This window comes from Wolffia australiana, chromosome 1 (assembly GCF_029677425.1).
Source record: "Wolffia australiana isolate 7733 chromosome 1, ASM2967742v1".
In the NCBI taxonomy this organism is placed as follows: domain Eukaryota; kingdom Viridiplantae; phylum Streptophyta; class Magnoliopsida; order Alismatales; family Araceae; genus Wolffia; species Wolffia australiana.
Window position 1 is genome coordinate 21,573,670 of NC_135835.1, and position 72,089 is coordinate 21,645,758.

General features: G+C 42.0%; 2 protein-coding genes and 1 long non-coding RNA gene across 3 annotated transcripts; 2 read left to right on the forward strand and 1 right to left on the reverse strand.

Annotated features, from left to right (window-relative positions):
* The first annotated feature begins 26,522 nt into the window (after nucleotides 1–26,522).
* LOC144716719 (nuclear transcription factor Y subunit B-4-like) lies at nucleotides 26,523–28,797 on the forward strand. Its single transcript, XM_078591940.1, has 2 exons — nucleotides 26,523–27,371; nucleotides 28,486–28,797. Exons 1-2 carry the CDS (start codon nucleotides 26,928–26,930, stop codon nucleotides 28,507–28,509), a joined length of 468 nt encoding a protein of 155 aa, XP_078448066.1. The 5' UTR covers nucleotides 26,523–26,927; the 3' UTR covers nucleotides 28,510–28,797.
* A 12,466-nt stretch (nucleotides 28,798–41,263) lies between these two features.
* LOC144716721 (uncharacterized) lies at nucleotides 41,264–43,592 on the reverse strand. The gene is made up of 3 exons (XR_013584979.1): nucleotides 42,466–43,592; nucleotides 42,162–42,386; nucleotides 41,264–41,547 (listed from the first exon to the last, which is right to left on the reverse strand). It is a non-coding gene; the product is annotated as an uncharacterized LOC144716721 (long non-coding RNA).
* Nucleotides 43,593–50,738: 7,146 nt separating this feature from the next.
* On the forward strand, nucleotides 50,739–52,424 carry LOC144707943 (uncharacterized). The gene is made up of 2 exons (XM_078581260.1): nucleotides 50,739–51,660; nucleotides 52,351–52,424. Exons 1-2 carry the CDS (start codon nucleotides 50,739–50,741, stop codon nucleotides 52,422–52,424), a joined length of 996 nt encoding a protein of 331 aa, XP_078437386.1.
* The last annotated feature ends 19,665 nt before the right edge of the window (nucleotides 52,425–72,089 follow it).

The following is a 72,089-nucleotide window of genomic DNA, read 5'->3' on the forward strand; positions in this document are numbered from 1 at the left end:
ACATTGAAGAGTTTTTCTATTCTCACTATGGTACCCATAGGTAAGGAGGAGAGTGATGTCAACATGACTACCGACCACTATGACATTGAATCAAAGGGGGAAGAGAACAGCTCATTACAGCGGCACTCGGTTTGCTTAGTGCCAATGTCACTAAAGTGAGAACAGTAGTTTAAGGTTTTCATTAAACAACAAAATTACACATATATTATGTTGATCTCTATAGGACACATAATTGAAGCCAAGGTTTCCCTCACTTGATTGCTCAACATGGTGGAGTAGCACACACAATATTCTATGAGAAGCTATGGTGCAGATAAATGTGACTAATGAAGGGGTCTATTCTTCATGTAAAGGGGGTTCCAGACGAAGATCTCGCATGAAGAATGGGAGCCGCCAGAGGAGGTTGCCTTCCTGTTGGGACATTTTGGGTACACGACAGATCATGTCAGCCGATCAAAGGTGTGTGCTACTAGAGATGTCTTCCTGACGTAGGACGACTATGGGATGGACGATTTAGGGCGGATGACGAGGCTATGGGTAGGAATGGGTAAGGGATAAAACAATCCACAGAAATCACGGTCGATTCTCGGACTTAAAACCGATGAAATCTGGTGGTGCAGCTCCGACCCTTATCGAGGGCGGGAGTACTGTCTTCCCCCACCGCGACGATGCCTAAGCACCGAAATCAATACCTCGAATTCACGTCGCGAAGAAACACTCAAGAAAAGGAGAGAAGAAGAGGAAATCCAAGTCTAATTCTGACGGCGGTGGAAACTTCCCGAGAAAATACTGAGCGGAGAACACGTCGACACCACAGGGTTCAGGTATACCTCAGCACCGTAGTGCGTGTAGAGGCTGCAGGTAATTCTGCTCGTGCGACGGCGCGGCGTGATACTGAACGGCGCCCGGGCGTTGTCCGCCCTGGTTGACGTTGTGAAGCGGGACGCCGGTCGGGCGCGACGAACTCCCCGCGCTGGCGCGCGCGAGCGCACGGAGCAGCACGGAGCAGCGCGCGCGCGGCGCGCTTCCACACTCGGCGCTGCGCGCCTCCGCGCTCCGCGCTGCGCGCTCGCTCGCGCGCCACACCGGGCGCTGCGCGCTGCGCCACGCCACGCGCGCGGAGTGCGCGAGTGCGCGGAGCCCACCCGCGCGCGAGCGCCATGCTTGAGGCGCCGCGACGGCGCGCAACGCCGCGATCAGCGGCTGCGAGTGCGGCGTGGCGGCGCGCGCGGGCGCTGCGCGGCCGCGCAAGCGGCGCGGCGGCAGCGCAGCGGCGCGCGCGCGCGGCGGTGATGACGGTGACGCAGGCGATGGCGGCGACGGAAGGTTAGGGCAAGATGAGGGTAGGACAATCCTCCAAGAAGAGTTAGAAAGAAAACTCAATTCTTGAATTATGATTGCCTAATGAGTTCTTGAAACAAATGACCTTATATAGGCCTTGGAGGAAAGAGAAAATAACTAGAAAATAAGACACGCAAGGGAAAACGTGCATCACGTCACGCTAAAGGGCAGTTGTGGATCTGCCTTTGGCGTCGTGTCATGACGCGCGTGGAGACGTGCGCGAGTGGTGACGTGGCGGACGACGGTTGTGGCGTGTTGACTTCTTCGTTGACTCCTGTTGACCGAGGTGGGTTGACTTCTGTTGACTTCATCTTTGGATCCGTAACGTCTGTGTTGACCCCGACTGCGGTGGCGTGTCCCGGCTGATGCATTGGCGTCCTCGCCATCAATTCCCCCGGGGTGCGAAGAACTCGACTCTGTCGAGTAAGCAGCTGAGAGCTCTAGGGGCCTGACCAAGTCTGGGCGCAGGCGAGCCAAGTCGTCCGCCGTGATCCACGTGTCCTCCATCGACGCTTTGCCCTGCCAACGAACAAGAAACTTCCGCACCATTCCACCTTTGGTGACGGTGATTACTTCGTCCAGTATTTCCTCGATGATTTTATGCCAGTCAGAAGGTAGAGACGGGGGAGTGGACAAGTCAAACTCGCTCACCAGAAAGTCCGCGGGTAGAACATGGCTATCAGACGAAGGAGGTGGGGCTTTAAAGGCAACTAAATCTGAGATATTGAAAGTAGTGCTTATTCCCCACGAAGAGGGTATGTCAACGGCATAGGCATTTTCCCCAACTCGTTTGAGGATCGGAAACGGCCCGGCACTACAAGCATGAAGCTTAGTAGCCCGCTTGGAAGAAAATCTCTCCGGCCTAATCCGCACCATCACCATATCACCTTCTTTAAATTCACGAAAACGACGATGCAAATCTGCGGATTGTTTATATGAGGCATTACTATGGGTGATGCGTGTACGGATTTCCTCATGCAGACTTCTAATATGATGAGCAAATTCATGACCGTCATCTGAGACTCTAGCATGCGGTAACATTGGTATGAGGTCGGTAGGGGTACGTGGAAGGTGACCATGCACTATTTCAAATGGACTCATACCGGTAGTACGGTTGACTGATGCGTTATAAGCAAATTCGGCACGCGGAATGACAGAATCCCAAGACTTGAGGTTGTCTCCTACCAATGATCGTAATAGGTTGCCGAGGCTCCTATTAACGACCTCGGTCTGTCCATCAGTTTGGGGGTGGAAAGCTGTAGAGAATTTAAGCTTTGTTCCCAAAAGATGCCAAAGAGTCTTCCAAAAGTAGCTAGTGAATCGGACATCTCTGTCTGACACTATGCTCTTTGGAAGTCCATGGAGACGAACTACTTCATTGAAAAACAATTGAGCAACATGAGAAGCATCAGACGTTTTAAGACAAGGAATAAAATGAGCCATTTTTGAGAAACGATCCACAACCACCATGATGGAATCATGGCGCTTGTTCGTCCTTGGAAGCCCTAGCACAAAGTCGATGCTCACATCCTCCCACGGTTTTTGAGGAACTGGTAATGGAGTGTAGAGCCCAGTATTCTGCTTGACCTGTTTGGCGAGAGCACACACACGACATCGGGACACTATATTAGCTACGCCTCGCTTAAGGGAGGGCCAGTAGAATCGATGCTCAACCATTGCGATGGTTTTGTCTCTCCCAAAATGACCACTAAGGCCTCCAGCATGTGTTTCCCATACGAGAAAGTCCCTAAGAGATGAGCGTGGGATGCAAAGGCGTCGATCATAAAATAAGAATCCGTTTTCTAAGAGATAGTCTTGGTTAGCAGAATTCGGGTTCTTGCCTAAAGTCAGCAAAATGGGAGCAAAATCAGGGCAATCAGGGTACAGGTCCTTCATGTGATCAAATCCAATAACCTCAACCTTCATAACATTCAGCAAATGGACCCTTCGACTCAAAGCATCCGCGACTCGGTTCTCTACACCCCTCTTGTGTTTGAGGACAAAGGTATATGATTGAATAAACTCAACCCATTTAATGTGCCGTGAATTTAACTTCTGCTGGGAATGGAGATACTTAAGGGCTTCGTGATCAGAGTAGAGGACAAATTCTTTGGAGAGTAGGTAATGACGCCAATGACGTAAAGATTGGACGATCGCATAAAATTCTTTGTCATAGGTAGAATATTTGAGCTTAGCATCATTTAACTTTTCACTAAAGAAGGCGATGGGATGATTCTCCTGACTCAGGACCCCACCAATTCCTAATCCCGATGCATCACAAGCAACCTCAAATACTTTATCAAAATCAGGTAGTCGAAGAATTGGGGCTTGAGTCATTCTACGTTTGATCTCCTCAAAGGATCTTTGAGCTTCTATAGCCCATTCAAAATGAGTTCCTTAAGACATGCAGTCAGGGGTGCCATGATGGTGCTAAAGTTGGATATGAAGCGACGATAGAACGTTGCTAGACCATGAAAACTACGAACATCATGCACACTTCTAGGTGTTGGCCACTGGGTGATGGCATCAATTTTGGCCGGATCGACGGATACACCTTGACCAGAGAGGATGAAACCTAAGAAAGAAACATGACTAACAAGGAAAGAACATTTTTTTGGGTGAGCGTACAACTGCTTGGTTTTAAGACTTCACAAACTAAACGAATGTGTTGGAGATTATCTGGTGTGGATCTGCTATAGATAAGGATATCATCAAAATAAACAACCACAAAATTTCCTATGAACGGTCTGAGTATGTGGTTCATCAATCGCTGAAAAGTGCTAGGTGCATTGGACAACCCAAAGGGCATAACCTTCCACTCATAAAGTCCATCTTTGATCTTAAAGGCTGTTTTCCATTCGTCTCCCGGTCGGATACGAACTTGGTGATAACCGCTCTTAAGATCAATTTTGAGAAAACTGTCGAACCTGCCATCATATCAAACATATCGTCGATGCGAGGAATGGGAAATCTATACTTGACAGTAATCTTGTTGATGGCTCTACTATCGATGCACATGCGCCAACTCCGCCCTTTTGGGAGCTAGTAGTGCTGGGACGGCACAAGGACTGAGGCTCTCTTGAATGAATCCCTTGTCCAAGAGGTCTTGGACTTGACGTTGGAGTTCCTTGTACTGCGTGGGATCCATACGGTAGTGGGGAAGGTTGGGTAACGATGACCCCGGAACAAAGTCAATAGCGTGCTGAATATCGCGCATTGGAGGTAAGTCATTGGGTAAATCATTGGGAAAACACTAGCGAACTCCTCAAGAAGCTGAGAGACCTCATGGGGTGGAGTAGAGGAGTCCTCGGAGGAGTGATCAGGAATCATGGCTAAACACATAGTCATTTCACTATCAAGCTCTTTTTGAAATTGGGATCCACTAATAACACACAAGCCTATGGAAGTAGATTTCGAGACGGCCCTTTGCGGGTTATGAGTGTAGGGATGCCATGTGATTTTCTTGGCCTGATGGATGAAAGAACAAGTATTACTCCGACCATAGAGGTGTACATCGTTATCATACAGCCAAGGGCGGCCGAGGATAATGCTGCCCACCTTCATGGGTAGAACATCGCATAAAATCTCATCTTCATAGGATTGGACCTTCAAGGGAGACGGCATTGGTTTTTCACAGGGATAGAGGTAGCATCAATCCACGAAACAAAGTAGGGGTGAGGGTGATCAATCAACAGTAGTCCCAAACGCGAAGTCATAACGTCGGAGACGACGTTAATACAGCTACCACTATCTACAATCGTCTTACACATCTTATCACCAATTTTGAAATACGTGTAAAATATGGACGTCCTCAATGCAGGGTTGTCAGTAGTAGGTTGAGTAAGATTGCAACGGACAATTCCTCTAACTGATGTAGATGGGTCATGACGAGGAAGAGATGGGGGGCAATCTGTGATGCCAATAAAGCTCACTAATCCATCATCAAGCACAAAATCATCAACAACATGGCTCTCTACTCTATATTCCTCTTCCTCTAGGGATGGCTCATCTAAGGTAGGCTCGCTTTCGAAGGGTTCCTGTCCAATGTGCAAGGCTCGAGAGGGGCATTGGGAAGCTCTATGACCTCGACCTTGGCATTTAAAACAAGTCAAGCCAGAAGGACCGAGTTGTGAAGAGTTGGATTGAGGAGGGCCCTGCGGTGGACTCGAGGGACGGTGAGCTACGAGTTGTCGGGTAGGAAATGATTGAGTCGGAGCAGCGGACGGTGTTCGGATGGAGTGCGGGTAGGGGTAGGAGCCCGGGAGCTGGAAGTGGCGGAGCTGAGAGAGGTGATAGTGGTGGTGCTGGAAGAGCTAAGGGAGGTTGACGCTGGATTGCACGGTTGGCATAAGGAGTAGATAAAGGGGCCGATCGGTGAGAGCAGGCGATGATACACAGGAGAGTGATGTAAGTTCTGACACAGCTCTAGGTCTTCTACGATCTGGTAGGCCTGCTCTAACGTGGCTTTACGGACTAGAAGTTCCGTCTCAAGGTGCACGGGTTGAGACCTGTCCAAAGCGAGAAATAACAACGCTGGGTTCTCCTCAACACGACACCTCATGTAAAACTCCTCAAATTGGGTGATGTACTCGGAGACCGGACGTCTACCCTGTTGTAGTTTATGCCACTGGTCTAAGAGGTTGTCTAAGTAAGCTAGTGGTACATATTTTTCTCTGAGTTTGTCCTTCATTTGAGGCCAAGTATCGATGGGCGGCTCACGGCGGTTATAAATCGAAAATTCAAGGTTTTCCCAAAAGATTTTGGCTTGTCCTCCTAATCTCATCTCGGCGTACTGGACTTTCTGCCACTCTAACATATTGTACCACTTGAAATAGCTATTCAATTTTGACTCCCAATCGAGATAGTCTTTAGGGTCTCTAGATCCCTCGTAGTATGGGACATCGACTTTGACGCTACGTTGAATCTGCTGCCAGTGGTTGTCGTGATCCGCACGACGGTGATCGCGAGGAGGAACCACCACTTCGGGTGGAAAAGGATCGTTCTTGTCCGGACGACTCCCGTTCCACCCGCGATGTCTATCATCAGGCGGATAAGGATCATTCCGAGGGGGATGATTCCTATCTCGCTCTGGGATCCTCTCCTCCGGTGGATGGTAATCGTCTCGTAGTGGACGATTTCCATCGTGCACCGGGGCTCTTTCCAAGGGAGGGTAGGGATCGTTCCGCAAAGGATGATTCTTATCCTGGCTTGGGGTCCTAGGCTCCGGTGGATAGTAATCGTCGCGACGATTCCTATCACGAACTGGAGTACGGGTATCCGGAGGAATCATATTGTCATGTTCGAGACGGTTCTGGTTTCGACTTCCGGTTCTATCATCGGGACGTATAGGATCATCAACGTAACGATGATTCCTATCACGATCTCGAGCTGTAGGATCAGGTGGGTAGTGGTTCTCACGATCACGGCGAAAATGATCCGGGCCTCTATTTTCGAGTTGTTGAGTTCGGTCGCTCACCGCGTCGATCGAACTACTTAGACGGTTGTCCATGTTGGTCATTCGTGTATTCATATCACGAAAACCATCATGGAAAGCGTCTAGTATACGATCAACGTCCAGGCGAGAAGAGGACGGTGGAGTGGGTGACGCCAACTCATGGATAGGGGCTGACACCTCACGACCGTCTTGGGGTTGGTCTGTCATCGGAGCGGGAACTCGTTTGCCTGAACGCAAATGCATGCAAGGGGACTGACAAATGATGAATGAAGACGTCTACGATGGCGGAAATGGCTGGGCGACAGGTTAGGCTCTGATACCAATTTGACGTAGGACGACTATGGGATGGACGATTTAGGGCGGATGACGAGGCTATGGGTAGGAATGGGTAAGGGATAAAACAATCCACAGAAATCACGGTCGATTCTCGGACTTAAAACCGATGAAATCTGGTGGTGCAGCTCCGACCCTTATCGAGGGCGGGAGTACTGTCTTCCCCCACCGCGACGATGCCTAAGCACCGAAATCAATACCTCGAATTCACGTCGCGAAGAAACACTCGAGAAAAGGAGAGAAGAAGAGGAAATCCAAGTCTAATTCTGACGGCGGTGGAAACTCCCGAGAAAATACTGAGCGGAGAACACGTCGACACCACAGATTCAGGTATACCTCAGCACCGTAGTGCGTATAGAGGCTGCAGGTAATTCTGCTCGTGGCGACGGCGCGGCGTGATATCGAACGCGCCGGGCGTTGTCCGGCCCTGGTTGACGTTATGAAGCGGGGACGCCGGGTCGGGCGCGACGAACTCCCGCGCGCGCGAAGCGCGCGAAGGGTGCGCGGAGCGCACGGAGCAGCACGGAGCAGCGCCGCGGCTTGAGGCGCCGCGCGACGCGCAGCGCCGCGCGATGCCGCGCGCGCGCGCGGAGGCGCACGCGGCGACGGCACGCGGGGATGGCACGCGTGGCGCGGCGTCGCGGCGTGTGACGCGCAGCTGCGCGGTGATGACGACGGCGGCAGCGGCGGTGGCGGCGGCGATGACGGCGACGGCGCATTTACGGGAAGGTTAGGGCAAGATGAGGGGTAGGGCAATCCTCCAAGAAGAGTTAGAAAGAAAACTCAATTCTTGAATTATGATTGCCTAATGAGTTCTTGAAACAAATGACCTTATATAGGCCTTGGAGGAAAGAGAAAATAACTAGAAAATAAGACACGCAAGGGAAAATGTGCATCACGTCACGCTAAAGGGCAGTTGTGGATCTGCCTTTGGCGTCGTGTCATGACGCGCGTGGAGACGTGCGCGGGTGGTGACGTGGCGGACGACGGTTGTGGCGTGTTGACTTCTTCGTTGACTCCTGTTGACCGAGGTGGGTTGACTTCTGTTGACTTCATCTTTGGATCCGTAACGTCTGTGTTGACCCCGACTGCCTGCGGTGACGTGTCCCGGGCTGATGCATTGGCGTCCTCGCCATCACTTCCTCTTGGTGCGGGCATTATCACGACACATAGAGGGCATCAAGAAGTGAGTTACTGAGATCATATTCTTCATTGGCGAGAGACTACCGCATGATGAAGGAGCATCATTAATGGCATTATGCATTTGCATGTAGACAAAATTGTCTGACTACACAAAGTTGATGCATAACACTGATGTCATCCTCGCTGATGCGCTACTTGATCCATTTCAGAAGGGGTCAATGTTTGATGATGCATCCTATTTGTTGTCTCCTATGTTCAAGGAAATCTCCTTACAACACCAGTAGTTTTATACGACTAATGCAACACAACTATGGCCTGTCAACAACAACCATCAAAGGCTTAGTTAGGATGTATCTCGACGGTGATATCGACGTTAAACTAGACACATCAGGTATGATTCAAATTTATCTTAACTTATGTTAAGCATATGGACTGTAAAGTTGATGCACAAAAACGTGTGTGATGTCATCCAGAGGGTACCGAGACAATGCTCAGATACCAGTTTGAGACCAGACCTCATCTTGTCGGGTATTGAGATGATGCTGAAATACTGGGGTGATAGCGGATGGTGTCGAAGATGTCATTTGTCAGGCATGGATTGATAGAGATGCGACAACGTGATGCGGAGACTCCTAGGCAGATGTACATGCAGGCCTTAACTCGTGGGATTCGCCAGGCTCTGAGTTCCGCGGCAGGAGATCGATGACGCTGACCTCCTAACCCTCGTCGGAGTACCAACGATGTCTATAGCGTCGAAAGAACTGTCTCTTGGTGCTCTCATGTAACGGACGGGCTCGGCCAATACATAAGGAAAATGATCGGTAGGTTCTCTCGTGTGCATTTATCCTTTCACCTATTCTAACATGGGCTTGGTGGAGTGCAGTCGAAAGATATAGAACAAAACATAATTTAACTAGCAAGCGAGGGGAGTGAGGTACCTCTGTGGTGTCGTTGTCCCACAGTCATGGTACTTGTCGATGCAAGGAACAGGTGGGTCGGCGGCGGTGGAGATGTGCCAGATACGAGCACGGCATCATTGTTGGCAGAATTGACGCAGCTCAGGAGTTGTGACGCTAAGGAGAGAATGCGAAGTAAGGAGTGAGGGCTCGCGACTCATCACTACGGGCAGTGGCGCGAGAGCAGGCCGAGCAACGCATCTCGGCATCGTGCGCAGCATGCAAGTGACTCAACGCAGTGGTGGCAAGTGGCCGCAACGGCGGGGTTAGTGGTCGGTAGTGGGGGCGGCAGCGGCAATCACGCCGTCTGTGAATGGTGGTGGCAGTGTGATGTAATACGATCGGCCGGGATCGATCGGCCCATATTTCGCCACAAGAATTCGATGAATAATTTCGTGAATGATATGAATATATGACGATGAAGAAAACGTCGAATGAGCAAGACTCGATCGTTTACAAGCAGGGAAGAAGACCTCGCATATCAAGGGGAAGATATTGACCCTAGATCAAACTCCCAATGACCCTCTTGACTGACTAGACGACTACGAGGTAAGGGGCGTGTGACGGCCCTAAGATGTTTGGCGTTCAAATCAACGAATATCCTTTCAAAGACAAAAATAAGATCCTATCTCTCGACGAATGTGGCTAACCTTATCCGTAGATTATATTGAAAGAGGGCAGAGGACGAGATAGGGGAAGACGACACTGAAGGCGGTAATAATACTGGGAATGACAGAGGGGAGACGAGAGGGTACCTTGTATGTCGATAGTCCACGGCGTGGGAATTGGTGTCTCGACGTAGTCAAAGGCGATGGGAAATTCCGCGTGTGTGAGGCACAACAAGGGCGGAGGATGGGGTTCTTGGCTTGTAATCACCCCAAGAATGCCTCTGGATGGTGGCTCATGTCGATTCTTGAATTTCTTGCGCAGTAGTTGATCAAGAACGCCAAGAAGGTGACGATTTCTTGAAGCCTTGATCGTTCTTGAGCGGTAGTAGATGAAGAATGCCAAGAAGGTGGTGGTTTCTTGAAACCTTGGGGTTCTTGAGCGGTAGTTGATCAAGAATGCCAAGAGGGTCGCGGTTTCTTGAAATCTTGGTGGTTCTTGGTGGATGGCGATGGCGGCGGCGGACGATGGCGGCGGCGGGGACGATAGCCTCCAAGAAGAGGGTTCTTGAAAACAACCACCCAAGAAGTCTGCGATAGAGGGGCGTTTCTTGATCTTCTTGGATGGATCTGGGAGGAGGTCGATGGTGGCGGCAGACGACGGCGGCGGCGGGGATGATAACCTCCAAGAAGAGGTTTCTTGGACGTTTATTGGGGACTAACAACCCAAGATTCCCAAGGAGAGGGCGTTCTTGGAGGAGGTTGGTGAAATCTTGGGGAGGAACAATGGCGACGCGTACCCGGAGTGATCTCGACGGTGACGGTTGATGATGCTTCTCCCTTGGTGACGCTTTCTTGAACCCTTGAGACCCTTCGGAGTGATCTCGACGGAGGGTTTCTTGGCTTCAAGAAGGGAGGAATTCTTGAATCTTTGAGCTTCTTCGGAGTGATCTCGACGAAGACGTTGAACGCGTTCCCACGGAGTGGTCTCGACGTGGGGGACGCGGGCTCTACTCCACGGAGTGGTCTCGACGTGGGGGGAAATAGCCAATTCCCTCTACTCTACTCACTACGATAGGTGGAGACAAGAGTTGTAAAAATTCTTTCAACAAATGACTCAAATGTTCATTGGGCATGCTATCCCCTTATATAATGAGGATAGGTGCCAAGTGAACGTGGGGTGAGGACGAACCGTCGCGAGACGTGGTTCGGTCTCTCCTTACAATTTGAAAATAAAACTGAAATTTCAAAAGTAAAAGATAAAAGGCGAGGCCCAACATTGGCCCAGTCCATGAAATCCAAAGACACAAGCAAAACATAAACAAACACAAGGGAAGATAGAGATGCTTACGCGGGGTACTTGAACCCCAAGTGGCGAGCGTCGACGCGAGCTGCTCGGCGTGGCTGATGTCGTCCCATCGTGCCATCTCCAGGATGGTCCTCCATCACAGTGGTGTATAGCGACAGCGGAGGCGAATGACAACATCGCCGGCGGCGGCGGTGGTAGCAGCAGGTGACGACGCGGGCGATGGCAGCGGCGGGCGGTGGTAGTGGCAGGCGGCAGCAATAGGGGGTTGTGGTGACTGGCAACGGCGGCGGGCGATTTCATCGTTAGTGACAGCGGCGGTGGTAGCGGCAAGCAGCATCGTGCAACAACGTCGGCAGTGACAGCATCGTGCAACAACGTCGGCAGTGACAGCATCGGGCGTCAGCAGCAACAGCAAGCGGTGACAACACCAGCATTGGGGGCAACAAGCAATGATGGCGGTAGTGTCGCCAGCAACAGTGGCGGCGATGAGCGACGACAGCGGCAGTGTTGGCGTCGGCGGTCATGGTGGCAGCAACGGCGGTTGCGGCAGCGACGGTGGCGACGCCAATAGTTTTGGCAAACACCCTTCTCTCTACCTTCTCCTCTCTTCCTCTTCTCCCTCCTCTCTTCTTTTTTTCTTCGCGATCGGGATTCTTTCCAAAAATTCAACTTGTCTTGAATTTTAGGGTACCCATCCATCCCTTATATAGGGATGGTAATGGGCCCATTAAAAAGGTCAAACACTAGGAGCCCATAAACGTGGAGGCCCCCTTAAAACCCAAAGGTTCTAATAGGGTCGTGCAAGTGGATATGGCCCGAAACTTACAAGTGATGGAGTGCATTTGCCTTCCTCTTGGTGCGCCGATCTGGCGGAGCTCAAACCGGCAACTGTCACTAGCGACGGCATGGGCTTTCGTGTCGTCCTTGATGGAGTGGGATCTTCTGCAGCATCAATCATCTTGGGGTTGGAAGAGCTCGACTCGAATGAGTGTGGGCCGTAGGCACTAGCGGTTGATGGAGATTCGGCTATCACCGTCATAGGTCATCATTTGGCTTGCATGTAGAACTTGCACATGTGAGTTCCTATCTGTGCACCAAGACTTTTTGTGAGGCTTTGTCCCCTAGATGGTTAACTATCTGTTGTATTATACTTTTGACTGACTCATGCTATTCAAGCAATAGTACCGGGGGGTGGTTGCGGAAGACTCCTTCACAGTGAGTTAGTCTAGAAAGGCGGGTCAGCAGGGAAAAAGGGATCTCGGTATGGAACCAGGTCTGCCACATTACATGTGGAGCTAATCCCCCACAAGGGATGGATGGTGATGACATAGGCGGCATCGCCCACTCATTGGAGGAGTGAGGACAGGCCAGCGCTACAAACATGTAGCTTTGTTGGCCGGTCTGATTCTGACCACCATATGGTGTCCCACATCAAACACTCAAAACCGGCGATGCGAGTCAGCAGCCTGCTTCTACAATGCAATGAGACTCGCGGTCCTAGATGGAAGATGTTGATGCAAAGGTAAAACATGCAGGGCGAATGCAAAACGATGATGTTCTACGAGTACTAGTGCAGTGGGTCGACGAGGAACATGGCCGAAGGTGATCTTCGTAGGACTCAACCCAGCGGGGCGACTCACCGAGAGTTCAGCACACACTTGGCGTAGGGAGTATGACGATGGTACTCAACCATTGTCTAGGGAATGGCACGGTGATCGCAACATAGGCGCGTTGTAACATCTCTTTCTAGGGCAAAGAGTGTAGGGGTTGCCTCGGGACTCCAATTCTCTTGGGTGAATCTTGGCAGGACGACACGCCCTTGCTTTAGGCAGGCTATGCAGGCCATTCAGTGAGTGGCGCGGTCGGCCAAGTGTTGTGGGATGTCATCACTATCATGTCCAAGCTCTCGGGGAAGCACAGGATGACAGACGACCATTATACCGCCCAATCTGGTCGGGGCACTCTTCGTTGCCACTTTCATGGTGTAAGGGTGCCACATAACCCATCATCCTTGGTGCATGAATGAACATGTGTAATGGTAACGTCGTGGTCATATAACCACGGATGTCCCAAGATGATGCTTCATACCTTCACATGAAGGACATCATAGAAATCCCGAAAGAATTTTGTATTTTTTCGATGCCGAGATGATGCTCGGATACCGGTTTGATGCCGGACCTGGTCCGGCCTGGTATCGAGGTGATACTCGAATACCGGGGTGATAGTGGATGTTGTCAGAGATGTCTTCCATCAGGTGTGGATCTACGTAGATGCGACTACGTGATGCAAAGACTCCTAGGCAGATGTATGTGCAGGCCCTAACTCATGGGGTTTGCCAATCTCTAGGCTCTGGGGCGGTAGACCAAAGACGATGACCTCTTGACCCTTGTTGGAGAGACGGTGTCTATGGTGCCGAACAAACTGATTCGATTGGTGCTCTCACATAACGGACGGGCTCGGCCCGTACCTAAGAAAAATGCACGGTAAGTTCTCTCACATCCATTTATCCTCACAGCAATTGTAATGTGGGCGCGGTGGAGTGTAAGTGAAAGATATGCAACAAAAGATAATTTAACTAGCGAGCGAGGGGAGTGAGGTACCTCTGTGGAGTCGTCATCCCGAAGCCATGGTACTTGTCGATGTAGGAACTGGTGGGGGGCAGTCGGTGGAGCTGTGCAAGATACCGGCATGGCATCACTTGGCTGGCAGCGTTGACGCAGTTCAGGAGTCGTGATGCTAAGAAGAGAAGGCGAGGCAAGGAGAGAGGACTCACAACTCGGCACGACTGATAGTGGCGTGGGAGCAAGCAGAGCATGGCGGCTCAACATGGCGTGCAGCACGTAGACGACTCAATGCAGCAGCAGGGAGTGGCCAAAGTGGTGTTGCCACCAGTGTCGGGCAGTGGTGGTGAACCCGGGCAGTGATGAGAAATGCCGGTAATGAGCGGCATTGGCGGCGGCAGGGACGCTAGTGAGTGGTGGGCGACGGTGCCTACGAGTGGCATCGGGAGCGGCGATAGCAGGGGGAGGCAGGCGAGTGGTAGTGGCGGTAGTGGGTGGCAGCGGGCGGCGGCGACAAGCAATGGTGGCGGGTGTTAGTGACGATGAGCGGTAGTGGCGACGGTGGCAAGCGACGATGTTGGTGGTGGCGTGGCCGTAGCAGCCAACGGCAGTGACTGCGTTGGGCATGGGCAACATAGGCAAGCTGATGGCGCGACGCAGCCCGAGAGCCCAGGATCGTCTTCGGAGATGCAACCTCATCACCGACATCACCGCCAAATGCGTCCAAACCGCACGGCAAGCTAATGCGACGACTCGCACGCCCATTTCAAGTATCTCGGATAATGGGCCCTTTATCTTTTCCTTTGATGCAGGACAACTAGGGGAGATGGGAATGACGATGACGGGTGGAGGGTATTGACAGGTTTAGATGGATGGATAAAACAGACCACAGAAATCCACGCGATCGAATTCGGAATTTTAACCAAAGTCACTTTCCCAAAAAATCCCCTTATAACTTGAAGTATACTAGCCAACATGAGTTAATCTTATGTGTGACACTATAGGGCCATGTATTATTTTAATTGTTCACTTCAATTGGACAATATAACATATTGACTAACCATGTTAATTGACATCATTAATTAATGATCTATTTAACCCAAATGATAAGTTAAATTTTGAGTTTTTAAGGTACCAAGCGATAATCCCAAATAACATTTATATTTTTATACTACTTCAATTAATTTTACAGGTGTATTATCAGTGAAATTATCATAAATTTGTATTAAAAAGGCTTAAAATGAGTTTGTTTCCGAAATATATTCATATTTTTCAGTATTATATGAAATTTTAACTTAATGCTTTGCCTCAAATTTCATAAATAAAATATCTTTATAAGTCGTATACAACATTTTTTAATTTTTATTTAATTTATCCAAGGGCCTCTAATATTTTATTAATAAAATTCTGATTTTTGGGGATTTGGTTGTGTTTTTATGTACCTCTGTGGCCTTACATACACAATCAAATAAATGTATACGTTAGAAAATACAGTTTTAAATCTATTGAAATATATGTAATGCGATTTTCACTTTTCAAAATCTTGCTTAAATTTCATGCAACCCTGGTAATCCCACTCAGATCAAAGGAGACATAAATTAGATAACTTAGATTGCTCTAACATTAAGCAAAGATATAAAGTGATCTAGGAGTTTTAGGTTGGCCATTTGATGGTGCTTTCAAATCCTATGTCTATCCATCATCTTTGGTCAGTAAATAAAGTCTTCCATCATTGTCAAGAAAGTTCCCTTGGATTTTGTTCCTAATTACGATTAATAGAGTAATTTGGTCATTCAAAATGTTCTTTGAATTGGTTCTTGCATTCCAAGAGTGAAGGATTGAATATGTGACATTATGATAATGACTTATGAAGATAAACTATTACTCGTTTCTTTGGGCATTTGATAAAAAGACTGGTATGATCTTTTGATTTTTTTACTTCTATCTTCATCCTTTATTCCAACGTTATCGTCACCAATAGGCTTGATTCCACTGCCATTGATGCCACCTCCAACTCTACCACTTGTCAGCATGTATATCCCTCCATCTCTGTCATCATCAGCGATGATGAAATTGTAATCACTTGGCCCACTATGCCTCTCATCAGTGCGTGTCCATCAACATATATGTCATAATAGGCAGGAGTATTTCTTTCATCCTTTATACTCCACTTGCAGCCACTGTCGTACCCATAGTCATGTGGGAATTTTACCTAAAATAATTGGTATAAGCAATTATAAATTTCCATGACATTTCCTTGAAATAGTTCATAAAATTTAATTGAATAAACTTAACCGGGAAAACTATTATCTAAATATTTAGGATTACATATTGCATAAACCAAAATGACTTAAACGATTTGAGTAACCCTGATTTTTGGTTCATCACCATGCTACATAAGATACATAATAATAATTAAACTCTCATGCCAACTTTCTTTATTTGTTATTGAATGTGTATAACCATTTTCTGATGCAGGACTCCTGAATGGATTTGGATATTGTGAGCCATCAAACCATAATATGTCATTTAGTTAATACTAATTTGTAATGAAGATCATTAGAAAACAGCTTCTCGAGTATGCTCACTATCTTGGCAAGGCGTTTAATGCATCCTTTTTCCCTCGTCTGTCTTGTCTTGTAGTAAGAGCATACCATTTCTTATTCGCCAATCACTTTTGTGTACTTTTTTCTATATCCCAGCCAGGACATGTTTGGATCTGCATGATTAGACATTAAAATGTTTTTCAGTCAAAACATAGCCATCTGTGCACAATACTCTCCTTGGTGTATGAGGGCAACAAATCAAAACATTCATCAAACTAATAGATCTTTAGGCTTAATAAAATTCAGCAATTCATACAGATAAATTTGATAAATGCCTTCTCTAAAGAGCACCCAAAACCTGTCCAGATTATCTCCAAACCAATGGCCGCAATATTAGCTTTACTTTTTTTTCGAGTAGGATCAGAGAGTACTAAGTTCTCTAAAAAGTCGATGTGCCTCTCAAGTATCCATCAAAATTTTGTTGGACCTTCCAATGAGAAAAATAGAGAACAGCCATCTTTTTTTTTGCTCTTAAGGGAAAGGTGAAAAGAGAGTGATGATGTAATAGTACAATAGTATGTTATATTTTTAACAGAAAGTATAGATCATCCAAAAACACTGTTCCAAGGGCAAAGACTGTGTTAGTGCGAGAGCGAGAGTGGCAAAGAGAGAAAGCGATAGAGAGAGAGAGGGAGAGAGAGAGAGAGAGAGAGAGATAGGGAGAGGGGGAGGGAGATGGAGAGGGAAAGGGAGAGGGAAAGAGGCAGGTAGCTGGGGAGGAGAGAGAAGGGAGAGAGGCCAATAGCAGGGGGGGGAGAGAATGAGATAGGGATAGGGGATAGATGGGGGTGGGGGAGAGGGAGATAGGGACAGGGGAGAGAGAAAGAGAGAGAGAGGGAGGAAGAGAGAGATAGAGATAAGAATTGGGGGGGGGAGAGAGAGAGAGAGATGGCCATAGGAACAGGGGGAGAAAGCGATAGGGGAAGAGGAGGAGAGAGAGAGAGAGAGGGGGGGAGAGAGATAGATAAAGAAAGAGAGAGAGAGATAGATAGATAGATAGATAGATAGATAGAGAGAGAAGGGGGAGAAAAGTTCATATCTTAACGGATGGAAATTGATAGACCAAACTGATGTAAATACATCATTTTGAACACCAAAAATGAGAAGGCAAAATATCGCCAGTTTCCATGAACTCCTAAAGAAAACCCTAAAAAGGCCTCTACGAGCACCCAAAAATCTGTTGAAAGAAATCCGCTTTTTTGACCAACCATCAGAAGTTCTCCGATGGAGTAAAAATACTCATTTGTTAGAGCCAGGGTGCGAACCAAGCCCTAAGAAAGGAAAGTATATCATAGGGAAGGTCGTGCGGTCCGGTCTGATTTTTTCAGCTGGTGTGCAATTTTTTTGATCGCACAAAAGCGCAGACCGATGTGTGGTCCAATTTTGTGCGACAAAATCAGACCGAACATCACACAAAATCAGACAATTGAACATAAAGGGACTACGCAGATTTCTATTTACAGATATGCCCCTCTGTTTCTCTTCCCCTCCATATTTCCCTAAGTAAAACCATAGGGAAACCAAAATGGTTAAATATGTATTTAGATATTTCATTTAAATTCATATTTTCTTCGAATAAATTCTAGAAAAATCAAAAAGATTCAGCAATTTATCATCACATTATTTAAAAATAGTTTTTGTTTTTGAAACTTCCATTTGATTAATAAAGAGTTATTCCAACCATTAATAAATTTTATAAAAAACATAAACGAACATAAAGTTGTATTGAAATATGAATTTACTTGGAATGATGATTAACATGTAACTAAAATCCATAAAACGGTTAAAAATGATCTGGCTGCTTAAATTAAGCATTGAATTTAGGGAGTCATCAGCTTTACACTCACTCAATTTATACGACCCTTCAAATAATGATTTCGAGATTAAATTGCTCACTAGTCAATTGGATCCTAAAGTAGATAATAATTATAATGATTGTAATTCTTAGTCCATTATGTTAATATTTTAATTTTATCTCAAAGTAGAAAACAATTGTCGTCCTTGTAAATATAAGAAATTTAGTTACTAGGTGTAAAGTGGGCTTATTACTAGGAAAAGGTATATGATTTCGAGATTACGTTGCTATTATGAGGAAAAATAATGCTTGTAAATCTTAAGGCATTATGTTAAAAATTATGAATTATTTATGAAAATGAAGTCAAAATGCCACTGCACATCACCAAAAAGTGTATAACACATTGTTTCAATATATCATCATGCTAATCAACCTTTGGATCCTCCTCGCTATCTTCGTCATCTCCGTTGCTACTATCATTGACATCCTCCTCCGCTCGCCACCAACACTTCAGTATCATGAGTAGCTCGATGCTTTTCGTTGTCAGCATTGTTCGCTTGTAGTTGATAACGGCACGACTAGCGGAGAAAAATCTTTCTGAGGGCGCACTTGTTGCTCGGACTGATAAGAACTCCTTCGTAGTTACCACTAAACCGGGATACAAGTGCTCACCTATGACCTTCCACTAGTGTAACGGTTCTGTCCCCTTGATAGGAGGTGATGTAATGTAGGCATCTAGCTTGTGCAGTGTATCAGAAGCTGTGGTGTGATCATTATCATGCAGCAACTCATCAAGTGCTTCGCTGAAAAAAGCGGTCGTTGTTCAAGCGGGACGAAAACACGTAGAGGGAGCTCAATCAGTCATAGTTTGATCATTTCTGACATCAGGTGTAGCTAATAAATTCCTTACATAACTGATGACTTCATCTCGGTAGTCATGGTCGATTAACAATCCCTTCATGGTTGGATCAATGAGCGCAGCAACGGTGAAAGCCCGATTACGACTGAGGATGGTTGAATATTTTTCAGCTTGGTATTCATTGCTTGACAAGCATTGTACATGGAAATATGTTGCCATGATGATATAAGGGTATTCACTTGAAATAAGGTTGATTCTAAGATTCCTCTCATGACACTATCAAGATGTTTTGTCATCACTTTAAGGATGACAATTGCTTCATTTGCAGTTGGTGACTTGGATTGACAAGCAACGGGTGTGGCCTTCACAAGGGACTGCAATATCCTTTTAAACTTTTTGATCATCTACCACTCTTCGTCAACCAGCAAAGGTTTTTTCAAGACATTTACTGCCATTACATCAAGAATATCCCTCTTTTTGACGCTTGCGACAAGCATCTCATACGTTGAATTACACCTTGTAGTGCAGCCTAAGGGGATCTTCTTATGGTTCGATAATCCAAACTGCTTGCATAGTGATACATAGCGCTCGGGGCATTGTGTTGACCAACGTTTTGCACTCACAATTTCCCTTAATCGGAGAACTACGTCACCTAGAGTAGATGAACCGAAGTCATGATTGACTTCATCACTGCCATTGGCGCCGAGAATATAACTATCATCCAGAATAAATTGCTCTGATGGTACCTCTGTAACCTGTAGAGAGCTGAGCCTGGCTTGGACTACAAGGTTGATTACATGTGCCACACATAATACATGCCTACTTGTAGTTAAATGATGGGTTGCTTGCTTCGATTCATCTTCTAAAATAGCCATCATCTTCTGGTTATTTGATGCATTGCCTATGAGCGAGAGGGTGTAATTGAGAGAAAGAGAGTGAGAGAGATGTTGGGGTTCCAGAGGCATTGGTCTAGATGAACAAATGGAAAATGATACACAGCGGAAGACCTGAACGAATCGAACAGCATCATTGAAACCATAAAAATGAAGTACCTTTCCATAGTGATTTCTTTGATCTCGGAGTGAGACGAGTCCAGCTGCTCACATGTGCAGCCTCTAGAGATATCCACGTGACCCTCGGCATGTCGAATCTCCTTCTCCTTGATGACCCTGTTCTACCTCCACCGTTGTCGTTACGCCGTTTTGATAGCATCGTGCATGGAGAGGGGGTGTGGGGAGAGTGGAGAAGAAGGGGAAGGCCCCCTGAACAATCTGGCATGGGTGAGTTTCTTTTAGGGCCTTCCCCTATTTGTACTAAGTGGGTATGTTTCATAAAACCCCCAAAACTTGAGTATATCTTCCAACGTCCAAAAAACCATTTGCATGTGACCCTTGATGGCGCACGCTATCAGAGATCGTCGACAACGTCGTCCGTGCCGCCTGACACCGTCGTCAAAGATCGGGAGAAATTGCTCAAATTATTGCATTTTATTTTCTTCGTTCTTTCTCGTGTTTTGTGTTTTCCTCATCTCATCTTTACGCCACAGTTGCGATGCATTCCGCACGTCCCTCGTCGTTGTCACGGGGAGGGGTCCTTAGCCATTTTGGGTCCCCTCCCTTTTGCCCTTCTTTCCTTGTTTTCTCTTCTTTTTATGTCTTAATTTCCCTTTCCATGTGTTATGGGCCCCATTATATATAGGCCCCCCCTAATGGACCTCTTTTTCCTGTTGACCCACTTAAGGGGGGCCCATTGACCTCCTCCCCCCCCCCCTTTAAAAGGGAAGAGGGGGGCGCCCTAATCCCTCATACCAGGAAGAACAAAGTAGAAGCATCATTTGTTATTTTTTTTGGTCTTCCTTCCTCATTCAAGAGAAGAACACAAAGGAAGGAAGAGGAGGTCGACGAAGTGGAAGAGAAGAAGAAAAGAAAGAGAAGACAGGGGAGGTGAGAAGGCAACGAAGGGGCAGGTCATCTCCTCCCTGACTTGTGCATGCCTTCACCCCTCCCACGAATCCACTCACCTCTAGTGACGCCCGTCCCATCACAGGAATCGTGTTGCCGCTGTCCACGAATTTCTGCCACGGACATATTCCGCGATCGATTTCTTGGCGGGATCGTCAACGAATACAGAGTGGAACTCAGCAATCATGGTGAATTTGGGCTAGGAGCATAATTTGGGACCTCCCCCATTTTGGGGGTTGATTCCTATCATCATTAGGCTCTTGGCTAGCCAAATTTTGGGGTGGTCGATTCTTGACGCGAAATTCGACGGCTGCGGCTGCCAATCCCATCTGATTCACTCCCCTATGGCTATACCAGGGGGAAATTGCATTGTCCGTTGGATTAACCAAAACTGCCAACTGGATCGCTCCCTTCCAAAAGGATTCACGGTGGTTGACCAGAATGGGAATCAATCACAGGGGGACCAAGACGTGGGATTCCCACTGCTTGATTCATTAATCAGAGCGGGAATTATCCTAGATCGGGTAAGCGACGACGGACGACTCCAACCAAGGCCATCCCCTACCTACGTAGTTCCTATCCAGACACTGCCCCAAGCTTGTCTATGTGAGGTCCATACTCCACGAAGACCGAGCGCTCGGCAAGATCAGGCCTGTGGCCCTCCTCCGTCCTTTAATTATAGCTCTGGCATTATCCTCTGCTCATCAAGCTTCCATGTTGATAATCTCAATTTTAGGGTTAAAATTTGTCGTTGGTGATTGAGATTATTCAATAAAATATATTTAACCGTACTTAAAAATACTTAGTTAGTGATGAGTACGGATCGTCTCCACAGGGAACGATGATTAAGGAATTACTTTTTTATACTAGTGATGATGGACGAGAGGATCAACGAAAGCAAGATTTGAGGATGTGAGCTAGTGATATCGATAAAAGATACGTAATTATAAGCTAATTTCACTTAAAGAAAAGAGTAAGTGATTGTGATGGATATGATGATGAACGACGGTATGAACGAGGATAGTGGTTCGATATGGAGTGGTACGATGGCAAGGATGGAGAGATGAGAGAATGGGGACATAAGTAAGTGAAGTGATAATGAAACGTTGATGAAAACCTATAACTATTATAACCATGATGTTGGGAGAGAAACAACGTAAGGCGAAGACACTTACCTTAGATCCTTATGTTGCACCAGGATCACAATGATGTTGCGAGTGCCGGTAAGCTCCCCCTCTTCTCTTTTGTCTCTTCCCACACACCCAAGACACCAAGATCACTCTTGATGGATCTCAAAACTCACTCTCTTTCAATCAGCCTACAAAAGTAGGAAGCAAGTTCAATATGATTTTTACAATGATCCAGGCCTCTATTTATAGATGAGAGGGTATGGATAGAAAGAGGAGGGGAAGATCAAAAGTTATGGCTGTTGGAAGTTAAGAAGTCAAAGCACTTGGTGTTCTGTGGCTTTTCATATTCCGTGGCTTTTTGTATTCTGTGGCTTTTCGTATTCCATGGCTTTTTGTATTCCGTGGCTTTTCACATTCCATGGCTTTTTGTATTCCGTGGCTTTTCGCATTCCGTGGATTTTCGTATTCCATGGCTTTTCGCATTCCATGCCACATGTACATGACAAAAAGATAAAAAACAAAGAAAAAAATATCTTTCTCGATGCTGACGTGGCGGCGCATCCGCACGCCACGTCACACTATGCCATAAAAAAACCAAAATACTTAAAATTTCATATTAAATCACATAAAAGCCCAAAAAATATGTATAAATATATATTTTGAATCAGAAAAATCATATCTTTCCAAATTTAATATCCAAAAATTCCAGAAAATCATATTCTTTCTCAAAAAATTATATTATTTTAGAATATACTATTAGAAAAATCCTAAAAATATAGAAAATTCAGAAATTTGTTCTAAAAATAGATTTAATCATTTTAAGCTTGATAACATGCAAATATGAGTAATTTAATGCATAAAGACGCATAAATATAATAATATAAGGCACTAAAAATGCATGTTATCACATGTGCTCTCCGACATCTGTCCTCTCCACCTGCTCCAAATCGCGGCTGACATCAATGAAACTCTGCATCGCGAGCCACACTAATGAGGTACGGCGTCCTCTCGTGCCGCTCATTTATTTACCTTCTGCAGTATATTTGTGTCTCGACTCCACCGCACTCAGGCTAGGTAGGTGAGAGAAGCAAATTGAGAGAAAACTACGACATTTTTTAGCATCTTATTGGTACGCAAGAGTACGTCCATTACGTGCAAGCCCAACAGACAGAGTTCGTTCGGCCGTAGACCTCCTCGTCGCTCCAACGAGGTTCAAGAGATCGTTGTCAGCTTCACCCAGCGACCCTGGTCCAAGCTTGGAGCTCGGTGCCTCCCTCGAGTCAGAGCTTGCACGTACGACACGTAGGGCACTCATTTTGCGCATCGTAATTACATCGACCCGTTAGGATTTTTCGTCGGACGACGACACCATCGACGTTCGATACCATCATCTCTTATCGGCATTGAGCCGTCATACTCGATGCTGACTAAACAACGTCTACGACAACATCCGACATCAACCCTCTAGGCCCATGTATCAATCTAGTTAACAACTCCAACAGTCCAATAACCTTTAATGTCCTTCCAAATTAATTAACTATATCATCATATAGATTAATTAATGTCGGATCAATTTAACACAATCAATAGGTCGAATCTCCAATAGGTGGGGCGCCAAGCTACACCTCATGGCTTAGAAGATACAAAGGAGTGTGTATCGACTCACTCATGGAACCTATTCATCATCGGTTACCGTGTATGTATAATCCCTCATCCACTTGATGCTCCTTGAATGACTTAGGGTATGGTCAATTGTCAAATCCTAATCGGTCATCCAAGTTAGTACTAATGCATTCAAAAATCATTGGAGAATTCTTCTCTGATATTTCACTGCGTTGGCCAAGGACTTCGTTGCTCATCTTCCTTGAGCTGTCACCTCTTATACAGAGGGTGGACGATCCCATCTTTACCACTCAATTGTCTTTGTGACCTTCTAGATGTACCCGAACTAAGACCATTTTGAATCCCATGATTAGAGACTTGTTGGCCATAGCCAAAGTACAACTTTTTGTCCACAAAACGTCTTTGGTGTCTCAGGTCTAAGGACCACTTACACAACCGTGACGTGAATCAACCTGATTGACGGTTAGGTATAATACCATTAGGGATTTGTACGGATCAATGTAATAAACACTTTCCACTAAATAGTGCCCACTATCTATCCTTAATGTCTCCACACTAATGGCTATGGGAACAACCATAGTCATCAGATGAGTGAGGCTAGATAGCGCTATTCTATTTGGATACTTTGATGTCCTTCTTATGTATCCTTTGAATAGGAATGTTTAGAACATATGCTTAAAGACTAATGATCACCGTCATATGAGCTCATAATAATTCATTAAGTCTGTTAATGTATTCATGGATTTCATTATAAGCATCACACGCGCACTATAATGAATATGTTCTATAAATGAACATTGAACGTGATGTGGAACGTGTGATTTGCTTGCTGGCCACATATTTTTCCATCAAGAGAGTAATGTGTAATGAGAGAAACATATTGAGAGAGAGGGTTTAATTGAGAGAAACAGCGTAAGAGAGAATAGGGAGTAATTGAGAGAGAGGGTGTAATTGTGAGAAACAGAGTGAGAGATAGAAGATGTAATTGAGAAAAAACACAATAAGAGAGAATAGGGTGTAATGGAGAGAACCAGATTGAGAGAGGGGGTGGTGTAGTTGAGAAAAACAGAGTAAGAAAGAATATGGTGTAAGTGAGAGAACCAGATTGAGAGAGAGACAGTAACTGTGAGAAACAGATTGAGAGAGAATACAAAGTAATTGAGAGAAAGAGATTGAGAGAGAGGGCGTAATTATGTGAAACATAATGAGACAGAGGGGGGTGTAATTAAGAAAAACAGAGTAAGAGAGAATAGGTTGTAATTGAGAGAACCAGATTGAGAGAGGGGGGGTGTAATTGAGAAAAACAGAGTAAGAGAGAATAGGGTATAATTGAGAGAACCAGATTGAGAGGGAGGCTGAAACTAAGAGAAACAGATTGAGAGAGAGTACGGAGTAATTGAGAGAAAGAGATAGAGAGAGGGTGTAATTGTGAGAAATAGAGTGAGAGAGAGGGTGGTGCAATTGAGAAAAATAGAGTAAGAGAGAATAGGGTGTAATTGACAGAACCAGATTGAGAGAGACGCTGTAATTGAGGGAAACAGATTGAGAGAGAATACAGAGTAATTGAGAGGAAGAGATTGAGAGAGAGGATTTAATTGTGAGAAACAGAGTGATAGACAGGGGGGTGTACTTGAGAAATACAGAGTAATAGAGAATAGGGTGTAATTGAGAGAACCAGATTGAGAGAGAACACATAGTAATTGAGAGAAAGGGATTGAAAGAGAGGGTGTAATTGAGAGAAACAGAGTGAGAGAGAGAAGGTGTAATTGAGAGAAACAGAGTAACAGAGAATATGGTGTAATTGAGAGAAATAGTGTAAGAGAGAATATGGTGTAATTGAGAGAAATAGAGTAAGAGAGAACATGGTGTAATTGAGAGAAACAGAGTAAGAGAGAGCAGGGTGTAATTGAGAGAACCAGATTGAGAGAGAATACATAGTAATTGAGAGAAAGAGATTGAGAGAGCGGGTGTAATTGATAGAAACAGAGTGAGAGAGAGGGTGTAATTGAGAGAAACAGAGTAACAGAGAATATGGTGTAATTGAGAGAAATAGTGTAAGAGAGAATATGGTGTAATTGAGAGAAATAGTGTAAGAGAGAATATGGTGTAATTGAGAGAAACAGAATGAGAGAGAGGGTGTAATTGGGAGAAACAGAGTAAGAGAGAATAGGGAGTAATTGAGAGAAAGAGACATTTATAAGATTTCTGAAGAGTATCCCTATCTCCGAATTTTAAAGTGCAGATTAAGTGTGAAAACACATTTCACATTGCTCAACTGAATTAGAGGTGTAATGAAAGAAGAGAAAAAAATTTCTCAAAACAAATGCATTGCTGAATATTTTACGAAACAAAAGTCACAGAAAAACTGGAAAGTGCATCAATAAGAGAATGAAGGGAACCCCAACATGCATATCATCACGTTTCAAAACCTAATGAAAGGCCAAAAAATGTTACAAGAAATGGATTTTTCGAAATTCAATAGGATTCTACAGTAGCTGAGGAAGTCAAGATCTGTAGACCTTTATATATTGAATCTTTGTAAAACATCTTACATTTCATCAGATTTTTTAATACAAAGAGTTAACTATCCCAGATCCCTAACGAAAGCTTACAATCCATCTTCACTAAAACCAAACGTAGTGAAATGCTTTGACATTTCCACATACATTATTCTGACAACATTGCCCATTTTTGTAGCAACTGTGTTTTTTTACAAAAATTTACCATCGGAACTTTTATTTTGCAGGGGAGAAAACAAAAATTTTCAAAAATTTCAATGGAACGAACAAAATTCAAGAACAAACGACCTGGTGAGCAAATTAACAAAATTCAAGAATATATGCGTCGACGCCGACCTGTTCAACCCGACTTTCGCCCGACTGCCAGAGTGCCGACCGCCGCCGCAGCATGCAGACCCTTAATCTCTTGTTCAAAACCTTATAAAAAAAAACCAAAACTGCACAATTGCACCGGTCAGGGCCTTGGCCGATGTGCGGTGCGATTTAATATAACACTGTCCCATGTGCCGTCCGAAAATTCGAACCGGACCACACATCAGCCTAAAATCGCACCGGTCGCACCGAAGGACCATCCCCAGTATATCATTCCCACTACCTCTTTCCTCTCTGCCAATAATTGAGAATATTCTTTAGAACAAATTTCTATTTTCTAACCAATCGTGAGAAGTTATTAGATACGGCACAGGTAAAAGATATCATCCCCTCTCATCTTCCCTTTCCTGGCCCAAGAGATGATAGGCTTCACCGAAGGGAACGCAAACGAAAGTGGCGATTCCTCTGGTTTGACGGGGAGCTTCGAGAGCAACGAGGATAACAGAGAGGAGGCCGAGCTGCAGCTACCCATTACAGACGTGGTTCGTATTATGGAGAAAATCTTGCCGTGTAACGCCAGGTTATCGCAGGAAGCGAGGCAGACCGTGCAAGAATCCGCCACCGAGTTCATCAGCTTCGTGACCAGCGAGGCCGCAGACAAGTGCCAGAAAGATAACCGGGAGACGATCAACGGCGATGATGTTTACTGGGCTCTAGAGAATCTTGGGCTAAGTAACTACGCCGTGGCTGTCAGGAGGTATCTTCAGAAGTATAGAGACGACGAGCTTGAGAGATCAGCCAACTCCCAGGGCTGTCCTACTGACGAAGAGTACCTAACGCTTCCCCTATTTGAAGAAAACAAGGTCAGAAAGAAGGAAAAATCCTGTCCATTCCCTCTTTAATTGTTTGTGGCTTCTAGCCGGATGATACTTCATTCGTACATCAGCATTCACGTCTTGCGGGCGATCATACGTTATTCTAAACGAAATATGACCCGTTTTAGAGAAACGAGGATGTTAAAAACGTAAAAAACATCTATATTGCTGTGGTCGATGTGTTGATTATCCCCATTAACAATATGAATATCTCTTCCTTTATTTTTTTCTTGTGCGAATTGGAGACACCCATCTTGCTTCGGTGATTTGCATCCTGTAGGGAAGGTTGCATCATTTCAGGGTACACATCTAACTTCTCTGTCCTTTTCCACTTTGCCTACATATTTGATGCGTATCTTTCAATAATCGTTTTTCCGTGGGTTCACGATTTCCTTACTTTTGATTCATTGGAATTCCTACAATGAAGAGTTTTTTTTGTTGAAGAAGTCATTTTTAAGGTACATGAACAATTCGTCGTGCTCTGCGGATGATAACTAGCCTGCAGGGTTAACCATAAGCATTAAGATTCTCAGTGTGATAACGTCTGTTAAAAGAAAAACATTGAAACTATAAATTGTTGTCATCGATTGAAGGCTCTAATTGAAAGCTCCATCTAAAATCTAAACATCCTCGAGAGCGTTGAATCTTATTTGTTTTTACTACTTTTGAAGATGACATTGTGTTGTACCGTTTACACTTTGGACCACCTTGGCTATAAGAGAGTGTTTTTTTTCAAGAAAAAAAGAAATCGTGATATAACGACGTTTCGAACTACAAACTTCAAGTAGATCTGGAAGTCCCTATTGAAACTTTTTTTGGTTGTAACTAACTAATGGTATTTGATAACCATCCCTATTGATAACTCACCTATCTTTTTATTTAGTCGCCCCACATGAAATTTGAGTGCCTCGATACCCTTTTCCCGTATAAGAGATATTAGTTCCGTTAAGCAAAGCACAAAATTTTGAACTAAAATAGGTTTTTCTCTAAGCATAAAAAACCCTAAAAATATCATGAGCAGCTTAACCGCCTTTCGGCTTTATTTGAAGTCCAAGATCCCTTTTTATCCGAGAGATATGTTCTCTCATGATTACTGCAACAGGAAACCTCAAGGGATAGACGATGAAGAGAGACGATTTGCGGTGATGCTGGTGCAAGACGCCAAACTGAAGGTAAGACAGATTCCAAAATATTTTGAATATGAGTCGCCCATGGGATTGTATCCTCGTATCATATTCTTCTAAAATCTTAAATTTCTTGCTTTCTATCTGGTTGATGCACTTTTTCATTACTAAATGGTAAAATTATGACCGATTAAAATGCAACATAAACTTTTAAAATCATCGCTTTAATGTTGTATCATGGCTTTAATGTTGTTCATTATTTCCCAGACATAAAATTGTTTTCATTCCAATTAAGGTGTCTCCATGGTTATCTTTTAAATCTTACGCTTGATGAAAAACTATGATGTGATGATAAACTATGGAGAAGTTATTTTTCGTCAATATGAAACATGGTGTTTCAAATTGGGCTAGGACGTAAATTTCATTTAAGCTCAACTTTAGTACAGGTGACTTCTTTCTGCAAAACAAAAGCTGCAGTAAGGCGGATGATGGGTCTCTCGCGTAGTCCTAGAGTTATTTCTTGCTTGTATAATTTTTGTATCTAGTAAGGGAGAGTATTGTTACTCTAGATGATTTATACCCTTACTCCTTTTAAAGGATCTTGTGAAATTGCAAATATAACCGAGTGGAGACGCTTCATCTGTCCATGCATCTTTTACAAATTGCTGCGCTGATTCATTACTTCTGTACATATGTTTTTTCATACCATTTTACGGGTAATTCCAAGCAACAGCTGGGTGGATTTGAAAACCTTAGACTGACACTACGTTATTTATGAACGACGTGAATAATCACCTGAACACAATTTTGGGAAATTCGACAAAACATACTCTTATCAGCATGACAAATTGTTATATTTTAGGATTTCCCATAAAGAAGGATGTATAAGAACTAATTTCGTTTGAAATTAACAATATACGGCTGATGCCAATGTCCCCTTGAGAGAGCTTCATGTGGGTTTAACACCCTCCCATTGAAAATTTGTGGTTTTGCTGCTTCTCCCTAAAGCTTGAGTCTAAAACCCATAAGCGTATAAATGATGACTAGAAGAAGTGATAGACAGCAGATGTCTGCCGAAAATTCGATTCTCTTGCGCCCAGAAATATGTACTTCTTCGGTTCTGGACATTCTACCGCGAAACTTGCAGCTTTTTCAGACCTTAAACGCTTTGAAAGGTGGGAGAGGATTAATACCTTAACACTCCGTTTGAAGATGGCATCTGCTTTGCAGACGATAGCTCCGGATGAAGTACAAGCCAAAGAGACTGTTGCAGAGGGTTTTAGTTTTGCTGAGGGTTTGGTTACACGGCATGCAATAAGCCAAAGAGACTGTTGCAGAGGGTTTTTGTTATGCTGAGGGTTTGGTTGGACGGCCTAAAGTATGCCAAAGAGACCGTTGGATTACAATCCCCAGAAGCACGAAACCGGCAAGGAGGTATCCTCAAGAAGACTAACTGTGGCGGTAAAAATGTCGGCAACATAAGTCGGCAAGTTCAATAACCGACAACGATGTGAGGAGACGGTCAGCATTTGCATCAGAGATGTTTTCGTAGTGGGCCGGCTTCATTCCCGTCCATTCTCAATGTATGTAACTTGGGCCCACTGGGGCTGTGGCCTTCTCTTGGTCAACGATTAAGTGCCAGCTGTCAAGTCCTGATTCTGAATAGCATGGCTTATTAACAGGGCAAACAAAATTGAACAGCAGCAAGATGAATTCTCTTTGACATAATTGTTCATTTAGCAGTAAACTTCTACATGGAACAGTTTTGAGTTTGAAATAAAGCATGTAGTTTGGAGCATCCTAGTAGGTGACATGATTGTGGAATAAGATTACCTAGCTCCTTGGATCTGATGTGATTACAATGAAATGGCTCCAGCATGCTTGTGGCTCCCTTTATGGCTCAGGGAGCTGGAAGACCTGGTAAACTGCTGCAACACAGGATGCTGGGTGCCCTAATCTATTCTCCTTTCATAGCTGACGAAACATAGTGCCCCATTAACACAACTCTAATGTGTTAGTGTTTGCCATGAAAAAAAGGATAATATCTTTAGACAGGTCTAGTCTGTAGAAGACAAATGAAGACTATGTATCTCTGGACATTAAAAAGTTCTTTGTAAAGTTAAGCTATGAGGAAACTAGAGAATTAAACTTTTGACCCATTGTTTCTAGTTCATTTGTCCGTACAATATCTGTCTGATATCTGGTATCAAACATTCGATATCTGATATCCTAAAAAAATCGAGATGGTGTCTGATATCAGATATCGGATATCGGGCGGATTTAGTCTGGCAGGTGTAAACAGATATCAGGGACGGATATTGAATGGGTATGGACGAAGCAGATATCAGATACCAGATATTGAATTTTGATATCTGGATATCCGAACATCGGAACTTGTATCTGGATATAAAAATCCGATATCAAGAGAAAAAGTCAATACTGAACATGATTTCTGGTGATTTATGTTTACAACTTCTATATGTTTACTATACACGCCTCAAAATTTATGTTTTCTCCCATATGGGATAATTGGGTTTATTAAACGAGTTAGTAAGTACCTAGAAAATGAGATTGAGGGATATATATTAAACAATTTAATAATATATGTAATTTATATTTAATAAATATGTATAATTTATATTCAATATATGTGGGATAATAGGATTCGGAGTTTAATATTAAACTCATATGGAGGAAAACAAAATTTTGGAGGTGTATTTATTCAATGAGGTAAAATAATTACTTAAAAACCACGCTGCTTACCTGTTGAACAACAAATTTCCTCTCCAAACCATTGCACGTTGACAGCTACAGCGAATAAAATATATTTTTACAACCACTTTATATTGGATATCAAAATCCGGTATCCAACTCAGATTTCGATATCAAAATCTGATATTCGCTATCGTCATTCTTCCCAAGAGACGGAGGTCGATAACGATATCAAAACGGATACCAATATCGGATATCAGTACTATAGCAACCGATATCCGATATTGTTATCCGATATCTGGATATCGGTAAAAAAGGATATCAAAAATGTGATTTCAAATATCCAATTCAGCATCCGTCTCCATACCGTAATCCAATGTCGATATATGGCTTGGCGAACACTGGTCTAATGTTCGAAATGAAGGGGTATCGAGGAATTTCATGAGTCACAATTTTGTAGAAATTCTGTTTCTGCATATACCACTACACCACACACCATGTAATTAGTCTACAAACCAAATGACCCCGCATAACCTTTTTATTATTTAGGACAATCATACACAATGGATTATGTCCCAATGTTACTGATTTATAACCCCACTATTTAAAATGGTTTAAAGAAACTGCATGTGGGACTGATGTTGGAAGTCGTCTACGGCATCATCCGACAGATAATTCCCGAACAGTAGATGTAACTACGTGATGACGATGGAGTGTACGTGCAGCTCCGACTTGTGGGAAATTCACCGAATTCTGAGCTCCGGGGTGCGCGACCAATGATGATGGCAGTGACCTTCTGACTCTGATCGGAATGATGACGGTGATTACGGTGCCAAACGGAATAATTCCGTAGGGCTTCACACGTAATGGACGTGCTCGACCTATACATTGGGAAATCAATCATGACGTAGTTTTTTTCGATAATTTCTCTCACCTAAACTGACCCAAGTGCGGTGGAGCACAGTCAAAAGTATACTGAAGATGGTAATATAATGAACCAGCAAGAGGACGACGTACCTCGTTGGCGGCATCACCCGTCATTGGGATCTTTGTCGGTGCGAGTGTCGGCACTGGCAAATGCAGTGAGAGAGTGCCGGAAGGGGTAGGCGAAAGCAAGAAGCGAGAAGGATGGGGCGAAAGCGAGTGAAAGCGAAAAGCGAGAAGGATGGTGGACAAGGCACTGGAGCTAAACCCTGGAGTAGTAGAGAGCGAAAGCGAGAAGGATGGAGGGGCAGCAACAAAATCACAACAACATGCGCCGGAGGGTGTCGGGGGAACACATTATAGGCATATGGCAACTTGTTGGTAGACTAGCACTGGGTTGCACCAGCTCGTAATTCAAGCAATCATAGACATTGCAGCAGCTGATGGATGGGGTCACAAGCCATGTAGGCGGACATCCCAACCAGCACGGTGCCAGCGCTCGGAGACACAAAATCCCACAACCCGGAGGATCGCACGCTCGGTGAGCAATATCCGTTGTGTTGTTAGGTCGCCAAAATGATCTGATTTAGCTCCGGATCACAAGTCTTACAGTCAAACAATGGTGTGCAGCCCTTGATAGGAACACCGCTGAATCGTACACCCAAGAATCGGAGAAGTGCGATGTAGATCCCTCGTCCCCGTAGATGCCGAATCCTACACAGATACCACGTTGAGCGGTCGTCACAAGCTCGCACCAATCTGCAGAAGAGTGTCCTCAGTCAACCATTGAACCGGCGCAGCGTCGCGGTACTATCCAAGATCGTGATCGCGGACGGGCAACGTCTGGTAGAGTAGCAACGTTCCTTGGTCAACATGGCAGAGAGAGGACGATGAACCCTCTCCACAGCAACGACCCCTTTTGATGGAACCACAAGAGTTTCCGACGATGCAGACTCGGCAAGTGTAGCATCACAAATCCGGCAATATGTTGGAGGCTGAGGAAGGATTACCGAACTGGGGGCCGTCACACAACCGATATAGTCTTACGTGGCGTCGTGTATGGGATCGGGCACTTTAGACCGTAGAAATTCGTCAACCTTTACTCCTTTCTTGCACCAGCAACTGTCGCGGATCCGTTGACGGCTCCGCATGCCCTAAATGGCCAAAGACTGTGGAGTGATATGGATCTAGGAAGAAAATGTGCACACTGTCAAAGAAAACGTGATGCACTAGCCCCACAAAATCCTCTTCAATGCTTCCCCTTTGTTTTCCCTCTCCTCTCTTCTTCACCTCTTCGTCTTCCGTGAGATCTGACCACAACAACAATGTAACTGCCAACAATGCAAATTCCAGATCTGAAAGAAGGACGTGCCCATCTTGGCCTTATATAGGGCCATGATGGGCCCATTACAACAGTCATTTAAGGGGCCCAACAAGGAACCCCTCTTACAACACTTAAAGTAAAAACAAAAGAGGGAAATGCTAAACTATTTTGAAATAAAATGACGAATAAAACACGACAATACGGACGCGTCATAATGAGTACAGTGCACTCGTTGTGACGAACACAAAACAGAAATTAGATGAACAAAAACAGATAATTTAAAATGCAAACACTTGCACAGATGTGCTCTACCCAGAGTATTTGAACCCATGCGCCTTCACGAATCCTTTGGCATGTCGGTCGGACTGGACACGCATAGGCGGTGATGTTGTCGATGGCAAAGATGGCTCCAATGACGTTTTGTCGATTTCATTTGGGTGCGCTCCATCAAGGACTCTAAATACATGTTTACATACTTGCTATTATTCTGATTTCTGCTTGTCTATTCTCTCTCCTTCTACTCCATTATTAACTCCTTCATTTGTACAAAAGCCATAGGGGCTCACATGAATGCACAGATTGGAGTCTCTGATGACACCTTTCAAGCCTTAATTGTTTTCTCGTGGCATGTTTTTACCTTCATCCCATCAGGACAAATGAAATCAATTAAACCTCCAGGGGATAACTTGTGGTTTGAACGAAAAATATTAGCCTCATTTAAAATGGCTATAATTTGATGAGCTTTGTATGTAGGGGAAATCTGCAAATCTAATTGGGAGTTTTGGTACCTTGTTACCATCCCAACAAGTATCCAAACATAGTGATCTCTAGATGTGACTACACAACATCATTACTAGGGAAATCTCCTTCATTTATAGATCAAAATGTTCGGAACACTCCTAGAGCAGCTAGCCTTTGTCACTCATGACATTGATAACAGCTTGTAGATCTTCTCTTTCTTACAGCTGATTGGACCTGACTACCTGATGTTTCAAGTGTCAAAATTTTTTTTGATCATCTGAAATTTGTCCAAGTTGCATCCAAGCCTAAGTTACATAAAGCATGCATCTATAATAACTGATCAAAGCTCTCGATCCAATTGCCTGTAATGTTGAAGTCTAAATTAAGGTCAATTGAACATTCAGGGAGAAGCTCATGACAGGGGTGAACTTTAAAATAGAGTACAGAAGACTCAGCCAGAGTCAACTAAGATTGAAATAACCCTGATTCAAAGACACATGCTATAGTTGACTTTGTCTTTGGGATGATGAATTTGATTATATGTAGTTAACATTGATTTTATTTGAATGAAATTAATCCTATAACTGATGTCTTTGACTTCTGGTTTATATGCCCTTTATTTTATAGAATATAAAAGATTCCCTAAATCCTTACCTATGTTCCATTCAAAGATTCTAAATGATAACGTATATGATTATATATAATAAATTAATCGAATATAACATGAAACTCTTAGCGGGTGATCTTCTAACAGATATTCTCTGGAAAACCTAGAAAATTAAGATATCAAACAAGCTCAATTTTAAGTGGTATATACACACAACAGAATCATATCTATATGTGATTAAAATTTATATTACATCCCTGAATTAAAATTTTTACAATAGAGAATCTAAGAATAGAAAAATCTAAGAGTAGAGAAAGATTTCTGGATATGTACCTCTAATTGATAAATTCAAAATGTATTTACCCGTAGCTTGAATTTAGAAATCATAATCCTGACATTTAGGGCTAGACAAAACTTAATTACAATACGAAGTTTGAAATATAGTTTTAAGAATTCTTAGAAAAGGAAAGATTTCTGACAGAATCATATTTATATCTGATTATAATTTAATTGAATCACCGAATTTAAAATTTTAGAATAGAGAATCAAAAAATAGAAAAATATATGAATAGAGGAAGACTTCTGGATATGTAACTCTGATTGGGAAATTCAAAATCTATTAATCCGAAATTTGAACTTAGAACTAATAATTCTGATATTTAAAACTAGACAGAACTTGATTATAATAAGAATTTTAAAATATACTTTTAAGAGTTCTTAGAGACGAAAAGATTTCTGACAGAATCATATTTATATCTGATAAAATTTTAAATTTAATCACCGAATTCAAATTTTCAGCATAGAAAATCTAAAGGTATTTACCCGTAGCTTGAATACAGAGATTTCTGCATATGTACCTCTAATTGATAAATTCAAAAATGTATTTACCCGTAGCTTGAATTTAGAAATAATAATCCTGACATTTAGGACTAGACAAAACTTAATTACAATACGAAGTTTGAAATATAGTTTTAAGAATTCTTAGAGATTGAAAGATTTCTGACAGAATCATATTTTATATGTGATTAAAATTTAAATTGAATCACCGAATTTAAATTTTTAGAATAGAGAATCTAAAAATAGAAAAATATATGAATAGAGGAAGATTTCTGGATATGTACCTCTAATTGAGAAATTCAAAATCTATCTATCCGTAACTTCAATTTAGAAATAATAATTCTGGCATTTAATTAAAATAAGAAGTTTGAAATATAGTTTCAGAATTCTTAGATATTGAAAGATTTCTGATAGAATCATATTTTATATGTGATCAAAATTTAAATTGAATCACTGAATTTAAAATTTCAGATTAGAGAATCTAAGAATAGAAAAATCTGCGGAATTGAGAAAGATTTCTGGATATGTACCTCTAATTGAGAAATTCAAAATGAATTAATTCTTAACTTGACTTTTGAAATAATAATTCTGACATTTAGAACTAGACAAAACATAATTAAAATATGAAGTTTGAAATATAGTTTTAGAATTCTTAGAGACCGAAATCTGAGATTTGATATCAGAAATGAAATCTTATAAATAAATATAATTTGAAAATCGTAAACAGATTTGGGAAAAGATAGAATTCAAAATTGTAAATAAAGTTGACGAATCAATAGAATTTCTAAATCATGTTGGGTTTGTAGGGGGCTTTTATCTGGATGAAAACTATCAAGAAAATGTTATTACATGATAAATGCATTCTATTTTCATACATTTTAGAGCATTATGGTCTTATCAATCTTGAGTTTATCATGTTATTATTGTGCTTAACTGAATATGTATGCATCAGTTATAAATTTCAGTTTCTGCACATTAAAGCTATTTTTAACTAACCTATTTGATTTCTTTGAAATCCGGAAGTTTTATTATTGATACATAATTTATTGTTCCACTTGTGCAGAAATTTATGGGAATGAAAAGATGCAACTATTAATGAGCTAGAGAATTTATGGGAGCTTATTGATTCTGCAAAGGGGTTTGAAATGGTGAAACTGTGTTGTTGGCCTTCAAAAGAACAATCAGAGGAAGATGGGCCCTTATCAGACCTGCAAATTTTGCTCTAAAATACTTTATAAAATAGGGAAGCTAAAATTTACAAGGAAAAACTCTGAACCAATGGGAAAAAGGGGCAAAGTAGGAATGAAGTAGAATAGAAAATCACAAAGGGGTCTTTTAGTAATTCTCCCATGTATAAATACTCTCTTTCCCTCTCTTTTTCCCTCAATCTGGACGTTCTCCAACAATTGGGTGGCCAGCAGGCAGCAGGACAAGGCATTTTCAGGATCCAGGTTGATTAACATGCTTAATCTAAGTTTGTTGAAGTTTTCATTCAATCTGATCTTATTTGCATTTAAAAACACCTGATCTTGGAAAAATATAAGGATCGACCTGAAAGGAAACTTTGAGGGCTCAAGAGACTTGCATTAAGGTTATAGAAATAGAGCTCTCCACTTTCGTACCATTCTCTATCCATTTCCCCCTTCATTCTACCATTTTCTCACTCTACACAGCTTTTTCACTTATTTCATACTAGAATTTTCTATTTCTCCCTCTAAACCTTCATACAGACCTCATGATTATTCCACCGAAATATCATTAAAAAACTCAACCATTCTCATCATCAATTCTATTCCAACGTCTCCTACATGTTCATTCTCTTTCTCTATCTATCCCTTCATTTCCACCGCTTTCTCTCTCTAAGATCTGTCACTTTCTCTCTATAGACTCTCCATGAAATCTCTACTTTATCGTTATAAAAAAATTGCATAAAAGTCCAATCGTTTACCCCGTCAGACTTTTGGTTTCCCATCTGTCACTCTTGTTTGCACTACAAATGTAGCAAGCGTGCGGCATACGCGCCATTCCACTCGCCAGACCACGTGAAGGTGCCGCGCCTTGCTGGTCAGAGGCATCCCCCCCCCCCCCGACTTGGCCAAAGTTTGGTTTTCCAAAATGGGTTGAGCCGGGCCAATCCAGGTTGGCTCGGCTTAAATGGGGTCAAGGCAGCTTAGTAAAAATAACCCAGTCTCGACATTTAAAAATTGCAAAAAATTAGGAAAAAAATTGTTAAAAATAATATCATCAATTTCTTGTCTATCTAACTTTTTAAAAAATATAGAGAAATTTTAAAAATATATAAAAATATATAACTATCATATTTATTATTTCTAGTGATTCTTGATTTTGAATTTAATTTAAGAAAATCTACTAGTATATATTTCCTGGTTCTAGTGCTAATGAAAATAAACAAAAAATTAGTATAAAATATTTTAGTGGTCTACCTTGCATTTCTTCTTGATTTTCAATCCTATAAAAGTTTATAAATTAATAAAAAATCTCAAAAAATATAGAAATTATAATTCTTACATTTAAACTCATTTCTTTCACTTTGAAGTGTAAGAAAAATTCTGAAATCAAATTTCTGCCTCCTTGCAGATCGACCCCTTACCTCATACTAACTATAGAGTATTTAATTATAAAATTTTATAAATATTATTTCCCAAGTCTAGGTTTAACCATGATATAAAAACCTTAAATTTTGACTTATCAAGATGGAATAAAAGACTTTGGACAAAATCAAAATGACATCATTCAAAAACCATGAAACGAATCACCTGAGCACAAATTGCATATGTGATTCCTTTGATCCTGGAGTTACTGTATGTGTGTGACCCTAGAGTCCTATGTCTGTCTTGTTAATGATTCCACCAAATCAATAACTTTTAGTGGCCTCTGAAATTAATTAATTATATCATCATATAGACTAATTAATGTCAGATTGACTTAACCGGATCACTAAATTTAGTCTCCAAACCGTGGGTTGCCAAGCTACACCCCATGATCTAGAAGACAACAAGGAGTGTGTATCGACTCACTCGTGGGACATGTCAGTCATTGATTATTGTGTTTGTATAGTCTTTCATGCACTTAACGCTCCTAGGATGACTAATGGTATGGTCATCAGTTAAACCCTATTAAGTCATCTAGGTTAGTATTGATATGTTAGGATATCATCAAAGAACTCTTCTAAATATTTCAGTGCCTTGGCCAAGGAGTTCATCAGATCGCCTTGATTAATATGATTGGGTGTAGATGATCCTATCTTAACCACATGAGCATCTTCTTGAACTTCTTGATGCTCTCAAACTAAGACTGTTTTGAACTCCATGATTAGGAAGCTATAGGTGATAACGTAAGTACAATCCTCTATCCACAAGACACCTTTGGTATCTCAGATCTAAGGATCAGTTACAGGATCGTGGTGTGTGAATCGACCTGATTGAGAGTTTGTTATGCACCATGCACTGACTAGTGTGGATCAATTCAGTGCAGTCTTCCCACTGAAGAGCACTCATTATCTATCCTTGGGGTCTCTACACTAAGGGTTACTAGAACGGTCATCTTCATCATATTAGCGACGTTAGATAGTGTCATTATAACCAGATACTTCACTCTCCGTCTCAACTATCCTTCGAATAAGAATATTTAGATAACATGCTTAGATACTAGTAATCTTCCTATTATGATCGTATCTTAATTCACAAGAGCCCGATCATGTATTTAAGTCCAAATTTAGAGGTTCAATGTCATTATTTCAGTCTTAACCAACAATATTTATGAAATTTTCCACTTAAATAATGTATAGTTAGTATAAGACTAGGGATCGACCCACGAAAAGGCAGAAATTTAATTTCTAAGTACTTTTTTAAGCTCGGAGTAATTGAAATGAGTCTAAAAGTGATAAATATAATTTTTGATATTTTTTAGAATTTTGGTTTGATAATATAATTTTCTATGATTTAAAGTGAAGCAGAAATCCAAAGTACACACTAAAAATATTTTATACTAATTTTCCTAATTTTAATCAACACTAGATACAATAAATAATTTTTTTCAGATTTGTCTACAATTAAATTCACAACTAAAGCCCCCTAAAATACTAAAAACGAGAGGTAGAGATTTTTCTAATTTTTTTAAAATGCTAGAATTAACAGAAATTTATTATATTAATTCAAGTGAGTATTTATGAATCTTTTATAAATTGTAAAATGCAGAAAATATTTTTTATGGAATTTTCCTTTTTCTGTAATTTTTAAATGTCAAAATAGTAATTCTGCCTTTTCGACGATCGCGGGCGTGGGCGCGACGCAGCTGGGCGCAGCGCGGGGCAGCGCGTCGCCCGCGCCGCCAGCGGCACAAGGCGCGGCGGTTCGAAGCGCGGCGGCTGGCGCAGCAGCGATCGCGGTGGCGCCTGGCGCCGCGATGCCCAATCGCCCACCCTCGTCGCACCGCTCTGCGCCACGCCCCAGCCGCGCCGCGCCGCGCCTCACCCTGCCCTGCGCTGCGCCTCGCCGCGCCGCGCCCAGACGCTGAGCCAGACCACGCCACCGCGCGCCCAGGCTCAGTCGGCCGGTCCAATGGGCCATTTCGGCCTGGTGGCCAGGCCCATCAGGCCCAGCCACCCGAACCGCGCCCCGAGGTGCCGCAAATCCACGCCCCCGGGCGCCGCAAGTCCGTGGCCCGAGGCGCCGTTTACCCTTAGCCGCCCATGCGCGCTTGCCGAGGCTGCCAAGTCAGCCCTAGCCCTTCCTGGGCCACTACTATTGGGCCGCCGCCAATCCATATGGCCTGTTGCGGCCCACCATACAGGGCAATGGCCCACTGACCATGGCCCAACGCCGCGGCCCAGCCCGCGGCCAGTCTACGGCCCAGACCGAGTCAACCGCGGCCCAAGCCACAGCCCTGCCGTGGCTCAAGCCACGGCCCAGCCGCGGCCCTAGCCGCGGCCCCACCTACGATCCAGACCGCGGCCCAGCACGCGGCCCAGACCGCAGCCCAACCACGGCCCAGCCATGGCCCACTACGGTTGCCGCCGCCGCCAACTCCGCCCTCGCCGTCGCCTCGGCGCGCCGCGCCTCGGCCGCGCCGCCGCCCTCTCTGCCGTCGCCTGGCGCCGCCGCGCGCCTCGGCCGCCCCCACCTCTGGCCACCGCCGCCGCTATCTCCGGCCGCCACCTCGGCCGCCGCCGCCACGCCACCACTGCTACCTCCGGCCGCCGCCGCTACCTCGGCCGTCGCCGCTACGCCGGCCGCCGCCACTCGCCGCCGCTGCCGTCACTCTCGTCGCCACTACCGCCGATGCCGCCGCCGCCACCGCTGACGCCGCCGCTGCTCACCGCCGCCACCCGACGCTGCCACCGCTTACCGCCGGCGCTCGTCACCGCTGCCGCCGCTGCCGTCGCCGCCGAGGCCGCCGCCGTCGCTGTTTAGCGTTGCCGCCGATCGACGCTGCCGCCGCCCGTCGCCGTCACCGCTGATGCCGCAGCCGCCGCCGTCGCCGTCGCCGCCGCGATGCCGCTGCCGCCGCGCCGCTGCCGCTTCGACGTTGCCGCCACCACCGCCGCCGCCGCCGCTACGCGCGCGCGCCGCCGCCGCCACCACCGCGCCGCCGTCGCCGCCATCACTACTCCGTTCGCCACCATTCTCGCCATCCGGCCGGTTGAACCGCCCCGCCCACCGGTAGTCGGGCCCACCAGCACCTCGACGACTATCCGTGGAGCGTCGACCACGTGAAGATAGAGACACCCTTCGGCCCCAACGAATTGAGGACCTCGCACAGGATCATCCCAGGACACCCCACCTAGAGCGGGACGTGCCGTCCAAGATCACCGTCCTTAGAGAAGGACGAACGGACCACGACTTCCGCCGCAGGACGTAGACGACGTCGTCCGTCCTGCATCACGTGGCGCACGGCAGCGCACAACAGCACAGGGCGACGGCAACATGAGAAGAAATCTGATTTTTTAAGCTTAGATGATGAAATTTTTGTGTGATTTTTTTGGAAAATGAAATAGCTATATCATGGACGATCTAGAGAGAGAAAATGAAGGGTCGAAATAGAGAAAATGGTTCATACAAGGAGATAGAGAGAGTGAATAAATGGTGTAGAAGGAGTATGAAATGGAACTTGAAGGTTCATATGGTTAATATTTTTATGAAATTTTGGGGAACAGATTTGACCATAATCTGGAAGGTGATGGTTCTGAAAGAACTACGATCTGACAGGTTTCTTCTCTAGTGGATTGGCAGGATGGGAGTCGTTGTTTGGGGATTAACTACCAGGAGTAAGTTTTCTATTACATTACAAATAAAACAATAGTCACCCGGGCAACCGAAATTGTAGATGAAGATAATGTCGGACGTCGTTGGGGACATCGTCTGGTCGGCATTGAGTATGATGGCTTGGTACCGATAAGAGGTAGTGGTATCGAACGTCGACAATGTCGTCGTCCGACGCGTAACCCTAACGGGTCAATGTAACTACGATGCGCAAAATGAGTACCCTACATGTCGTACGTGCAGGTTCCGACTCGAGGGAGGCGTTGAGCTCCAAGCTTGGATGGGGTCGCCAGGTGACGGCGACGGTAGCCTCTCGAACCTCGTTAGAGCGACATAGGCTTTTACGGCCAATGGGAATCAATCCGTAGGGCTTGCTCGTAACCGACGTGCTCGTCCGTATCGATAAGATGCTCAAAATGTTCATAGTTCCCTCTCAATACTTCTCTCACCTACCTAGCCCGAGCGCGGTGGAGTCAAGACAAAAGTATACTGCAAGAGGTGAATAAATGAGCGACGGGAGAGGACGGCGTACCTCGTCTGAGTGGCTCGCGGTGCAGAATTTTGTCGACGTCAGTGGCGGTCGAAGCGGGTGGGGCGGAGAGACGCCGGAGAGCAGACAGAGCTACTGGTAAAGGTCGGAGGAAGGAAGGAGAGAAAGCCGATGGGCAGAGACTGGGTGGCGTGAGCGTCTGACCAAACTTTGCTGGCATGCCCCGAAAAGGGGTAGCATCGCAAGACAAGGTGGTAGGAGCAAGCGGCAGTGCAAGACACGGGGGATCCCAACGCGCAGATCTACTGGTACCAGAGTCGATACGTTTCAGACGTGCACTAGACTAAGCAGGTGGAGTGCACGGACAGGCATCCCTGATCGCAACGATCTGCTCGCGCGACGTAGCCAGTATCCGGCCAACTACCAGTGATTCTTCAGCATCTTGAAAGGGGGAATTCCGTGCGTAGGATGGATCTGTGCGCAAGTCAGATACAATGGGGTACACAACGTCGCCTACGGTCAGCAGTGATCGCCCATAATCAGCGTAGGTCAACCAGGTGATAGGAGTTCAGGCATCCGCAAGAGCGACATGGTCGTGGGATGTCCAGGTGAGCGAGAAGAACGCCTTCAGAAGTCCTGTCTTCATGGCTGTGGGAGGGCGGCAGAACTCCAAGGCCGATCGCCTTTAGAAGGCGGGGGCAGTCCGTCCGTAGGAATTCGCCCAGCTTGGCCGTTGATGATATGGCAACCAAATTTCCCGTATTGAATTTCGGCGCCTGAGATTACTCCACAATTAAACGTTCAGTGAGAAAATCAGAAAGGGGTTGAAATTGGCTCCCCTCAGTGATGAATCACCGAGCAGAATCCCGGGCCCGGTGAGGACAAGCTCAAGCCCCGTAAATCCCAAATCTTCTCGGTGGACGCTCGACGGACGGGAAATTTCCGCACGTCCGCCGGCGATACACGAGTACAAAAATCTGCTTCGGAAGACACGCCCTCCCTCTTCTTCTTCTGCACTTTCCTTCGATCTCCCCTTCAGCTAGCTCTCCTTCCTCCCTCTTGACTTCTCTGATCGAGAGGGGAGACCAAGAGATTGCAACGACAATACTTCAACTTTTGAAAATCCTGGTCTGCCTTGTTTAGGGTCCCCCCTCTTCCCTCGAGGTCAAATGGGTTCTAAACGCGTCATCAAGGGGGGGTTGGGAAGAAGGATCCATTAAGGGGGCCTTCGTAAATGGACCCCCTCATTACAAAATAGAAGGGGAAATCAAGAAATAAAAAGAATAAAAGAAAACAGAGAATACTTGGGCACACAAGGGAGGGGTTCCAAATTGGCTAAGGATCCCTCCCCGTGACGACGATAAAGGAAGTACGAGATGTGTCACGGACGCGACGAAAGCACACGATGAGACGAGAAAACATAAAACATGAGAAAGAACAACAAAAAACAAAACACGCTAAAAATCGAGCGATTTCACCTGATCTTCGACAACGGTGGCGGGTGGCGCAGACGACGTCGTCGACGATCTTCGATGGCGTGCGCCATCAGAAGACCTAAATAGAGAAAATGGTTGAAACAATGAGATAGAGAGGGAAAGTGATTAAATTGTTTAGGAGTATGAAATAGTATTTGAATGTGAAGATGGCTGATATTTTATTAAATTCTGGGGAAACAGATTAAAGATATGGAGGGAGGTCTAGAGAGAAAAAGAGTCAATTATTGAGAGATAAAGTAGGAAAAAATAGATGTTTAGAGTGAGAAAGTGATGGATTTAAAGGGGGAATATATAAATAATGATGGGAAAATGGATATCTAAGTTCCTAAAGCCTCCATGCAATTCTATTGAGCCCTCGATGCATCCTTTCATGTCTGGATCCTTATATTTTTCCAAGATCAGGCATTTTCAATGCAAAGAAGAGAAGAGATTGAATGAAAACTTCATCAAACTTACATCAAGCAGGTTGTACAACCTAGATCCTGGATAATGCCTTGTCCTGCTGGCCCACCCTTGCTAGAGAACGTTGAGAATGAGGGAAAAAGAAAGGGAAAGAGAGTATTTATACATATAGATAATTATTAAAAGACCCTTTTGGGCATTTTCTACCCTCTTTTCTTGCCATTTTGCTTCTTTTCCTCATTTGTTGAGAGCTTTGCCTTGTGATTTTCAGCTTATTTCTTTGTGAGGCATTTGAAAGCCCAATAGGCAGGTCAGATTGTGGCCCAATGCCATCTGATTGCTCTTGCGGAGGCCCGCAATATTATGTGATCGTTTCAAGACCACTTGTAGAATAAATAATTTCCCATAAATTTTCTAGCTCATTAATAGTTGCCTCTTTGCATTCATTTAAGTTTTTGTGGAAGTGGAACTATAATGTACTCATCAGTAATAAAACAACTTGAGTTGAAAGAAATCAAGGAGGTTGGTTAAAAAATAACCATAATGTGTAAAAATTGGATTCTATAGCTGATGCATCAATATTCCGTCAATCAAGATAATAACATGATAAACTCAAGATTAATAAGATCAAAATCAGCTGAAATGTTTGGAAATAGCTATACATTTATCAGGCTAACAGAAGTATATGGTTCACTGCCCAAATTTTGGAGTCAATATTGGCTCGTCTGGCCATTGGACATACCTAGTAAGTTCAGTATGTGAGGTGATAACTCAATATAAAGGTGTTAATTAAGAGCTTGCTAAGGTACATTTCATTCACATTTCATATTAAATTCTAAATTGGAGCATGTGCATTTAGTGAAATATCATGTTAGAACACTCCACATATATTGAGAATTTAACCTCTTGTTTGGAGAATTTTGGACCGTTTTTAGGACTAGGAAAATTGCTCTTAAGAAAGGACCAACGGACTCTTCATAAAGCCAAAGGAGATCTCATTAGGCTAATGGGCCTCACTCTTGAGAGAATACCTAAACTCGAAGAGACCCTTTTAAAGGATTCAGATCTTCTACAAAGGGCACTAATTGGCCTATGCGCTTGGCCCTTTGTAAACGCTTCAGACTTAGTAAAAAACATCCTGAATTTTCATTTGGAATTTGAGGGAAAGAGTGAGAAGATTCTTTTCTTGCTCTCTCTCTCTCTAGATTTCTGAGAGTTAATGTTGGCCAAGTGGAAGGGGAGCTGATAAGGCCTCAGGTAGAGAGAGAAATTCTTCTCGCTCTACTCCCTCTAACGAGGGTTCCATCTTCTATCTTTCTCTTCATTGGAACTACCAATGAATCCAAGAAATGAGAAGTGTCCAGGGCTTGTGGAGGTGGAAGGAGAGGCCTACTCGCCAAGGGGCCCAATTCTTTGTTTCTCTATCCTTCTCCTTCCTGACTAATCTTGATTTCTTGTGGTAGAAATTAAGATTAAGCATTCTTTATCTCTCTACACCTTCTGCCATGCGAGAATTGGGTGCTCTTGGCCGGCGAACACACCTAATTCCATTCAAAACACTTGGCAGCTCCCAAACGTAAGAAGTGAACAAAATCTTGCAAATCTTGGTTGAAATTATATTTCAACCAAGATTCGTTCAATAATAAAAGTCTATTTTCTTCTGAATTTTTCTCGATCTAATTCTGGCAAATTAAATCGGATAGAAAATCCAAAGAGAGACCTAAAAATCACTAAAATGTTTTCTGAACTTACCTGAAGTTTTTTACACTCATTAGAATCATAAATTGGTAAATTCGTAATTCATTGTTGTATGCACCCTATTGAATTAAAACTAAATTAGATATAATTCTTTCAATTCTTACATGCCCGTTTTTAGCTTATATCCACTCAAATTTGGTCCACTTGCTCTCTTTGGTTTGACCCTCACTCCCCTATCATTAAAGAATATAAATTCATTGATAAATATAGGGAACTGCTCAGCTGACCAAGGTTAGGGATACTGAGTAGCAATAACCTAGAACCCTAGGTTTCTAGATTATCACAAAGACATTCTATATGCAAAGGTGATGTGTGCATGTGTCAGAGTTTTTTCAACTTCCAATTAATCCAAAAATTTCCTCTGCAAGATTTCAAATGGTTTGAATTGTCATTGGTCTTCCAAGTTTAATGGGTTGAACAAATGCCATCTATACTTCATACGGTAAATTTAGTGATATCCATACATTGGCATGAAGCCAGTGGCATTCGATTTTCAAAACCAAAACATGATTTGGAGAGAATAATTTTGAAATCAGAGACAGATGTTTAAATATTGAAGAATATGATAACTACTGAAGATTTGGACAGCGGAAATCATAGTTATGACATATGCAAAAATCAGAGATATAAAGATGAAAGAATATGAATAAAGAAAAAACATTTAAAGAACATTTTTGAAATCATGTAAATGAGATTTGAAGATGAAAAAATGAAGACCGTAGATTATTTTGCTTTGATATGTGGGAAAAACAGTGGGATAAAGAAAGAACCAGGATCTCACCAAGAGATGATCTACCCCCAAAATAATTCTTCACCTAGGAGAAATTTTACCAATGCTTTCTTGTCTTAATATCATAAAAAAACCCACAAGAGAGATCGAAACAAGAACCACAATATTTTGTTGGCTTCTCTTTTTTCTTAAGTCTGGGCGTGGAGGAAAAAACTTAAAAATATGCAAATATTTTATAAAGAAAATAAAATTTTGAGACAAATATAAATGTTATTCAAGATGATGTGGTGCTAACGTTTATGTATTCCTGCTCAATTTGTTGGGACATATGTTTACAAAAAAATACACTTCTCACGTGATTTTGGCTACAAATGATCTGTTATGTAATTTTAAAAGAAATAAGCATATGATATTTCATAAAGAAACAATGAAACAAATTTTAATTCTAAAACTAATTTGATCTCACATTATTTGTCCTGTCTTTGTCACTTATTTGTCTCATAATTTATATAATTCACAATTTTAAATAATTTTTACTATTCGTCTTGATATGTATGATAATGAAAAATAAAGTGATAGTTATATAAGTAGTATCACATATTTATTTGGTTATTATTATTAAACTTAAAAAACATGCATTTGATAAAGGTATACCATTTTTTAATCTATTTTAAACTGGTAGTATGCTTTCCATAAAATTTTTAACTTTTGCTGAATTTCTGATATGAATTTTGCAAATAGATAATTTGTTTAAATCTCACTTTAAATTATTTATTTATTGGGTTAAAGGGTATTAAATTATAATTTAAACCCATTTTGCCAGCTTCCAAAATAGAATTCATTTTAATTATGCCCCAGAAGTATTTCTAGCTAGTTATTGGATGCATCCAACTATTAGTTAATTAGAACAACCACAACCTTTTGGACAGTTAGTTAACATTTTCTGCTTCAAAATTCTTCATTTTGACATATAAGTTAATAATAAGCTAATGGGCCTTGAATAAAGTTATAAAAATATTTGAAATTAAAACAATAGTTCTATACCATTTTCTCAATTTCTTTATTAATGATGGTAAATAAATAAACTTTAAAATTTATAACAACTTGTATCATTTTCAAGCATAAATAAACCATAAATTTTTGAACTATGTGGTGGGACTGGATTCGGCCCTTACCTAGTAGTTAGGTAACTTTACAAACACTTTCCACGAATTCAAACTCTTTAATTGAGTATTTTTATCCTGAATATTGTACGTCGGTGCTCGTTGTGGCCACTTTCATGACTCGATCCATAAAATTGGCACATAAAAAAATAATCATCATTGGACACATGCTGCAACGTGTTCATATCTCATGCCAGTTGTGCCCACCTGCCTTTAATGCTCGACCACCGTCGTACCCATTCAGTCACCATAATCTGTGTTTCCAGTATCACATATTTCACATGGCATGGTCTAATTGCCATGACGTACAACCAGCTTCCACGTTGGCACATGGCATGTGGCATCACTAACCGACATTGCGTGATCCCATGCTTTGCCTTGTGGTTCCTAGTCCATGGTCATTGATGTGTTCCACTGCTAATCAGGCTCTGCTTACACTAGCCGTGCATAAGCTACCTCAACACACCTCCCATTACTTTTGCCTACTCACCACCCAATCCTCAACTTGTCACCCTCTCACTGAACATGCACAACCCCACAACCCTACACAACGTTATATTGCAAAGTTCACAACATTAGCAACCTTGTATGTCAAAGGTGGGCTTTCACGTTTCCCATATATTTGGCTTTTGAATACTTTGAATATCTTTGGTTTTTTCATCCCTGTGTAATTAGGCAGATATGTTTACCATAATATATATGATAATTGCATAGGATATATTTTTTTGCATTGATTTTGTATCTAGTAGTATGAGTTGTTTTTTAATGTATCTGACATTGTCAAAAGAGAAAATGGATTGCAACGACCAATAAATTTATGGTTTTACAAATTCAATTTAATTATGTAAGCTTTATGCTTTCTAATCCAACCCCGACTTAACCCTTACATCTTTAAATCCCTGTTATCACCTTTTCCTACATAAACCTTTTTGGAGCCTATTGTAGAACAATGTAACCTTTTTATCCTGAAGGGTATAAAAGTATTTTTTAAAAACTTACAGGGACCAAAAATTTTCAAATAAATCCCATCACATCCATAAAAAGATGCTATTGAATGACATATAATTAATGGCAGTTGAGGTGTTGTTGCCAAAATCCTCAACTAGGCAAAAGGAACCTATGTCTATGCATTTTGAAGTATGTGGAATCCGTGAGAAGCTTGTGCACTTGTTTTGATTTTCTATTGGAAGCTTGAGAACCCATTTAAGTCCCCTAGGCTGATTTATTTGCTATGAAATATTTCTACCATCAAGTCTTCGGGCATTATTAAAATTATAATTTTATGTAAATGCTCATTTGGCATGGTGATCATCAAATAAAATCTGTGAAACGAGTTTTATCCGGCGAAATCGAAGTCTTCTTTAAGGATTTTGATAATAATTAAATTTTATGGGCCGTATGGGACCCTCCAATCCTTGTACAATAACTATACTTTATGTTAAGAGTAAAGGAAATTCCAAATTAACTTAAATCGATATCAACACCATTTAAGAGGTATGCTGCCTCTGCCCACATGTATGTCACTAACTAGGAACCAGATATTGCTCCTTGATTTTGTGCTATGAGAGTTGATCACTTCTGCTCAAGCACATAACATTAACATAACAACATGGATTTCAGGGCAATAATGTTTTTGACAGGTCCTTAAATGGGTTAAAGGACGATTTTCAAAAATGTATGAGTTAACAACTATGGTGTGGTTCGAAATTGCATGTTTCAAAAATGGAATTGTGCACAAGCAAGGGCTCACTTCATTTAAATCCTTATTTTGAAAAAAATAATATAAAGTAGGCATATTTTAAATACATTTATTTCATGAAATTTCATAAATTACGATCACAAAGTCGCGTAAAAAAAATTAAACCAGTAAAATATCAACTACTTATCATATTATTCATAATATCTTCAGATCTTGGTTTTTTTCAAATGGAATGAAATTTATATGCTACTAGCAGGAGATGCAAAAGAGAAGACAAGTCAACCAAAGCATAAATTAATAGTGAAGTACTTATTTAATAAAAGCCAACACCAACTGATGTTGGAGGCAATCGCAGAAAATAAGAGACGGGCGGCAAAGAGAGGACGTACCTTGTCGGTGTCCGCGTGCTGGACTCTTCTGCGTCGTCGTGTCCAATCAAGCGTGGGCGGTATCAATGGTGGGAGGGGACCGTCGAGGTATATCAGCCGGTGGTTGGGGTGGATAGACAGATAGGTCGAGGGGAAGGCAGCGGCCGGGTTGCACCTGAGGGGTGGAGATTCAACTCGACTGAATACCGCCCAGAGGGAAACAGGAGGGCCAAGACAACGGGGTCGCCCCCCGGTGGTTTGTGTCCGACCGTTGCCTGATCTGCAGAACCCCCCCATTCAGCAGAATCACCAGCCGACCAGTGTTGGGTCAAGCGATGACTTAGATCGATGACATGGCTGAAGATTCCAGAAGAAAAGTCTGTTATTCTGTTTTTTTAGTTTCTCTCCCCCCACGTGTAACTAACTGTCCTTTACTATAAATAGGACAGAACTCTTAGTGCTAAATACAGAACGATTTTTCTCTTGTTAATATCTTGATTCTTCCTTCTTCTTGAAACTGTTCTTGAGAAGAGATCATCTTCTTGAAGCAAGGAGATCAAGGTACCAGCAGAAAGATTTCTACATTTGGTATCAGAGCGAGTCTGATCCAAGAAGGTCAAGATCATGCCGAGAAGACGGGAGACGACATCGGACGTGAATGGAGTTGGCAGTGCTTCATCATCAGGTACCTCTAGGGTTATGGGAGAGCCATTAGCCCCTGGTTCAATCTTGATTTTGTCCAAAACAAACTATCAAGTTTGGGCAAAGAGGATGCAATTGCATCTAGAGGCACATGATTTATGGGAGGCTGTTCAATCCCCCAGCGAGTCTAGGAAAGATCGAAAGGCCATGAATGTGATTTTCAGTGCTTTACCGGAGGATATCCTAGCACAGTTGGATGTTTCTAAAACATCAAAAGAAACTTGGGAAATCTTGAAAGCCAAGTATGTGGGCACGTCTCGAGTCGTCAAAGCCAGAGTGCAGGCATTGAGGCGTGAATATGAGACCTCTTTTATGGGGGAAGAGGAATCTGTTGTTGATTTTGCAGGGAAACTTTCCAAGATAGCTACGCAATTGAGAAGCTTGGGAGAGAATATTGATGAGGCTGAGGTAATTTCTAAATTACTTAGATCAGCCCCTGCAAAATTTGATGGTATTACATCTTCAATTGAGCAATTTGGGGATATTGATAAAATGCCTCTTGAAGAAGTTGTGGGATCTTTGAAGATTTATGAAGAAAAGCTTCAAGATCGTGTCTCAAGAAGAGAAGAACAAGTTCTGCTGGCCAAAGCTCTAGGAAAGTCCAAGAAACCAAGTCTTGAAGGTTCTTTTGGAAGAGCAAGAGGCAGGGGTAGAAGCAGAGGAAGAGGAAGAGGCAAAGGCAGAGGAAGAAATGATGATAATGTCGATGAAGAAAGACCTAGAGATAAGTCCAAGGTTAAATGTTATAACTGTGAAAAAGTGGGGCATTTTGCTTATGAATGTAACAGGAGAAAGAATGAAGAAAAGGCACAAGTTGCAGAGGTTGAAGAGCAGCATCAATCTACACTTCTGATGGCAATCACAGACCCACCAGAAGACATTCTGTTACAAGGAGTAAATGGAGAAAACTTGGAACAAGGTATGTGGTATTTAGATACCGGTGCTAGTAATCACATGAGTGGTGATTCTAGTGTGTTCCATGATTTACATGATTATCCCTCTGGTTCAGTAAAATTTGGGGATGGATCAAAAACTGAGATAAAAGGCAGAGGTTCTATATTGTTGAACTGCCTAGATGGAGGACTGATGACAATTGAGAATGTCCTTTATGTTCCAAAGTTGACATCTAATATTTTGAGTTTGGGTCAATTTGATGAGCAGGGATGTAGGACAGTGATTGAAAAGGGTTTTCTCTCTGTCGAAGATCGAGATAAGCGGCCTATGTTGAGAGTGAAGAAGACATCAGCAAGATTGTACTTATTGAAGTTAAATCCTGTGCTGAATTTGATGAGTGTTGATGAATCACATCCCAGCTGGACATGGCATAGAAGGTATGGACATTTGAACTTCCATTCCTTGAAGAAGTTATTTTCTCAGCAGATTGTAAAAGGCCTTCCTCAGCTAGAAATACCAGAAAATATATGTAAAGATTGTATTGCTAGCAAACATGCCAGGAGTTCATTTCCTTCTACTGCCACATTCAGAGCGAAGAGACCATTAGAATTGGTCCATGGTGATCTTTGTGGGCCAATCACACCAGCCACATTCGGGGGGAGTAAGTATTTTTTGTTACTTGTTGATGATTATTCAAGACTAATGTGGGCTGCAGTTCTGAAGAACAAGAGCGAGGCATTCTGGCTTTTGTCAGGTTCAAGAATATGGCTGAAGCTGAAAAAGGAGTAAAGATTGGTTGTCTGCGGACAGATCAAGGGGGAGAATTCACGTCAAAAGAATTCTCAGATATTTGTTCTCAACATGGGATCAAAAGACAGTTATCAGCTCCATATTCTCCTCAGCAAAATGGAGTTGTAGAGAGGAGAAACAAAACTATTATGGAAATGGTGAGAAGCATGCTCAAGCATAAGAATCTTCCTCATGAACTTTGGGGAGAAGCAGTGAATACAAGTGTTTATATTCTCAACCGAGCACCTTCAAGAAGCATAGAAGGTTCTACCCCATATGAAGTATGGTCAGGTATGAAGCCAAATGTTGAACATTTCAGAATTTTTGGCTCCCTTGTTCATGTTAAAGTTTTGGGAGAGAGGTTGAAGAAACTGCAAGACAGAAGTGTACCTATGGTTTTCATTGGATATGGGAATGGAACCAAGGGTTACAAGTGTTATGATCCAGAATCAGGAAAAGTTTGCATCAGTCGAGATGTCGTATTTGAAGAGAATGATCAGTGGGACTGGGACAGTCAACATGGTCAAAGGAGTGAAGGTACATTTTTCCCTAACTCCTCAAGTCAATACATTGATGATGATATGCAGGTTGACCATGAAGATATACCTGAATATGTTCCTGACTTAGAAGAAGGTCAAAGTAGCTCTCAGACCACGGAAGAGAGTTCGTGCAGGAGATATGCTGATTTGTCTCAAATCTATGAAGGGACTGAGCAAGTTGACATTGATCTTGAGGAATGTTACTTATTAAAAGAAGAACCAGTGACATTCCAAGAAGCATCAAGAGAAGAAGTATGGAGAAAGGCCATGAAAGAAGAGATCGATTCCATAGAGAAGAATGATACATGGAAGATGGTGATTCCCCCACCAAGATGTAAGCCCATCGGCCTCAAATGGGTTTACAGGATAAAACAAAACTCAGAAGGTGAAGTTATAAGACATAAGGCAAGGCTGGTTGCCAGAGGTTTTGTGCAGAAGAAAGGAGTCGATTTCGATGATGTTTTTGCTCCTGTTGCTAGAATTGAGACAATTCGATTTCTATTGGCATTGGCCGCTCAAGGAAGATGGCAGGATCATCATATGGATGTGAAGTCTGCTTTCTTACAAGGAGATTTGGAAGAGGAAGTCTATGTGAAGCAACCGGAAGGGTTTATTGAAGAGGGAAAAGAAGATCATGTGATGAAATTGAAGAAAGCCCTTTATGGCTTAAAGCAGGCACCTCGGGCGTGGTACACCAAGTTGAACGAGAGCTTGAAGTTGCTTGATTTTAGAAGAAGTGAACATGAGCATGCTGTCTACTTTAAACATTCAGGTACTTTAAAGCTGATAATTGGTGTCTATGTTGATGACTTGTTTGTGACAGGACCCAATCAGGAAGAGATAGAAGAATTTAAGAGACAGATGATGAAGAAGTTTGAGATGACTGATCTTGGACTGCTCACCTCTTATCTTGGCATTGAGGTGGTTCAAGAATCAGGTTGCATCAAGTTAAGCCAAAAAAGGTATGCTCTGAAGATATTGGAGCAGAATGGCATGGTGGATTGTAATGCCGCCCATACACCTATGGAAGTGAGGTGTAAGTTCAGCAAGGAGATACCACCAAAAGCTGTGAATAGCTCTGTGTTCAGGAGCTTAATTGGGAGTTTGAGGTACTTAACCCATACCAGGCCTGACATTTTGTTTGCAGTTGGTTTTCTTAGCAGGTACATGGAGAATCCTACTGTTGAGCATATGTCAGCGGCAAAGAGAATTTTAAGATACGTGAAGGGAAGTTTGGATCTTGGTCTCATATATGAAAAGAGCCAAGATGGTTTGAAACTTATGGGTTATAGTGACAGTGATTATGCAGGAGATCCTGAAGAAAGGAAAAGCACAACAGGCCTTGCTTTCTATTTGGGTACTAATTTGATATGTTGGGCATCACAAAAACAGAAAGCTGTTGCTCTTTCCTCTTGTGAAGCAGAATATATTGCTGCGAGCTGTGCATCTTGTCATGGAGTTTGGCTGGCAAGACTACTTGCTGAATTGAAGAATGAAGAAGTGAAACCAGTTTTGATATTGGTTGACAATCAGTCCGCTATAGCATTATCAAAGAATCCGGTATTTCACAGCAAGTCAAAGCACATTGAGACCAGGTATCATCATATAAGGATAAGTTTGGAGAACAGAGAAGTGGAGTTGAAGCATGTTAGATCAGAAGATCAGTTGGCAGACATTTTCACAAAGTCATTGGGGAGACTAAAGTTTTGTGAACTCCGCCGACGACTTGGAATGAAGAGCGTGGATATCGTCACGCTTGAGGGGGAGATTGTTGGGTCAAGCGATGACTTAGATCGATGACATGGCTGAAGATTCCAGAAGAAAAGTCTGTTATTCTGTTTTTTTAGTTTCTCTCCCCCCACGTGTAACTAACTGTCCTTTACTATAAATAGGACAGAACTCTTAGTGCTAAATACAGAACGATTTTTCTCTTGTTAATATCTTGATTCTTCCTTCTTCTTGAAACTGTTCTTGAGAAGAGATCATCTTCTTGAAGCAAGGAGATCAAGGTACCAGCAGAAAGATTTCTACAACCAGGTCCACGGGATCTTCAACCAAGGTCTCCCTGTTTAAGCGGGGCCTCACCCGCTCTTGGGTCGACCAGGAATGCCAATGCCGCTCCCGATCAACTCGAGGCGATCGGGGTGAGGGTAGGGCCTTGGACTCCCGCTCAATCACGACGGTCCAGCGATGCGGCAGAACCGTGCCCGGAGGGTTCCCGCAGAATGAGCTCTCGGTTGCACCCGGAAAGCTCACGCGCAGGTGAATCAGGGCCAGTCCCTTCTCAGTTCGAGCTCTCACCATTCGACGTCGGAGTCGGCGATGCAGAGGAAGGGACGGCTGCGCCCAGGCACTGCCCGACGACAGGGAACAAAAACAGAGGCCGAGAGGAGGACCACGGCAAACTGGGAGGGGTTGGAGGACGAACGGTGGAACCAGTATTTTGTTGTCCGCACTTCCCTCGCAGGTGGCTTCTAGGCTTCTCTCTTCCGTCCCTCTTCCTCTTCTCTTCTCCTTCTCCAACAACGGCAACCTGTGCGTTCTCAAAACAATGATATCTTCAAAAAAACAAGTTCCAAAATGTTAGGGCACCCATCCTTACCTTAACAACTCAAAAGAGAGGAAAGAAGGGGTTTGAAGGTCCATAAGGGGAAGAAAAGGGGAGGGGAAAATTCTTATAGAATGGATTTCCCCTCACTACAGCATGGAATTGATAGGGGAAAGAGATAAAAACAAAAGCTGAGAGAGATGTAGTACTAGTGATAGAAAACACAAGAAAATGCGGATAAAAGGTTCGGATGAAAACGACAAAAGAAAACGATGATAGCATGCCCGTTACCCGGGATATTTGAATCCGGGCGTGTGCACCGTTGCCTTGGTTTGTCGGGAAGGCTGAACGCGAACCGACGGTAATGTAGATGACAATGGCGACGTCTCCAAAGACGTTGCTGGGGGCTCGGGCGGCGTCATGCCATCAATCCTCCCGGGGTCGGAAGAACTAGACTCCGGCGAGTTAGGATGGATGAAGGGCAATGGCTGGAGTAGATCAAGTCGAAGGCAGTGGAGCTCTTCTTCTGATATCCAAGCATCATCCGCGCTGGTCCGTCCCAGCCACAAAAATACACCTATAACTCTTGGCCCTCTTTAGGGGAAAAAATCCTCATACCCCGACATGCCGAGGTAAAAAATATATATATTAAAAAACAAAACCATGAACATATCATTTTTTACAATGAATCACATCAACCTCCAAGCGATTAAAATAAGAGGAGGCTATCGTTTGCTTCGAGCGATTAAGAAATGCGGAGTTTTTAATTGTCAGAGTGAAAACATTAATAATATTTTTAGAACGGTGTGTTGTAAAGGATATTCATTCATTGGAATAGGACTGAGAAAGGAGTTGATTGACTTGAAATTGCAGAGAAAGTGCATGACAATAAATCAAAATAGAAATAATTTTATAAGGGCGTATTCGTCTATCCATAATTATGGTTACTGGGAACGATTACTAAATTCTATTGGGACTTCAAGAGGGAAGATTAGCTATCCTGGTAAGATATATGCTTATATGCACTTCATAGAACCCTACCCTAGAATTAATGATTTTGAAGTGCTTACATATGGATTTCTACTTTTGCTAGAGCAGTATGCTTATAAAATTAAGTCGAAGTACGTCAAATTTACTATGGGTTATACATGAAATTACCTAATATTAATGATATCGTATGTACTTTAGGGAAGGCTATTCCATTGTATGATACTTTAAGTAATAAAATACCCAAACAAATGATCTATTTTAATGTTGAACAACTTGTGATGTTATACGGTGAAAAATATCAGGATGCTGTGATCAAAGGTATCTTCATATATATATATATATATTATGAAGTTGATAAAAAAACCGATTCTATTAATTCAGACTTTTTTTCCTATTATTACTTTATATGATAATATGATTTCAGATATTATCAAAGTTATGTATTCTGATATTAGAAATGCTAATCTACCTGATGTTAAATCACTTAACTATAAAAGTGTCGTATATCATCTAAGATAAACGCACTTAAAGCCAAATATAAACAGAATTGTAGGCCTTTCATTGTTGCCGATATAGAAACTGTAATGTTAAATGAGATTCATGTCCCTTATGCAGTTGGTTACTTAGTGGTGAATCTTGATGATGATCTAACTTCCATCCCTTACTACTCGATTAATACATTCTTTAGTGAGGATCACATATTTTTCCATCCCAAGTTTGAAGAAAGGAGTGAGAAAATATTATCTGATTTTATCTATAATTTGAAAGAATATGTAAAATCAAATAAGAAATTTTGCACTGTTTATTTTCACAATTTTTCAAGATTTGATGGTATTTCTATTATGAAGTATTATACGGATCATGGTGATAAGTATAAAATAAAAACCTTGATGAGGAATCATAGATTGTACGAGTTGAAAATTTATGTTGGCAATAAATTATTAATCCGTTTTAGAGATTCTTACACATTGCTTCCTAGCAGTCTTAAATCATTGTCTAAAACTTTATGCCCTGAATTAGGCTCCAAAGGTTCTATCCCACATTCTTCTTTGACTGTCGAGAATATTAACGATCATAAAGAAGCTATAGTTAACTATCTTCTTCAGGATATTCTTGTCTTAGGAGGTGTGATGAAAAAAGCTCAAGATATTTATTGGTCTAATTATGAGATTGATATCGAAGATGTGATGACAGTCTCAGCCCTTGCCCTTAAAATCTTTCGTAAGAGATATTTTGATGATAAAATATTTCATATCAATATACCTACTAAAAACCAAGACACCTTTATTAGGCGAGGCTATTATGGAGGGCATGTCGATGTATATAAGCCATATGGTGAAAATCTTTACTACTACGATGTGAACTCTCTCTATCCTTATATTATGAAATCATATCCGATGCCTTCAGGGGTCCCTGTCTGGCATAATAATTTGGAAGATACTGATTTGGAGAACTTATTTGGATTTGTTGAAGCCTATGTTGTACGTCCAAGTACTATAGAACATCCATTCTTGCCATATAAGGACAAGTTTGGTACCTTAATCTTTCCTACAGGTAGATTCATTGGAGTCTTTTATAGCGAAGAGTTGAAGTTCGCACGTAATTTAGGTTACGAGATAATTCCTCTTAGGGGCTATTTGTTTGAGAAAAAACCTAGTCCTTTCGAAGTTTTCATCTCAGACCTATATAAAAGCAGACTCGAAGCTAAGAAAAAAGGTGATGTTCCAATGAGATATTTTTATAAAATACTAATGAACTCACTCTATGGTAGATTTGGTATGAATCCTGAAAGTACTGTCACGGAAATCTGCAATAAAAAACAATACGAGGAATTGATAATGAAAGACACATTTCAATCTGCAGAGAAACTTACCGATCATTACTATATTGTGAATTCCATTACCAATTGTTACTCTCTAAACGACGATGACTGGAAAGCTCCTAAGCTGTCGGCTGTTCACTTGGCAGCTGCTATCACGGCTTATGCTCGTATTCATATGTATCCACACATTGCTAGATCAGACTGTTATTATACTGATACTGACTCCATAGTTCTAGGAAGTCCTCTTTCTGACGATTTAGTATCTTCTACCGCATTGGGTAAGTTTAAACTAGAAAACCATATAAAGAAATGTATCTTCTTAGCACCTAAAAGCTACATGTTGGAAATAGAAGATGAGGGAACTATTCTTAAACACAAGGGGCCTTCTAAAGATTTAATAACTGCGGATTGGTTTAAAAAGCAATATGAAGATCCATCTATAACAAAGCAGATGTCCACTGAAGCCAATTTACGAATAGATTGGAAAAAACTACGGATTGGAAAGAAGAATATGAACATAAGACTAGGACTACCAAAGAGTTCGAAAAGAGTGAATGCCTATGATGCAAATGAGGACTGGGTAGGCACACGCCCTATAAATGTCGTTGACCTAAGAACTCAAGATGCTAATACTATTCTTAAATATGAGCTATTTACTAAGAAGAAGCCCTGATAAATCTACCCTTTAACTTAAGCCGACAAATGCTAAAAATAGACTGTAATGAAAAACCACGCTCAAACTGAATCCAAAAGATCGACAAGGTGGACTAGCCCCTTTCATCACTCCGACTTACTTATCTTTGGTGGAGTTATAGGTGTATTTGATTTATAGGTGTATTTGATTTTATAGGTGTATGTGTTATGTGTTATGTGTTATGTATACTATTATATGTGTCTTTTTCAATACTGTATTATTATAATAGGTGTGTTAGAGTTATAGGTGTATTTATCATAGGTGTGAGTTATAGGTGTATTTGAGTTATAGGTGTATTTTTAGGGGAAAAAATCCTCATACCCCGACATGCCGAGGTTAAAAAAATATATATTAAAAAACAAAACCATGAACATATCATTTTTTACAATGAATCGCATCAACCTCCGAGCGATTAAAATAAGAAGAGGCTATCGCTTGCTTCAAGCGATTAAGAAATGCGGAGTTTTTAACTGTCAGAGTGAAAACATTAATAATATTTTTAGAACGGTGTGTTGTAAAGGATATTCATTCATTGGAATAGGACTGAGAAAGGAGTTGATTGACTTGAAATCGCAGAGAAAGTGCATGACAATAAATCAAAATAGAAATAATTTTATAAGGGCGTATTCTAATATAAGGAAGTTTTCTACTAGTAATGATAATATCATCAATGAATTTTGGGATCAATTGTATAAGGATATAGTGTAAAAGTTACCAGATTTTGTAGAAAAAGAAATATTTAATGCACAAGTTTATAGGAAATTGAATGAGTACAAGAATAAGAAAATAAATGATAAATGGAATGAGTCGGATATAAGAAAATTACAAATGCAGATTGAAGATATAACTAGAAAATTCGATGAAAATACTATATTTACTGAAACTCCTAATTTAATCAAACGATTGATAGGAAAGAATCTTATTAGCGCTAAATACTATTTGAAAAAATACATTACTAAAGAACTTTATGATAGCACTATTGTTCAATTTGGTGAATATACGATAGAAGCTATTCTTATATATGCCCTAAGTGTGTCCTTTCACAGTATTCAAGAGAACTCTGTTGTGAGGGTATCTACATTTTTGGGACTAATAGATAGAATTGTTATGACACAGGCTAATATAATTAATAAGAATAAAATGAAAAATAATCGACTGATAGTAGTAGCGAAGGTGATATCAGTCATAAAAAAGGTAAAGAATTTGAAATAGGTAGAAGATTGCTTGAGTTTATGATTGAAAGAAAATTGATATTTCTTGAATCCATTTCCGCGGATGATAACAAATCTGTAGTTAAAAAGAATGGACAGGCTTATATAGAAAAACATTTATTCGTTGTATGCAACTTTGATTTAAGTATTCTCCCGTTGAAACTCAATCTTCCAATGGTTTGCAAGCCCATAGATTGGCAACATCCATCTGATGATGATGATTATATTGTATTTAAATTTCTTAATGAAGAAATAAAGAAGACTTTTATGTTATCAGACCTGAAAGGTGGTTATTTAAGCTGTCCTTCCTTAAATATACATTACAATCTTCTATCATCTCATAACCTAAATAATTTCAATATAGAATTAGATGATTCATAAATACATGTCATTTAATCTTAAAAGGAATCCTGAGGATGTCGGGCTGTATCTCAAAAGCCAAGGAGATCAGTCAGAAGTGCACGTAAGATAAACACGTCACACGTGTGTGCTTTAAAAATCTGATCAAAATAGTAAAGTAAGAATCCTATCCTGGTAGCTTAGGAGACTGTGCATTCTTAAACTAATGTAAAAATATATTTCCTAAAGACAGAAGTTGAATTGAGTGTAACTCATCTAATTCGAAAATGAATGTAGAAAGTAAGAGGAGATGGAAAATGTATCAACGCCCCCTCCATCTTATTATAATTCACCCCCACTTAAGTTCCAACACAGATATAATTCAATTTTCTCTGGATACTTCACAATTTATGCCTCTATAAAATATTAATATAAATTGAATCATAAATTTTGCCCAAAACCATTAAAATGCTGCCTTAGACTTTTCAAAATATGTTTAAATAAAGTATAATTGAATCCACTCAATAGTACCACAACCTATTTAATCTGTTTTTGCTTTCAGTTCAAGCATTGCATATACTTTATCACCATATATGGTTTTGTTTTCCTTTTAGTTAGTTCAATATCTCATATTTCTTGAAAAGTATTCACCACAGGTGCCATTAAAGTTAATACCACATTAAATTAGAAAAAGTCAAATATTGGTAGACTGTGATTTTTCACTTATAAATTTTAATTCTTATCAACCTTTTCTTTCAGTCTTGGCGGTCAATACTATTTTTCATGGAAATGTGCTCCATATTGAATGGGCTTCAGAACCAAGGATTTCAGATAAATAAAAAGGTATTGGAGTTCATTAGGAAGAATCGTTCTACTTTAGAAAAAATAGGTCTTCTTATGCATGGAATACTAGCCCGCGTGAATCTTAAAGAAGTCTTCGATCTTTTGAGGATATCTTTTTATCAGAATAAGGCTATAAAGGGAACTTATCGCCTTGATGCTCTTTTAAAAGAATTATCTATTAAGGTACAAAAGCTAGGTATGAAGATTTTATAATCACGCTAGCTTCCGCATATGAGGATTTTGTCTTATATCTGCCTGCATTTATGGACTTCTGTGGTAGAATTTACCGCTCAGGTATCTTGCATTTTCATGAACGTGATCTGTCTAGAGCTTTAATAGTCTTTGCCAACAATCTTCAAGAAGTAGAAGGGTGCAAAGACTCGGTAAAGGACATAGTAACCTCTTTTGCTGCCTTTAAGTATAAGAAATTCTATCTTTATGATGATGCTCTTCAATGGTATAAGAAAATGCAGAGTTTAATCTATGCTTCCGATGAGAGTTTAATAAGCTTCGCTAAGGATGCTAGCGATCCATTTCAGTTCATAGCCAAAGTCCTATGTTACGATGTAGTTCAAGAATATAATAAAATACCAATAACGCAAGATGCCTCTGCTAGTGCCTATCAAATCATGAGTTACTTATTACTTAACGAAGAAATGGCTATGAGAACGAATCTTATTCCTCACCCTGATGGTAAAATACAAGACGTATATACCTACTTGCTCCAGGATTTAAAAGAATTTATTAATCATCGAATAAATGATAAGGTAAAGATGGATATCATTGAATATAAGTGAGATAGAAAGCTCATTAAGCTTATTTTTATGCCATTGATCTATGGAAAGACATTGATTAGTATAGAAAAAGATATTAGGAGTACATATGGGCAATTACTAAGTAGAAAAGATACATATAACCTCGCTAAACTCGAATCATAAATATCCAGACATAGTAAATTTACTGAAATTGATCAACATCGTTAGTTGGTTTTGTTCTGCAAAGGATAGAGCTATTTTCTATAGTATACCTTTTTTCACTACAAAACAGGATTATATGGCTTTCAAAAAAGAATGTATAAGTGTTTATGAACGGAGTACAAAAAAGAGACGAAAAGCTACTTTAAGTATACCAACCACGATACAGAATAAGCGAAAAACACTATCAGCAACATTCGCAAACTTCATTCATCAAAAGGATGCATACATAGCCATGAATGTGGTACAATCATTATTGAATCAACAACTTGACATCTATACAGTACACGATAATTTTATCACAACTCCACCTTATGTAAAAGTAATACCTGATATATATATCAAGGTCTTTATTAATATGGGTCATCCACTTAAAATAATTAATCATTTTATTAATCAAAATCTCATTCTTCCAGAAAAAGGAAACAAAATAAGTAATGAGTCTATCCCATTAACATCTGATTATCTTGAAGATTTCTTCAATACCATTTCATCAGCTAAAGATAAAAAGAAATGGAATATAGTAGTATCACACTTTATTAAGTGTTACAAGAACTATGTTGATTCTGTGTGCGGTAACCAAGTGATTGATTCTGATGAACATTATAATGCTGTGAAGTGGAATCAATTTAAGAAACTTATAGAAAACAGAAGTAACAATTACTGCGTGCATTACTAAAATAGAAAGACGCTAGAGAGTTATAGATTTCTTTTTTCTTGGATCTCATTTTTTCTTTGATTCATAAAATAAAAGATAGAAGGAGATCCTTGTGGTCATGCCACCCCGGATGTAGTCTACTCTAATTAGTTTTTTAGTTGAAGATTTAGGCGAAGCGGGTTAACAAAAGTCACGATCGGTAGGTTGAAAAGCTAAATGCTGGTTCGAGTCCAGCTCGTGACAAGAACATGGCTATAGAGAGGGATGAACTCATCATACTGCAGTCTGCTAGCCTTACAGCACTTCCTTAATCACTCTTGAACTAAAGGAATGCACTTCAAAAGAAGGTTTAGATTAAAAGTATGATTGGACTTCAAGGGATAGTATCTCCCTCGCTGGGAGTCACTAACTCCACCAAAAGGAAGTCAGAGTCAATATGTGTCTTTTTCAATACTGTATTATTATAATAGGTGTGTTTGAGTTATAGGTGTATTTATCATAGGTGTGAGTTATAGGTGTATTTGAGTTATAGGTGTATTTTTCTCGATACATCATCCCCTGCATAGGCAATTATCTCGTGTAGTACACAACCAATTGCCTCGTGCTAATTGGGTGAAACAATTGGGGGAGTGGTCGCAGCAAGCTCACTCGCGCTGATTGGGTCTAGAGAGTCTGGGTTGAGGGGGTGAGAAGGGCTTCGGTACGGAGCCAAGTCACCACGTTGAACTTGGAGCTTATTCCCCACGTAGGAGGAATCTTGACAACATAGGCATTAGGGCCCCGGCGCTATGAGCGTGTAGCTTGTAGCCGTCGCTAGAGAATATCTCTCCAGCCTAAGCCTAACCATCACTAGGTCTCCCACATCGAAGACTCGGGGTCGGCGGTGCAAATCGGCAGCTTGCTTTCACAATGAATTTGTCTAGTAATCCTATCATGGATATGCTGATGCAAAGTGGAAACATGCTGGGCGAATGCAAGACCGTCCTCTAATACCTTAACATGAGGGTCTACGGGTGCTAGGTCTAGTGGGCGACGAGGGGATTGGCCATAGGCGATCTCAAAAGGGCTCAACCTGGTGGTTCGGTTCATCGAGGAGTTATATGCAGACTCGATACGCGGGATTATCAAATCTCATGTCACAAGGTGCTCGCTAACTAGGGACCGGAGCAGGTTGCCCAAACTTTGATTAACCACCTCCGTCTAACAGTCTATCTGGGGATGGTAGGCAGTCGAAAATTTGAGCTTCGTGCCGAGGAGGCTCCACAAGGTCTTCCAGGATTAGCTCGTGAAGCGCACATCTCGATTAAACACGATCAAAGCTGGCATGCCGTGGAGGCACACAATCTTTTGAAAGAACAATTGCGCAACCTACATGGCGTCAGATGACTTCACGCAAGGCACGAATTATTCCATCTTCGAAAACCTGTCGACAACGACAATGATGGAGTCATGTCGTCCTGCGGTCCTGGGTAATCCTAGGACAAAGTCCATACTGATGTCGTCCCACGGACGCTTGGGCGTCGGTAGTGGGGTGTATAACCTGGCGCTCCTCTTGACCTGCTTGGCTAAGGCACAAACGCGGCATTGGGCAATAATGTTGCCGACGTCGTGTTTTAGCGAGGGCTAGTAGAATTAATATTCTATGACCGCGATGGTCTTGTCACGATCCAAGTGGATGCTAAGACTTTCGACGTGACATTCCCAAGTGAAGAAGTCACGCAGGGATGTGCGAGGCACGCATAACCTGTTTTGGTAAAACAGGTAGTAGTTAGTGATGACGTAATCCCGTAAGTCATGGGACGGTCCTCGTCAAACTTCTGCGATGATTGGCCCGAAGTCAAGGCAGCTGGCATACCCTTCTTGGATGGTCTCGAATCGGAGGATCTTCACCCTCATGATATTGAGCATGTGGGCTCTCCGGCTAAGTGTGTCGGGGATGATGTTATCCTTCCCCTTCTTGTGCTTGATGATGAAGAAGTAATCCTGCAAATATTTGACCCATCTTGCATGTCGATCGCTCAACTTCTGCTGGGAGTGCAGGTATTTGAGCGCCTCGTGGTCTTAGAAGAGCACAAACTCTTTGGAAAGGAGGTAGTACCACTAGTGCCTCAGCGCTTGGATGACTGCATAGAACTCCTTGTCGTATGTGGAGTAGCAGAGCCTAGCATCGTTCAGCTTCTCTCTGAAAAATTTGACAAGGTGACCTTCCTGGCTGAGGACACCACCGACCCCGACGCCGAAGCGTCACACGTAATCTCGAACACCTTCCCAAAGTCGAGTAGATAGAGGACAGGCCCCTGGGTCATCAAGAGATTTAAGTGCTGGAAAGCTCACTCTGTGGCCTACGTCCAAGTGAATGGCTCCACCTTGATGCAATCGATGATGGGAGCCACGACATAACTGAAGTTCTGCATGAATCGCTTGTTGAAAGTAGCGAGCCTATGAAACTCCGTGCGTTGTGGAGGCTAGCCGGCGATGGCCATGATGTAATGGTCCATACCTTTTTTGGATCCGCACCAATGCCCTGGGTTAATACGATGAATCCGAGGAAGGCAACTTTCGAAGTGAGAAAGTTACACTTCGTGGGGTGTGCATACAGTTGTTCGCACCGAAGGATGGTACAAACCTGCTTGAGGTGGTCGATATGCTCCTTTGGCGTGCGACTATATATGAGGATGTCGTCAAAGTAGACAATGACAAACCTCCCGATAAACGTGCGGAGTACCTCATTCATTAGTCGCTACAAGGTACTCACCACGTTGGAGAGGCCGAATGGCATAACCCTCCACTCATATAACCCATCCTTTATCTTAAAGGCGGTCTTCCATTCGTCTACAGGACCAATTTGAAGCTGATGGTAGCCACTCCAAAGATCTATCTTTGAGAAGATAGTGGATCCAGCCATCATGTCGAAGAGGTCCTGTACAAAAGAATGGGAAAACGGTACTTGACCGTTATCTTGTTGACCATTGCATTGGCTTGTCGGGTGGGCTAAACGCGAACCGGCGGTGATGTTGATGATGATGGCGACATCTCCTAAGACATTCTCAGGCTGTGTCACGCAGTCATATAACAGTAACTAGAACTAGTAATATTTTAGGGATCCTAATATTTAATTAGTTCAGAGTTAACAAATATTTTTACTATATATTTTTTTAAAATTGGAAATCTATGTTGAATTTATCACAAAGACTATGTTTCTCTCTCAATCTGAACGCATACTTAAGGCTCTCAAAGCAGCTATGTCAGGTTTCATGCCCCATTTTTTATGTGGGACCATCTCATCGCCTACAACAAAGGATGCCAACAGCCACACCGTGCAGCACAAGTCGACGTCTGCGACCCGTCATTCAAGTACTCGGCTTAATGATGAGTCACCAGATTATTTATCTTTATTTTGTATTTGTGCAATTGTGATTTTCTTTTTGAATTGTGGACGGGCCTATTTGTGTTTGGGCCTTGTCCTTTGGATTATTTCTTTATTTTGTCATTAAGGGAAGGCCGCTCGTCACGAGACAGTCCTTTCCCGTTAGGCCCCAAATAGACATGCCCCTACCCTATATAAAGGACGGCATGCCCAAGAAGCCAGGTTAGAGTTGATTGAATTTGAAAGGTTTTTTCTTCAGTTGACTCCCGCCCTCCTCCCCATTGGGAATTAATCATTTCTTAGTGTTAGATCGTGGGAAGAACATCGGTATACCTGCCACGTCGACAATTCTGTGGAGAAATCGCCCCCAACATCGCACACCATATCAAGGTTTCTTGATCAGTTCTAGTCCAAGGGTGGCAACGGCAACGGCCCCGTGCTCGGGCGGTGGCCCCGTGCGTTGGCTGCGGCCCCGGGGGGGGCGGCTGCCCCAGGCAGGGCCGGCGGCCTCGGGCGAGGCGGCGGCCCGTCGCGGCGGGCAGCTGCCCCATGCAGCGGTGGCGGGGCGCTCCCAGGCCGCGGCGACGGCATCACGCGGCGGTGGCGGCCCCGCGAGGCGGGTGCGGCCCCGTGGGCGACCGCGTGCGGTAGACGGCAGCCCCACGAACTAGGCTGCCTAGGGTTCCGTCGGGTTAGGCCGATGGAACAGGAGGGGGGGGCGAAACGAGACGGGCGGCCCAAGTCGGCCCCCTTCCGTTCCGCCCTACTCTCTCCCACCCTCTTTCTCTTTTCTCTCTCTCTCTTGCAATTCCCTTTTTTTTCCAAAAACTCAAAGAAGACTACTCTCTAATAGGGCGCCCCTCCTTCCCTTATGTAGGGAGGATAATGGGCCCTAAGGAGGGACCAAAAGAGGGGGAACGCATTAGGAAAGGGTCCCCCTCTTAAGACCACTAGTACATAGTTTATTTAAACATGAAATTTTAACTAAACCTAGAAAAAAAAACCTGGATAACTTGAGGGCAACGCCATCAGAGTTGTTCGTTGATGTTGTGTATTTCTCTTTGAGCTTAACTCTTGCATTACATTGATACCGTACACTTGCACAAAATCATATCTTCTTGTGTAGTAACACGTGCCAATCAATCCCGGCCGTTAACGTGTTACATCAATTTTTATAAGGGATTATGTAGAACACAATGTTTCATAATACTGATATTCATTCTTATGATATTGTAGGTGACAAAAACAAATTGTGTATGTAATGTTTTGTCATTGTAATTTTAATTTGCCTAAATCAAATAAATTTGTTAAATATAGAAACTTGCTGAGAGGTATAGTTAGAGCAAGTTTTTCCCACAGGGACTGGCCTTTAGAGGTGATTTTAATAATTAAATTATACTTAAGGACCAATAATAATGATAGTGAATGTAAGAAGGGATAAGTATTTAGTGGCTGAATGGAATATTAGATGGATGAGAGCACTACATATGAGAAAAAAAAATCAGATATCATTTAGATCTTTTTATAGAGTCTAGAAATAATAAAAGGAGTAAGAGGTTTGAAATAGAATAATTATAGGTGATGTAATACCAGAGGTGTTGGAAGCAAACATTATGAATAGATAGATAGAGTAAAATACTATTGACAGAAGATAGGAGGTTATTTAATTGCTCCGAAGTTATATCATAGATAGACGATAGGTATAGTAATAAGGAATATTTAATAAGAGAGGGAAGAGTAATTTTATTCTTAGTAAGATTTAAGGAGTTAATTAATAGGACTAACTGTTATATAAAGAGGTAAGAAGAAGAAGACAAATTGGAGTAGAATTCTGATAGATAGGAAGAGGTTATTTAATTAGGTATGGATTAATGAGCTAGATAAATATTTAAATATGCAAATAGCTTAGGATTAAGGTTAAGAGAGATAGGGGAGAGAATCATTTAATATATTTAATTAGATATAAAGTAAGAGGCTAAGAGAATTAACATAGGGTTAATAACAGACCATATTAATATATACAATGTTTTATGGTTAACAGTAATTTATAATGATAAGATGCATTTTACTGAAGTTTATATATATAATAAGTAATTTTTCTTTTTTTATAAGGAAAAAATAAGATAAATAAGATAAATCAAGAAAAGCTCCTCGACGCCTAGCAAATGTTAGTGAGAATGTCTCAAAGAAGCTAAACTATTGAATGACATTCAAAACCCCATTACAACATGGATTTCTACAAAAGAATCAGCATAGAGTAACAAATATAAACTAGATATCTACCAAGAAGGCTTAGAGCATTACTGGGAATGCCTTTATTTGGGCGATTGAGGATGTGGACGTCATTTGCCATCCCCTGACTTTGATATGCATCTCGACCTGCCTCCCCTATGCTGGGGTGCTTCCAAGATATCCTTTACCTCATTCGGCGCCATTTGGAGCTGTTGGGGAGGTGTCACGACACTCCCCCGTCTCATCCTGCAAGAAAGGTCTACTGATGCTGATGGAGCAACAGATTGCAAGATGATGAAAATTGGGGCTATGGAGCCACTTTAAAGGCCTAGGAAGGACCTCCCATCACCGTTGATGCCTTGGGGTGCTGTCGGATTCCTTGGTGGTCCCCCCACCATGGGCTGGAAATTGCTGTCAAGGGACAGTGTCGACCCCCAATGGACGGGATGGATGGAGCTGCCCTTGGTTGTTTGATTCCCTTTATATGGCATCCAACGACAATGATTACATGGCAACCGGGGATGCCTTTAATTTTGGTGCACCCTCACCTCATCATCAGCATCGTCAATGTGCCCCATCAGCATCCCCTGTCATTGTTTGCCCTCATGATTCATTCATTTAGTGGTGTCTTCCTCCTCGTCATTCATGACAGCCAATCACAAGGCTTGGAAAAAAAGAAAACTAAATATTATGAAGCTGAGCTCACTATCAAATGTTTGTTAAAGAGATTGCACAGCTGAGATCGTGTCCATTTACTTAAAAAAGGTCAACATCACACGAGCTTCAGCAGGGTCGGCTCAAAGCCCAGTCACAATTTCTTCTTTTATGTTTTCAGATTATGGCCCGTGGGGCCATGATCGATTTGTTACTTCTTGGTCCAGCCTGATATGAAATCAAACTCAAGAGAGCTCATTGATACCATATTGGAGAAATTGAAAATATACATTACTATTTAACGACCATGTTTCTTTATCCTTTGAAATTATTGAATACCACTCACACACGTGCATGATCCTCTTTGTGGGCCTCTGTGTGGGCCTCTACATGGCCTTATGTGAGTATATGTGTGAGCCTCTACATGGTCTTCTGTGTGACAGTGGTCGGAGGCTCCTTGTGGGACAATTGGCTTGAGTGCCGCCAGATCCTTCTTCAGCCGGCCACACAAAAACACTTTTTGTTGATATTCTTTTCTTCTCTGTTTGTTTATTAAATGTTCTTAAAGCTTAATACCATAATAATTCCAATTTATTTTTCATGAGATACAAAATGGCCTTCCAGCATTTGACAGAAGTTGGTGAGAAGAAATGGTTTTCTTGAAGATTTTCAAGAATTAATGCATGGAAGGGGACTTTATGTTAAAATAAATATACATTTACTTAAATTGTGGATGTAATGATTATAAGATGTTTATATTTTAAATAGTAATTATCACTTTATCAGATGGATGCTGATAAAATAAATGGGGCGCACGCTCCGTCCTCTAAGACACCCAAAGTCTTCCATGGATAAATAAATGAATAGACCTCCTTTGACACTAAAGCCTTCTCTTCTTCTTCTCCCCCAACCCTTTACCTAGTTGACCTCGAAAGTCCACTATGATAAACTTAAACGTTGATACATTTATTTAACCCAAATATTCACAGATACGGAAATATTTTTAACCACGTATATTTTTTAGGTTTTCAATAAGATATAATCATTGAAGTTAATTCAGCGGAAAATACCTCAAATATTCCATCAATTATAATAAGATGGTTCAATATAACTTTCTTTTAACTATTTCTTAGTCAAGCACGCAAGCTCAGGATAAGATGATACGAGTTATAGTATACCATCATCAACAACCGGGGTCAAGGATCCCAATTTTATTTATTATCAAACTTTAGGGTTACTATCTCTCCCATTGAAGGCCTATATAAATGTCACTGCTGTATTGAACAAGTTGTTTGTTTTTTTGCATTGAGAGTTTCTCCTCAAGAGCTATCACCATCCCGCCTCTACCACTGCCAGCGTCACATGATGCCACCACTTGCAGCAGGGGGGGCAAAGAGGGAAGATGGCGCTTTTTGGATTTAAATGTTTGAATTGATGGTTTTTTTTGTGGCAGCTGTAACCATCTGTATGTGAGTTTTAGTTGTCCCCACTCATGCCAGTTCTCGTCATCCAAACATCATTTATTCATTATTTCTTTCCCTTCTTGTTACATCAATCTGCTTCTATATGTTAATATTGGTTTAATATTTCTCAAGATCTTGTCCTCCACAAGTTGAAGACTTGTAAAAATCAAGATTCTTCATTTGTGGTCTTAAAACAGATTGCATCTTGACATTTTCTCCTCTTACCTACAACTATCAAAATATATGCAAAACAATTACAGGTAAACTGTCCAGAGATTCAAGAGACACCAAGTAATAAGAAGAAATTTATATTGATAATTTCTTCTGCAAATCCCTCCTACCTTGTCCCAAAAATTAGCTTGATCAGTTTTTCTAGTATTCACTAAAACTACAATCCTGAACTACTGACCATATGGTGTCTGATTCACGTAAATAGTTTGGCAGAAAAATATGTCATGGTTATAAAAAATACCATAAAATATGGAGGGATAAGTCAAGTTTTTTCCCCATTGACCAAATGATCACATCTTTATATACAGTAAGGATGTGATCCAATGCAACTTTGAGTTCCATAGTTAGAACCATACAAAGTTGGTTATCTTTCAAATGCATTTTTCTGGATATTCATAAATATATGAACTAGTGTAAGCTCATTGAATGACATTTAACTTTACAAATAAAATTTATACATTCCTCAGAACACATTGGTATATTAATAAAATGCACTAATACTTAATCTTCGCAAACTATTAATCAGGTTGATTCATGTCACGACTCGGTAAGTGGTTTGTAGACCTGTAATATTAAAGGCATGTTGTGGATAGACAATTCTTACTTTACTTATTACCTACTAGTTCATTTTGAGGTAAATCAAAACAGTCTTTGGTTGGGTGAAAGAAGAATTTCACAAAGACAATTGTATTGGACATATGGGATTGTCTCCCCTCAGCATAAAAGGAGAGAGCTGAAGAAAGGTCATAATATGTATTATTAGTTTGACATTTATTTCTCAATGTATTAGTATTAAATTGGATGACCAATTTAGGTATATATTTGACCATGTCTTAAGTTATCTGGGAGCCTCAAGTGAATAAGCGACAATATAGATGCTAAATGATGTCATTTAAGTCCCATAAGAGAGTAGTTATGCCCGTTTGTGTACTCTAGGCCACGAGGTGTGGCTTGACACACCATGGGCTAGAAACTCAACCTGTCGAGGGGGAAAAATTGATCTATGATTTCTTAACCTATGTGATGATATAGATAATTCATTTGAAATGTCAACAAAGATGATTGGGCCATTCAAGTCTTTAGTTAGACTAAAATATGAA

Excerpts from the sequence above, each read along its gene's own strand:
- LOC144716719 (XM_078591940.1), top strand. The coding sequence starts at position 26,928 with ATGATAGGCTTCACCGAAGGGAACGCAAACGAAAGTGGCGATTCCTCT. Across the intron at positions 27,372-28,485 it reads CCCTATTTGAAGAAAACAAG|GAAACCTCAAGGGATAGACG; the intron begins GTCAGAAAGAAG and ends TTACTGCAACAG.
- LOC144707943 (XM_078581260.1), top strand. The coding sequence starts at position 50,739 with ATGGGAGAGCCATTAGCCCCTGGTTCAATCTTGATTTTGTCCAAAACA. Across the intron at positions 51,661-52,350 it reads TGGAGAAAACTTGGAACAAG|TTCTGAAGAACAAGAGCGAG; the intron begins GTATGTGGTATT and ends TGTGGGCTGCAG.